Here is a 71,071-nt window from a genome sequence, read left to right as displayed (position 1 = left end):
GGAAGGACTTCTAGGAGTAATGCAGGCTGAAGGAACAGAATGAAGAAATGCAATGGCCCGTGCATGCATTTCTACTCGCCTGAAGGAATACAGGAAGAGAGCACTTTCATTCTGCCTCACACACACACACACACATACACACACACGCACGTGTATACACCTCCCACACACACACACTCACGCACACCCACACCATTTGCTTAGAATGGTAATAAAAATAACTAATAGTAGGTTTATTTTAAAATTTTCCAGCTTTATTGATGTATGATTAACAAGTAAAAATAGTATATATTTAAGGTATACATCATATAGTATACATTATAAAATGATTACCACAACCGACATACTCAGACAGAAACTCTGCAGCTGAGGACTGCAGTGAATGAAAATAAAAATTCAATGGAGAAATTCAGCATCAGAACTGATCAACCAGAAAAAAGGATCTGTGAGTAGAAGAAAGGACCTTTGAAATTATCCAGTCAGAGGAGAACTTAGAAAGAATAAAAATGAGTATAGGAAGCCTATGTGAACATTGGGATATCATACAAAGAAATAATTTGTGAATTATTGCAGCCCCAGAAGAAGAAGAGAGGGGAAGGGACAGAAAGGTTTTTTTTAATTTAATGTGGTTTTTGTGGTTTTTTCTTTTTTTCTTTTAATCATTGTTCAAGTACAGTTTTCTCCCTTTTACTCCCAGTCCAACCTACCCCCCAACCCTCCCCACTTCCCTCTCATTACCACCCTCCCCCTAGTTTTTGTCCATGTGTCCCTTAAACTTGTTCCTGTAAACCCTTCCCATTCTCCCCTGAAATTCCCTCTTCTCTCCCCTCTGATCACTGTCAGCCTGTCCTCTATTTCAGTGACTTTGGTTATATTTCGCTTGTTTCTTTGTTTTGTTGTTTAGGTTCCTGTTAAAGGTGAGATCATATGGTATTTGTCTTTCACTGTCTGGCTTATTTCGCTTAGCATAATGCTTTGCAGCTCCATCCATGCTGTTGCAAAGGGTAGGAGTTCCTTCTTTCTTTCTGCTGCATAGAATTCCATTGTGTAAATGTACCATAGCTTTTTGATCCATTCATTTACTGATGGGCATCTAGGCTGCTTCCAGCATCTAGCTATTGTAAATTGTGCTGCTATGAACATCGGGTGCAAAGGTTCTTTTGTATTGGTGTTTTGGTGTTCTTAGGATATAATCCCAGCAGCGGAATTGCTGGGTCAAAAGGCAGATCCATTTTTAGTTTTCTGAGGAAGTTCCATACTGCTTTCCATAGTGATTGTACCAGTCTGCAGTCCCACCAGCAGTGCACTAGGGTCCCCTTTTCTCCACAACCTTTCCAACATTTGTTGTTTGTTGCTTTGTTTATGATGGCCATTCTGACTGGTGTGAAGTGGTATCTCATTGTGGTTTTAATCTGCATCTCTCTGATAGCTAGCGATATTGAACATCATTTCATGTGTCTTTGGATTTTCTGTATGTCCTCCTTGGAGAAGTGTCTGTTCAAGTCCTTTGCCCATTTTTTAATTGGGTTGCTTGTCTTCTTAGAGTGGAGTCATGTAAGTTCTTTATATATTTTGGAGATTAAACCCTTGTCTGAGGTATCATTGGCAAATATGTTTTCCCATACAGTTGGTTCTCTTTTTATTTTGATACTGTTTTCTTTAGCTGTGCAGAAGCTTTTTATTTTGATGAGGTCCCATTTGTTTATTCTTTCCTTTATGTCCCTTGCTCTAGGGGACATGTCAGTAAAAAAAGTTTCTGCGTGAAATATCCGAGATTTTCCTACCTACGTTCTCCTCTAGGACTTTAATGGTGTCACGTTTTATATTTATCCGAGATTTTCCTACCTACGTTCTCCTCTAGGACTTTAATGGTGTCACGTTTTATATTTAAGTCTTTTATCTACCTTGAATTTATTTTTGTATAAGGTGTAAGTTGGTGCTTAAGTTTCATTTTTTTGGACGTAGCTGTCCAGTTCTCCCAACACCATTTGTTGAAGAGGCTATTTTTACTCCATTTTATGTTGCTGCTTCCTTTGTCAAATATTAATTGACTGTAGAGACTTGGGTTTATTTCTGGGCTCTGTGCTCTGTTCCATTGGTCTATGTGCCTGTTTTTATGCCAGTACCAGGCTGTTTTGATTACAGTGGCCTTGTAGTATAGTTTAGTATCAGGTATTGTGATCCCTCCTACTTTACTCTTCTTTCTCAAAATTGCAGCAGCTATTCGGGGTCATTTATGATTCCATATAAATTTTTGAAGTGTTTGTTCTATGTCTGTGAAATAAGCCATTGGTACTTTAATAGGTATTGCATTGAATGTGTAAATTGAAAGCTTATTTTTAAAAATAATGACTGCATATTTCCCAAATCTGGGGACATATTTGGACATCCAAGTCCATGAACTTAATAGATCACCCTCAAAATGTCCATACAAATATATCCTCTCCAAAACCATTATAATATAATTGTTTAAAAACAGCCCTGGCTGGCGTAGCTCAGTGGATTGAGTGCGGGCTGTGAACCAAAGTGTCCCAGGTTTGATTCCCAGCCAGGGTACATGCCTGGGTTGCAGGCCATAAGCCCCAGCAACTACACATTGATGTCTCTCTCTCTCTCTCTCTCTCCCTCCCTTCCACTCTAAAAATAAATAAATAAAATCTTTTTTAAAAAAGAAGATAAATCTCTTTTTAAAAAAAACAAAGACAGAGAAATTTAAAAGCAACAAAACAAATTCCCTCATACAAGGGACCTCCACAAGGCTATCAGCAGATTTCTCAGAAGAAACCTCCCAGGTGGGATGATCTATTCAAAGTGCTAAAGAAAGAAAAAAAATGACTCCAAAAATACTTTACCCAGCAAAGTTGTTCTTTGAAATGAAGCCAAGATAAAGCTTTCCCCCAACAAACAAGCCAACAGTGTTCATCGCCACTAGACTGGCCTTACACAGGTGTCAAACTCATTTTCACAGGGGCCACAGCAGCCTCATGGTTGCTTTCAAAGGGTGAAATATAACTTTAGGACTGTATAAATGTAACTACTCCTTAACTAGGGGCAAGGAGCTCGGGGCTGACACCAGGTAGAAACAAGGTGCTTGGCAGGATAAAACAAGGTGGAGGGCCAGATTCAGCCCACCTGTGCCTTAGAAGAAATCCTGAGAGAAGTTCTTCAAAGCTAAAATAAAAGGATGCTGATTAGCAGTATAAAGACATGTGATAATAGAATGGTGGTTGCCAGCAGCTGGGGGCTGGGGAAGGTGGGACGCATTCACCAAAGAGTGCAAACTTCAGTTGTGAACGAATCAGTTTGGGGTGATTATAGTTACTGCTACTGCCTCACAGACTTGAAAGTTGCTAAGAGAATGACTCTCCACTGAAGGACACAAAAGAAGACATCGGCAAATGGAAAGAAAAACCCTAGTTTTGCATGGGGAGGCCCACCATTAAGACATTGATTCTTTCTCAATACACTTATAAACGTAATGGGGTATCCATCAAAACAAGTTCTTGCAGGGTGGGGGTGGGACAGAACAGGAGGAGAAGTAGGACTAAACCCAAAGTTTCTGTGAGGAAGGAATCCCCAGGAGACCTTTGAAAAAGAGGAGAATGTGAAGGGACCAGCCCATCAGGAAAAGTTTAAAAACACGACTTAAGGCTAGTAAATATTAAAACACCCCACCTCACTCAAAAAAAATGTAAATGAAACAAGATGTCTATCTAATTTGCAAAATATTTTCACTTTATATTTTGAAATAATTTTGACTTACAAGAAAGTTGCAATAATAACACAAAGAAATCCTATAAATCCTTAATTCAAATTGTCCAAATATTGTTTTTCTACATTTTCTTTATCATTCATTCTCTCAATACATAGACAGACAGATAGAATTGTTTTCTGAAATGTTTGAAATTTGACGACATAATGCCCATTTACCTTTAGATACCTCAGTAAGTAATTCCCCACTCCCAGGACGTTCTCTGACATAAACACACTGTAATTGTCAAAATCAGAAAATTAACTTGGACACAACTCCATTATTCTCATCTACAGCCCTTCTGCCCACTGATGACCTCCACCTAGTACAGGATTCAGTGAAGGATCACAGGTAGTGTTTAGTTAGCATCTATCTGTAAAAAAAAAAAATCTTCTATTTCTTTGCGTTGATACTTTTGCAGAAGCCTGTTAGCAATTTTGTACCATGTTCTACCTTTGGGTTTTGCCTGACACTTTCTCATGACCAGCCTCAGGTTAGGTACCTTTGGTGGGAGGGACACATTCACGATCCCACGTGCCTCTCCTGTCTCAATACTGATGATGTTAAGTTTGAGCAGCTACTTAAGGAAGTGCCTGCCAGGTTTCAATAGTGAGCTACATTTTGCCTTTTGCAATTAATAAGTATCTTGCAGGGAGATACTTTGAGACTATGTAAAATCTTATTTCTCATCCGGAAAAGGCGTAATGACATTGTTCAATTCCATCAAGAGCACTTTCACACGGACAGTTAGTTAGTACAATCTCTCTAAGAATCAATGTAACACTATGCATCAAAAGTTGCTATACCTTGTAACACAGTGAATTTACTACAGCAAATGAGTCTAAGAAAAAATCAGAAGTGTGAAGATTTCTATTCAAGAATACTTACTGCAATGTTATTCATACTAGTGAAAAAAAATAGAAATGATCTAACAGGAACTGGCTAATTCAAATATAGTACATAAATCCCTCAGAGGGAATATTTTACAAGTGATCACAATAAAGTTTTTGAAGATGAGGACCAGTTAGAATAACTCTAGAACTAACAAGTCCTGTGAACTCCCTTTCATCCCTTCCAAGCCCCCAGGACGAGTGCTAAGACACAACCTCTACTTCCAGTCCGGTCTCATGGCCCTCACCCACAGCCTTTTCATGGCCTTCTTCACTTCAGCGTTTCTCAGGGAGTAGATGAGAGGGTTGAGGAGAGGCGTGATCACTGTGTAGAATATGGCCACCACCTTGTCCACAGGCAGGGTGGCAGAAGGCCTCAGGTAGATGAAGATGCAGGGCCCAAAGAACAAGATCACCACGGTGATGTGGGACGCACAGGTGGAGAGGGCCTTGCGCCGCCCCTCGGAGCTCCGGGTCCTCAGGTGCAGCAGGATGACCACATAGGAGGTTAAGAGGATCAGAAAACAGAACACAGACAGGGTCCCCCCATTAACAACAATCAGCAGGCCAATGAGGAAGGTGTCAGAGCAGGCGAGTTTGAGCAAAGGAAGCAGGTCACAGAAGTAGTGGTCGATCACGTTGGGGCCACAGAAAGGCAAGCGGAAGGTGAGCAGGATTTGGGTGAAGGAATGCACGAAGCCCCCCAGCCATGCTACCCCCACCAGGACAGCACACGCCTGCCGGTTCATGATGGTGGTGTAGTTGAGGGGTTTGCAGATGGCCACGTAGCGGTCATAGGCCATCACGGTGAGCAGGAAAATCTCAGTGCCACCAAAGAAGTGGATGAAGAAAAGCTGTGTCATGCAGCCCCACAGGGATATGGCTTTCCTTTCAGCCAGCAAATCTGAGATGAGTTTGGGGGCCGTGGTGGAGGCGTAGCAGATCTCCACGAAGGACAGGTAGCTGAGGAAGAAGTACATGGGGGAACGAAGACTTCTGCTGGCTAAGACGATGAGCACGATGAGGAAATTCCCCAGCACAATTGCTGTGTACAAGAGCAGAAATATCACAAAGCAAACTTTCTGCACGTCCCGATTGGGAGAAAGTCCCAGAAAAATGAATTCAGTCACATTATGTGTGTGAGCCATGAAGTCTCCACCAGGAGGCGGTAATTGGGGTGGGTGATCTGAAATGATAGGAGACAACAGATTCTTTTGTTAAGTGGGTGAGTTATAAAATAATCCCTTGCGTACCTGGAAAGCTTGTGAGCTAATACTGAACAAGGAGTAGGAGTTCGTTTTGTGTAGAAGAAGGGAAAGGCACTCCACAAAGGCAGAAAAGCATACAAAGCTATGAAATGCATCCCTGTGTGGTTGGAGTAAAGGGAAGAATGACAAAGACAGAGCTGGAAACAGTCTCGTACCTGTTGACGGAGGACCGTTATGATGGACTTTGGGGTTTATCCTGCAGACTCTGGGGAACCATCAAGAATGTTAGTAACTGGAGAGTAGAATCAGCTTGAAAGCAGAGGTCAGACTAGCAGAAAGAGACACAGGAGGAGAGAAACGCTAGGATGCGAAAGCCTCGTTGGATGATGTATGGCAGCAAAGTGAAGGCTGCTGTCTCAGGTTAGCCATCTCTCTACCACCTCTGATTGCTTTGTCTCTCGCCTGCAGCTTTCCTGCATCCCACCTCCGTTTGCTCCCTTGATTTGCAGAGTCTTCAGGAGAGCTGTCCCCCGCACTCAGTACCCACCTCTTATTTTTGCTTTCTCCTCCTAATTCTCTCATTCCACAGCTGGTCACTGGTGATCTTGTCCCTTTCCAAGCATCCAACTCAGTGCGTGCACAATTCTTCTCCTTACTGATACCCATATTTCCTTCAGTCACACCCGCCCTCCCCCTGCGGCAGCAGAAATAAAATACAAACCACCCCTCAGTGCTGGTGCTGAGGGCCTGCCACGCTCTGCAGTCCAGCCTCCAACCCCTCAGAGCATCACCAGGAATGTGCACTGACTGGTTTGCAGACCTTCCTGGTTTGTGTCTGTGCACATCAAACAGCCTCTTGTACAGAGAGACTCCAGAACCCCTGAGACTAAGAGTTGCATGGCATGCCCCAAAGCTTCCTCCCATCAGCAGTGGGGACAGACTCAGGTGATTAAGGATGGCCAGGAGCCAGAAGGGAATGAAGCCCTGAGAGTTTACAACCACGGAGACAAAGGGAGAGGCTGAGATCAGCTGGTGAAATTAACCTAGAAGCCTGTTCTTGGGAGAAAGCACCTGCCAGCAGCATTTTAGCTCCAGGGTTCACACTCAGGTTTCTTTAGCTGGGATCTATGTGATGTCCAGAAAGTCCTTTAACTGATCAGAGACTCCAGGTCCAAGCCCTAACACAGAGGTGATACCTACATCACAGGGAGATCCCATACACTGCACTCAGAACTCATCCTGGGAGAACTTCAGTTTCCCTCCTCCATGCAGCCTTGGGCCCCTCTCAGACACAGAGGTGCCGTCTCCACAATGCGTACAGCCCCACCCTCCCTCAGGACAGTTCGGAACCACAGCGATTTTCACACTGAACTCTACTTGTTTTATGTGCCCATCTATCCCCACTAAACTCGGAACTTCCTGAGGGCAGAGCTTCTATCTTGCTACAGTTCCATCTCCAAGGCTAACTTAAATGCCTGCACCAAATGGCGTTCAGTGACTGTACACAGAATCAGTGAAGAGTAGGTGTAGATGTTCCCTAGCCTTCTTAGCACGGTCTTTGGGACGTTGTAGGTGTTCGGTATAAACTGAAGGACCCCAGACCCCAGTGTCTGGGGTCCCCAGACACTGAGACCCCAGCTTCTCCATCCCCGATTCCCAATTCCCAGTACACCTGCCCCCGTCAAAGACCAGAGGTCAGGAGGGCACTTTTTAAAAGCCATGTGCTTCAAAGTGGAATTGTAATCATCATGCAAAAGAAGAAAAGAAAAGAAAAGAAAAGAAAAGAAAAGAAAAGAAAAGAAAAGAAAAGAAAAGAAAAGAAAAGAAAAGAAAAGAAACAAAGTCCAGGCTCCTGAAACAAAACCACCCCAGGGTATCTGTGGCTTTGCTGTTCTCAGCCACAGAGATGCAAATAACACCCTGAGAACAGCGCTCAGCTGCAGCAGTTTCCCTGTCAGCTGGGCAGAAAGCACTACCTCTGGGAGCTGCCAGGTGAAGCCAGCTCCACCTGCAGCCTCGGGCTTGGGAATGCTGAGACTGAGCCACGGCCTCTCCCTTCCACCTGGTTTAAAAACAGGAACAAAGTAGACTTGCCTCCCAAGTGTTCCACAGGGGAAGGAGAATTCCGGCAGCTCGGCCTTGGGTTCACACTGCCTAGCGCAGGCGGGGGCAGAGTGCATGGCGATAAAGAGAGTGATCCCCAGAGAGCCATCCCTTTCCCCTTCCCAGCCAGGCAGTCACCCTCATGGGAAGCAAGCCCTGGTTACAGAAATCCCAAACTTCCAAACTTCCTTGTAGGCAATACAACTTCAGAAATCAATAGGAAACATGGAAAAATTAACCCCACCCAGTATTTCCAGGGCACGGACTCTGGTTGGGACGCTGTGCTGTTTGGAGGTCAATTAAATACGGCTCCTGCTTACGGGCTCAGTCACAGGGCTTCGCGTGAAATGACACACTCAGAGGATGGGTCCAAGGGCCCCGGGCCTCAAGTGTCCATAAGGGTAGACGTCAGTGGTTCTCAATAGTGAGTCATGCGGTTCCCTAAGTGTCCATAAGGGTAGAAGTCAGTGGTTCTCAATAGTGAGTCATGTGGTCCCCTAGAAGACATTCAGCACTATCTGGAGACATTTGTCATTGTCACAACCTGGGTGGGGCAAGGGTGCTTCTGGTGTGTAGTAGGCAGGGCGCAAGGATGCTATAAAATGTGCCACAATGCACAGGACAGGCCCCACAGCAAAGACTTATTGGACCCAGAATCAATACTGCTGCTGTCCAAATACGTGCTATTGATGAAAGAAATTTCACCCCGAATCGATCATTATTGAAACTGAGTGTGAGTTATATGGGCGTTCGTTTCCATGCTCTGACTACAACTGTGTATGTATTAGAATTTTATATGATAAAAGGTTCACAGCCCTGGCTGGTGTGGCTCAGTGGATTGAGGGCCAGCCTATGAACCAAAGGGTCGTTGCTTCGATTCCCAGTCAGGGTCCATGCCTAGGCTGAGGGCCAGGTCCCCAGTAAAGGGTGTGCTAGAGGCAACCACACATTGATACTTCCCTCTCTTTCTCCTTCCCTTCCCCTCTGTCTAAAAATAAATAAATAAATAAATAAATAAATAAAATTTTAAAGGCGTACAAACGCTGTAACTGCACTATGTGAGACACACTTGCTCCACACCCGTGTCACTGACCAGTGCCATTAACTCAGCCTTGATTGAAATCAGAGTTGAAACAAAATGCCAGGTGTCAACTAACAGTTAACAAGAAAATTTAATGGGACATTGTAATACTTTCAAAGGTTTTAATATAATTGCTTTTGAGAATACAAACACTGAATTAACTGTTATTCTTTACATAGGAAGAAACATAAGTAAGATTAGCAAATAATTACATAAAGGCTCCAAATACTTAAGTAAAATATATATTTATTCTGTAACATGCCATAAATTTTTATTTATTTTTTATTTCATCTTTAGTTTTTCCATTTGCATTTAGCCCCCTTATACCTCCTCTCCTCCAGCAATCACCACACTGCTGACAATGTCCATGAGTCCTTTTTCCTCTTCGCCCAATCCCTGCCTGCACCCTCTAACTTCCCCTCCCCCCCAGCTGTCGTCCTGCCCTTCCTCTGAGTCTGTCCCCATTTTCCTTGTTAGTTCATTTTTTTCATTAGATTCCACGCAGGAGCGAAATCTATTGTCTTTCTCTGACTGGCTTATTTCACTTAGCATAATGTTCTCCAGGTCCATCCATACTATAACAAAGGATAAAATTGTCTTCTTTTTTAACAGCTAAGTAGTATTCCATTGTGTAAATGTCCCATTGTTCTTTTATTCCTCATCCACTGACGGACACTCAGGCTGCTTCCATATATTGGCGATTGTAAATAACACTGCAGTGAACATGGGGGTGCTTACATTCTTTTGAATTAGTGTTTTGGGTTCCTTTAGATATATTCCCAGAAGTGGGATCACTGGGTCAAAAGCAAATCCATTTTTAATTTTTTGAGGTATCTCCATACTGCTTCCCACAGTGGCTGCACCAGCCTGCATTCCCACCAACAGTGCAGAAGGGCTCCCCTGTCTCCACATCCCCACCAGCACTTGTTGTTTGCTGATGTATGGACAATAGCCATTCTGGCAGGTGTGACATGGTATCTCATTGTGCAGGTTTTAATTTGCATTTCTCTGACGATTTGTAAATGTTGAGCATCTGTCATAATGTTTTTTAAATGCTTGAATCTACTCTTTGCAAGGATCCATTATGTACCAGGAAAAAAAATGACCCAGAACAATCAATCCCAAGCTATATTCTAGTACAACTATTAGACATTCAAAATGGGCCCCCAAAACTCCTAACTCTGAATGCCAACAGGCCTTGAATCCATGAGATGCCCAAGGCTACAGAAAACTAAGAAACAGTCCTTAAAGGGCTTATAACGGGCTCACTGTGGCTCTCCCCGCAAGGCTTGACCAGAGGGAGCAGGCAGAAATGCCCGCTCAGATCTCTCCCTGAGAGAGGCTGGTTTGCACAGCCAAGGATCAAGCTTCTAATTCAGCACTGCTAGGGGCTGACTGCAATCCCCCCTGGTGACTGGGGAGGCCAGTGAGCAGCCAGCAGCTCCATATTCTCCCTCTCGCCCACTCCAGGTCACCAGCGAATCTCTGGCAGGAGCTTGTACCCACATCTGGTACCCCAGCTTTTGTGGCTGCTTCCCAGAGGGTCCGCCTCTCAATCACCTGTGGCTCAACTGGCCAGCAAGGCTCGCATGCACTGGTCCCACAAAACCATAGGAAACAAGGAATGGGTCTTAACCATCCCCTCCCCCCAGGCTCAGCACAGACAGAGCAGCCAGATATACCCACCTCCCAGTCTTTCCCAGAAAGAGGCCTATTTCCATATTTTACCAACTGCTTCCTGAGGGTCCAGCTATCAATCACATGTTCAAGCTCTAATCTCCAACGTGATGGTATCAGGAGACAGCACCCTTGGGATGCCGTTAGGGTTAGGTGGGTTCATGAGGGTGGGATCCTCATAATGGCATTAACAGCTTTACTAGAAGAGCTTTCTTTCTCTGTCTCTCTCCCCACCCCCACCATGTTGTATCTGAATCCACGTCCTGTTGTCTGGCTGCAACAAAGGCCAAATTCATGAGACAGGTGCTAATGAAAAAGACAGTGATTTATTCGAGTGCGGGCAGCTCAAGGAGACGGGAGACTCCTGTCCTCAAAAACCCATCTTTGCGTCTCGGTGGGGAAAGAGGTTTGTATAAGGAGGGAGAGGAGAACAGAACAAAGAGATGGAGGGTGGGGGCCTGACAAGTTCTCCATGTGCAGACGAGCACAGCCCATTCCGATAAGGACCTCGAAAGTGGTCAAGCAATGGTCCCGTTGTGTCATCCTGGCTTTACAGTCAAACGTCAGCAAAGCTCCCAGAGCTGAGATGACTGAAGGCTGGAGTCTGTAATTTTTTTTATTTTATTTATTCAATTTAGAGAGAGGAGAGGGGAGGAAGAATGAGAGGGAGAGAAACATTGATAGGTTGCCTCTTGCATGCCCCTAACCCAGGCACATGTCCTGACCAGGACTCGAACCAGCAACCTTTTGCTTTGTGGGATGATGCCCAACCCAATGAGCCACTCCGATCAGGGCCAGAGTCTGTAACTTTTGAACTTGGTCCCTAGAATTCTTATAGAAACATACTGTTTATCTACAAGCTACATATTAGAGTCAGCACTCACAGAAACACTGTCAGAAGAAGGGTGGGGTGCGTTACAATTCCCCACTGTTAGAATGTGGCCGTGTGAGGACATGCCTAGAAGGCAGCCTCTGCAAGCCAAGAAAAGAGCCCTCACCGGGGAACTGAATTCACCAGCACCTGGATCTTGGAATTTTAGCTTCCAGAACTATGAGGAATAAACTCCTGGTGTGTAAGCTGCCCCGTCTACAGCATTTTGCTGTGGCAGCCGGAGCTGACTAATACAAATGGGTATATCTACACATGAAGAGACTGCAAGAGATCCAAAATACATTATTAAGTTCAAAAAGCAAGTTGAAAAACAGCATGCATCACAGAATACTATAGCTGTAAAAAAAAAAAAAAAGTAACTTGTTCATAGAATCCACGTATTCTCGGTTTTTTTTTCACTAACCCTTCCCAACTCAGATAATGGCCTCTTCGCATTTAGTAGAAAAAGTTCTCAGATGCTACAAGGATCATCAAGGGAGGAAAAGGGCCAATTAACAGTTCTCTGTGCTGGGAGTTCAATGATCAGTCAGTCCTCCCCGTTCTGTGGCCCACGTCCAAGCTTCGTGGCACAGTGTCAACCTTTGGCAACTAATTATACTCTACGGAGTTGAGACAAGGAGTTAGGAAAAGTTTACAAAGGAGCAAATTAGTACCATCCCTTGGGCATTCTTTAGAACTAAAGGAGAATTTCTTTCACCTCCTTGAGATCCCAAGGAGCTTCAGGTAATTAAAGTCATGATCGGAGGCTGCAAGAACTCATGCCCACTAAATGTGCATGTAAGTCACTGAGGAACGAGAGCTTGCACTTCCAGGCTCCTCCTGTGACCACGCGGTGGACCCAGACCCAGGCAGAGCCCCTCCCCGCACGCCCAGCAGATCCCTGAAACAAGACATTTAGAACTAGCTGGGTTGCATGTCAGTGCAAGAAAATAGAGGCCATTTCTTTCCCATCTACCCCTTCCCTGGGCAGGCGGCTGTGGAAGGGAGGAGGATACCACCACTTACAGAATCCCTACTGTGTGCCAGGCACTGTGCTAAGCAATTTATCCATCAGCCTGACCAGTATGGCACGGAACACCAGTGCTCACCCATACCCACTGCTTTCCTCCTCTTCCTGGGCACACAGTGAAGTGTTATTTTTCCTACCAATAGAATGTGGAGAATGTCATTTCCTAACCTAGCCCACGGAAACCTCCCACACATTGTCTGCCACTCTCTCCTCCTCACCTGCTAGCCCGATGGTGACACTCTGAACAACCCTGAGAGGTCTGGGTGAAAGGTGGTGGAACCTATACCAGCCTAGGTCCTAGAAGGGTGCCAGCCGCATTGAGCTGTGACATCGGTAGAAGCCACTGAGACCTGGGGGGTGTTTGTTATTACAGCAGTTCACCCAACTCGCACAATCTATTCCACGGTCTGGAAAATACAAATTAAATCATATCTTTTATCTACCCAGTGAATGGCCTGAGGCCCCTCTTGTCTCCATAGAGAAGTCCATTATGTTTCTCACAAGGCCGGGTCCTATCTCCACACCAAATTCTCCAAGAACATTTGAGGAGCACTCAGCGCAAAGGACCATGGTCTTCCAAAGGCCACGTAGGAAGAGAAGAATTAAGAATCTTAGCAGCCTCTTCTTTGCTCGAGATCATGTGATCGGTCCTGCATTGATTACGGGCATGGGTCTGCTACCCACTGCTAGAGGTTAGACTCCCTCCATGAGCTCCAAGGTCATAGTTCTCTGAGTTCACCTTCACATGCGCGACTATTGCTCCCTGACACACAATGGTCGTCCTGGTTAGCTAGATCCGGAGGGGCTTCCCAGACACTTGTTGCAACAAACCAAAATCCCCACACACACACCCCTGAAGAGCTGAAGCTGTATCACCAATGCTTACCCCCTTCCCTCAGGTGGGCTTCCTCTGGGGGCTTTTCATATTCTTTTATGCTAATGGTCAGTGTCACCTTGACCCACCAAAACAGGTTTCCTTAATAGCAAATCTCAGAGACCAAAATTTAGGGGGCCTCAGCCCTTTCCTTCCCAGAAAGCCCCCTGCTCTGTGTGAAAATTGTGCACACCCAAGGGAGAGGCACTTCTCGCTCTGTCTCAGGAAGATACAATAACAGGTGCCTACACTCACTACACCTGCATTCCTAAGCAGGGCACTCAATTAACCTCCCAGGTCAAAGACATTTGCTCCAAGGAGACTTTCTGCCTCTACCTACACAAAGCAGCAGCTAACAATTAATCTTGACTGTTGCATACATTATCTCATTTAAAGCTGTGATTAAAGGCTATTATTATTCTCATTTTACAGGCAACGAACTAGAGGTTCAAAGAGGTAGAGTGGCTGGTTTTCAGTATCACAGCCAGCGAGTGGTCAGCTAGGATGCAGACCAGGTGCATGTGACTCCAAAGCCTAAGAACTTTCTGAGGATCAGGCCCCTGGGCGCGGCTTAGCTGGGCTCTGGCTCCTGGTCTCTCGGGAGGTTGCAGTCAAGCTGTGTGTGGGGGAGGGGGGATCATCTGCAGTCAGAAGGCTGCCAGGGGTTAAAGACCCTGCTTCCAGGACCACGTGGCTGTTGGCAGAAAGTTCAGTTCCTCGCCACGTGGGTCTCTCCTAAGAGAAATACCGAGAGAAACTGCACAGGCCTTAACACCCTAATCTCAGAAGTGCCGCACCACGACTTCAGCTGTATTCAATGGGCCACAGAGGCCAACGCAGGTGTACGGGCGGTGGGGGAGGGGAGACTACTACTGTGGGCCGTCTTGTTGGTTGGAAACCACAAAGGGTTTTTTTCCTTCTTTTATGTAAACTTCCTAATTATTTTTAACATGAACATACAATAAAATGATTCCTAAGGGGGAAAAGCTACTAACTGCTGGCAAGGACCCTTCCATCTCCCTGTTGCTGATTTTTAGGCATCCCCTTATCAGCTTCCTGGTTCCGTTTCCAGCCTTTTTCCCCGTTGCCGGCTGCAGTCAAAGCAAGGACTGCGTCTTCAGCCTGGTCTTCTGGTGCCATCTAGTGTCCGCATCCAAAACTGCTGCTCCCGGCCGGTGCTGCTCCACCCTGGGAACTGAGTTGGATAGGATGTAACTGGCAAAGCCTAGGGTCTGGGGTTTTTCCTCAGGGGTCCCAGGGAGCGTCCACAACCAGCCCCAAAGGGATGGGAGGGCTGTCAGAGCTTTTGGGAGCAGGACCTAGACCTTTATTCTCCCTGCCTCTTCCTTCCACTACCTAGGTGCCAACAAGCATCCCCCCTGGCCACTCACACTCAGCTGGGAGGGAAGAAGATCCCTTGTTCCCTCCAGCTCGATGGTGCAGAATCCAATGTCCAAAAACTTAACTTTCATGTTTCACAAACTGCCAACAGCAGCTTTGGGTTCACCCTCATTTTAAAGAACTCTGTAAAACATGACAAAGATATTTTTTTAAATGCTGAGTCAGGGGGAAAATGTTGAACTTTTAATTGACCATTGTTAATGGTCACTCCATGTTCCTTGGGAGAAATCAGGACATTTGGGCAAGCAAAAATCAAAATGGAAGCCACTCACCATCCCACCAACACATGAGTCTGGAGTTGTTCTTGTCTTCTACTCACATGAATTTGAATGGGATTGTTCTCTGCCTATAGTTCTATGAATCACTCTTCTCACTCAAGCTTTACGTGTTAGAAGAGCACAGGGGATCATCTGATTTTTATTTCCCATGATACCTCAGTTTCTAGGCCATACCTGGGAATCTTCCTCAGACTAAGTGCTAGGAGCAGGAGATGTTTGCATGCTGGGCCATTTTGCACCTTATCCTTTTTTTTTTTTTTTAACACAACTACCACCAGGTCAGTGATAGAATGTGAAAGTTATTTGCATCCTCTGCCTCCCCAGAACCAGTCGCGTGTGCAGAAGAGCTGGGAACAGCTCTGGCAAGACCCAGAGCACGCAGTGAGGATGCACCGCAACCCCCCCCCAGCCCCGGCCCGGGTGCTGGTTTCGAGCAGGGAGCCCAGAGAGCTAACCAGAATGTAATGTTTAGTGAGGGCCTCCAGCACAGAGGAAAATGCAAATCCTGTTTTCTCTTGGGTTCTGTGTTAAAAAAAAATTTTTTTTTGACTCTTGCAAACAAAATCATCTACCGTTGAGAGAGATGACTAAAACCCAGGGCTCACAAAGTACAAGCTTCCTCTGATAAAATAAACCAGGTGCGGGGATGTGACGCACGAACTGAAGAACGAGGGGTGTAAGGTGCAGTGTGGTCTCTGTGGCCACACTGCCGTGTGATGTGCAAGCAAGTCGTTGAGAGTAGACCCTGAATTCTCATCACAGGGATACGTGTTTCTCTTTTCTTTTCATTGTTTCTCTGTGAGATGATGGGTGTTAACTAAGCCCACTGTGGCCACCATTGCACGGTATCCGTAAATCAAACCACCATGCTGTACACCTTAAACCGACACAGTGAGGTGTGTTAGTTATTTTGGTCACCTGGGCATGAAAGAACTAGAGCTCAGGCCGCCAAACTTTGGGCCTGCACCATTCTTCGTACCAACAGACATCCAGAAGCATCTTTTTCAAAGCAAGATACTTGTGTGCCCTCATCCGGGGTAGTGGCCACATCTGGAATAATTCGGTGGGACACGCTCCAGATCTGTGCTCTTTGCCTCATCAGCACATGAACTGTGACAGACCTCAGGGAGACCTGGACACACTCAGGGACCCCGTGCCTGGACAAGTGACCACAGTTCACCCTCTGTGTCCCAGGAAACAACTGGGGAGTGTGCTGGGATCATTACTAGTTATTTGGCCTTTGGCAAGCAAAACAGCATTTAGCCTTAGTCTCTCCCCCAAAAAAGAAAGGGAGTGTGGGGGTGGAGAGGGAGAGATTGGCAAGGCAAGCCTGATCTGCTGACGTGACATCAGGGGCTGCTGGGAACCTCGTAGGGACCTACTGACCCAGGAAGCATGTCCTTCTGAGCATGCTCAAACGGCCCTGAGTGTGGCCAGTTATATCCTTTGCTGCCATTGGCCAGCCGAGCGGCTGGTGGTGTCCTTCTCCACATTCTCTCATGGTCACCCACCATGCAGGCGCCATCCAAAGAAAATAGTGAAGAGTGTGTGTGTGTGTGTGTGTGTGTGTGCTTACATACGTATGTGTGCATGTCTGTACACACACACACACCCCTGGTGCAGTGTTTCCAAGGGGAAACGGTTTTATTTCCCACACACACCATCCCAGAGCTCTTACCGTTCAGGGTCGTCTGTCACCACCTCACCTACCCCTTCCTGCACACCATATTTCAGTCCCCCAGAAGCCTGAGCGAAGCACGCATGTCCGTGCCCCCCATCATCTCGCTGAAATTCTGCATAAGAGTCAGCTCAGAGGCCACCCCACTCTTAATTCTTCTGGGACCCCTGTTACCTGCTTCTTTACACTTCCTCTGGCATTTCATGGGGTTCGTTTGCCATCCGCACCCCTGGTGCACGCGCACCAGACCCCTCCCTCTGGACTGTCCGTCCTTAAGGGCAGGACTTCCGCTGTGTCCACCTCCGTCCCCCTTGAGAAGTGTGCACTGCGCTGTCCAAACGTCTCTCTTTCCTTCTCCCCCAAGCAGGGCTTGTGTGAGAGCACGTGGAGGACTTGCAGAGAGCTTTTCTCCGTGTCATGTGACGACGACGACTAGTTGGTGCATCAGGGAGTGCCTGCTCTCTCTGTGGTTTCACCGTCTAACACACCAAAGATCTGGGGTTCTTGCTGTCTGTCTGCCTCCTCCAGTCAGAACATGAGCCCCATGCGGACCATGCTTTTGCCCATTGTGTTCACAGTGGAACCCTCAGCCAGTGAGGCGCCCCAGCTGGTGCACAGTAGGCATTCAGTGTATCACTGTTGAATGGACTAATTAATTTGGCCAGAGGAACAAGAGAGATCTCAAAGCAAAATCATCCTAGTCTGCTTAGTGTTTGCACCAAGCATACCAGAAAGACATGAACTAACATGCCCCAGTATCCCAGCATCTCTGGGATTCCCCAAATCCATCAACAAAAAATCCTCTGCAAACCCTGGACACTGGCCTGAGGCACAAACGCTGCCACCAAGCGGGCGTCTGTCCCTCTGAGAGCACACACGGCCGCCTCTCCAGCACACACTCCCATCTGCTACGTCTCCAGGACACTCAGTCGCCACGGATGGGTGTTTTGCGCTGAACTATGTCTCCACCAAAATTTGTATGTTAAAGCTCCAGGTACCTGTACCTCCGAATGTGACTGTATTTGGAGACGGGGACTTTTCAAGAGGTAATGGCACTAAGACTCGGTCACAAGGGTGGGCTCCAATCCAAGAGGACTGATGTCCATACAAGAAGGGGAGATGTGGACACAGACACTCAGAGGGAAGACCACATGAGGACAGGGGCGCGGGGGGGGGGGGGAGGGGGGGGCGGAAAGATGGCCGTCTGCAAGGCCAAGCAGAGAGGCCGCAAAAGAAACACACCCCGCCGGCACATCGCACCCCCAGGACTGTGAGAAAATAACTGTCTTGTTGAAGCCCTACAGCCCACCTGTGGAACCTCGTTACACCCAAGCAAGCCAACACAGTGAGGGAAATATAAAAGGGGAATGTGTGTGTGTGTGTGTTTAAAGGGTGTCCCGGTGGAGCACAGGCCTGCAAACCGAGTGAGTGGTGAAATGGTGTGGACACTGAGTGAGGAGGAGGGGAAAAAAAAGAAACAAACAAAGGTATAATGTATCGACATTTTTTATATTTGGTATTTGTAAGTCTTTTTAAAAAAATTTTTTTTCCAGTCCATTTTTTCCTTACAAAACAAAGAAAAGCAACCAACAGCAATATTCTGTACAAGTGTAACAAACATTAGAAATATGCATCATTCCAAAATAGTTACAAGAAAATTACAGTTTTAGAGTCTACATCAACACATCCTACCATCTGTGCCCCACGGGGGTGGGGAGGCGGGGAGGGGGCGGGGCGGAGTGGAGGGCTACAGTATGTAGAGCACTCAACCGCTCTGGAGAGTGAAAGCTCAGAGCTCAGGACCGTTGAGGCCAAACCACATCAGTCACCAAGTCCAGCTGAGCTCAGTAAGCACAATCCAGCATTCTGGAAGAAACCAGGCTTTTCCATCCCAGATGAAGAGCAGACGTGAGTCAGCGGCGCAGCCGGCCCCCACCCCCCCAGGAGCCCCTGACGTGGTGAAGCCCAAATCCAGTGGAGTCCACGCTTCCAAAGTCTAGCTGGAGGTCACTACATGGCCACAGAGAGCAGACCCCAAATGTCATTTCCTCCTGGCGCCAGTCGTCACTACATTTAACTTTGGAGGCGAAACATCTTTGCTCTGAGAAGAGACCCCGTGACCCAAATCCCCAAGCCACTGCCCACCCATCTTTGGCTCTTTGACCGCCGGCGGGTCCCACCCTGGCTGCTCTCCCGTGGGCAACCCCAATGCTACAGTGGGGCATTCCACCAGCTCCACGATGCCACTCAACGCCTCGAATCTGAGTTCCTCGCTCCTGGGTTTGGGACAGGAGCTCGAAAACATCTTTCTTTCCTGTGATCACTAACCCCCACCCCCTATATCCTTTATATTTTTTACATATTAATCTTCCCTTTTCCATCACTGCTATAAATACGGTCACCACCCCCATGGGCCGCACCCCCAGCTGTCCTCGGGGCGCAGAGAGGCACCGTGACCTCTGGGTGACCTGCCGTGTGGAATCCGGACCTCCCCAGCAGAAGCCTTCCCCAGGGATCCGCAGTGACGCCAGGCGGTGGCTTGTGGGCTACTGCCCGGCTCCCAGGCCCACGCCAGGCGGAAGGGAGGAGGGCTTCTGTTTTTTGACTTTTCATGCAACATGGTTATAATTACTGTTGTTTTCATTAGTTTCAAAGGAATTTTGAGAGCCCAGCCCTTCCCCCACCCGAGTCTCCATGGCAGTGGTGTGGGCAGAGCAGGGCAGGGCGGGCATCTCCACGGGATTTCACACCAGTCGCAACGGTTTCCTGACAAACTGCAGTGGGGCGGGGTGTGGCCCCAGAACGGCCGCGTGCACAGGGACCTCTGGGTGGCGCTGTGGAGCGCACCGAGATCTGCACGCACAGGATGGGGGGCCAGGCCAGTGTGAGGGTTTGGAAGCAATCTGCCCAGACCCCGCTGCCCTCAACACCGCGGACGGGAGGGCGTGGCTTCCCTGAAACCTGCAGAGCCAAAGGCCCCTCTGACATTGAGCCCAGAGGGCCCGACCTGGCTGGCCCACCCATTCCTTCAAGGGTCGGATACTGAATGAACTGCTCCCTACAAATGATAGCAAAGGATTCAGCAAAAAGTGCAATTTCCATTTGGGACGTAAGCGTCTCCCAAAACCTGACACCACCGCCGCCTCTCCTTATAATTTTTTCGGTACCTCCACGGGGAAGAGGGGACAAAAGACTCCCGGCACTGACGCCTGAACTGAATCGAGGGACGTCAGTACGTTGTGGTTCATCCTTCGTGACCCCAAAATACCCAGTCACATGTCCAGTCTGTCATCAAAGTGCCGGTGAGCTGAGGAGCGAGGCGGGGTCAGGAGACGGGCTGCCCCCGGGCACGCGGCCCGGGGCGCTCGGAGAAGACCGGGCCCGTCTTCAACAGGACACGTGTGTCCCAAGTTTACAGCAGGTTCATGGCTGTGGCACACGGCCACGGGCTTTCGGGGACCCGGACATTCCTTCATACGACCTTGTATACTTCATTGCCTATTGAAGGACACACTCAACACTTCTGCACAATATAACCTGAGCCACAATATAAAATAAAAAGAAACAATCCTTTCATGTTAATGCCTTGAGAAGTTTACAGATTATGTACCAATAAAATAAATCAACAAATTCTGAAATTCTTGGTGGATACACATCTGAAGCAAAAAAAAAGTTAATCTACACTTTTTAAAAAATCAAAGTAATTACAGCAGCAGTATAGTGAAAGAGGTTTTAAAAATAATAATTACATCTTTGATACAAATTCCAACTTTGTACACCTCAATTCAAAGGAATGACTGTTTTGAAGAGTTTAGTATACATATATATACAGTAGATACCGATATTTTTCACTGCAGATAGACTAAAGCCAGTGGACTTGGAAGGAGGAGGAATTAATTTGACACTGTTTTCACACTGAAGTGTTCACAGATTGCCACACTTTTAAACACACACATGTACACAGACACACATAAAATGCCAACCTGAGTAAAACGTTACTAAAAACCTAGAGCATCATGAATCACTAAATCACATATTGCACCTTTAAATAATCCTTCTTACCAAATACAGAAATGAGGAAAAGGAAGAAACAGGGACCAGAATAGGAGAGTCCAGCGCCATGGGGTTCTTTTGCTTCCCCCAATCTCAAAATTCTCAAGGTGATACTCGGTTTCCACTCTCAGCCAACGAGCTGAAAATGTGCCCGACAGGCGTGTCTTTGGGAAAAACTGGGAGGGAAAAGGGAGGAGAGAACAGAACACAAAAGGGTGGGTGGGGGGGCGCCTTCTCTAATCAAATAAGAGCAGGAATGTTACTGAGAAGGCGGAACTTCTGATCCTAAACTACTGTTTAAATATTCCACGTATTCCAATTACGAGATTCAATACAAAAATAGAGAAATCTACTGAGTGTTGCCTGTGGAAGCATAGTTCAGAAAAGGCACGTGTTCAAATAGAAAACCCCGGCGGGGGAGGAGCCACGGAGGCCTCCCGACAGGGCCGTCCTCCACAGTTAGGCAGGTTCCATCAGCGAGATTCCAAGACACAGTAGGTAAAAATAGACCTCTGATACTTAAAATATATTCAACCCAATACAGTCCTGGCTTTAGCGTGTGGATCATATAAAATAGTCTTTAAAAAAAAATCTGTTTTGGAAAAAAAAAAGTCATAGCTCACTTGTCCTAATTTTCCGTAATTCTCAAGGAAAAAAGAAGTGAACTCATCCCATTGGTGACCAGGAATGTAACTGATGGGCGCACCCCCACCCGCCACCCCCCCCCCCCACAGCCCCAGCTTCTCACTTATCAGGTGTCACGTGTGCAGCTTCACACCCTCGATTAGTTCCAACAAAACAGAACAAAGAATGAAGATACCAGACATATAAAAACAAGTCCACAAGGGGGCGCTTCCCTGTGCCCGGGGTGTGATGGTCTAGTCAACTCCAGAAAGGGCTGCCCCTGGGACTAGGCGATGTGACCGTTGATCTGTCCCAGCGTGGCCACTGGCGCGAGGTTTTCATAGATTGTCATTGCGGTCGTGTTCTGGTAGATGAGGTCTACCTTCGAGTCCCTCTGGGATCTGACAATGTCCAGGACACACTGATTGAGGAAAACATACTGGTCCTGTCGGAAAAGGGAAAAGAAGGAAGCACATGAGCACCGCTCCCGGAGATGAGCGCCCAACGTTAGTTGCCAACAGATTCCCGCGTGCCCACCCCACACCTGCCCCACGGCAAACACTTCAAGGTAACACGTGCCAAGGGGTGATCGCACTCTGGTGAAATCTGAACACACAGGGAGCAAGAATCTCATCGTCAGTGATTGTCAGCCGGAGGGGCAGACTCCCCGGAACTCCTGTCCAAGACCCAGTAGGTAAAAATAGACCTCTGGTGCTTAAACGATATTCAACCCAACGCGGTCCTGGCTTTAGCAGGTGGATCTTGTAAAAACACCCCTTTAAAAAAAAATCTGTTTTGGAAAAGAAAAAAGTCACAGCACATTTTTCCCGGTTCTCCATAATTCTCAAGGGAAAAAGAAGTGGACTCGTCCCACTGGTGACCAGGAATGTAACTGATGGGCTCCCCCCCACCCACAGCCCACGACAGCCCCAGCTTCTCATTTATTATGTGTCACGTGCTCGGCTGCACACCCAGGGAGAGATACCAGACTCTCGGGGAAGGGCAGAGAAAGGAGGTGGGGGTGACGATGCAGAGCAGTGAGCATGTGCAGAATGAGAGGCAAATTGTGAATCTCAACGGAGGAGGCGGGTTAAGGGGGATGGTCAGGGCAGAGCTGGGCGGGGACCGCCTGCAGGCAAACACATCAGAACCTGCAGGCATCCGTGACGAAGAGGAAGAAGAGTATATGCCGCACAGAAGAATACCCATGCGCTATAAAAGAAAAATGATCAAGGGGCAGCATTACATATAAAATAGGATCGGAAACTTGCTCCGTGTCTGAGTGTGTGTACGTGTGTTCTTCTACAGCTGCACACAAAACACCCTGTGAAAATGCACACAAACTGCCAACACCGGCCGCTTCTGGGGAGTGTGGTGGGGGAAGAAAAAGTAACAGGCAAAAACATATCGTATATAATCCTGTACTGTCAGATTTTTTAATATCAACGGTTAATATTATTTTCAAAACGTTTTATGAAAAAGGGACGTGAAAAGAATTTGTAGGCAGGTGTAAGATTTTTGTGTTTCCCAAAGGAGGAAAAAAGATTGAGAACCACTGCTCTGCATAATTAGGCAGAAAAAAGACAATGTCTGTTCTGACCAACGGCTGGAGGGGGATTCCCCGCCTTGCACACAACCATGTCGCTCGCCCCCAGGCCCGCGGTGTCCCCAGGCCTCCAGAACATTCCCTGCTGGCTCAACAACAGAGCCTCGCATTCACAGACTTCTCAGTGGCCACACAGCGACCGCCTGAGGCAGAATTAATATTCTGCTCTCACCCTGGTGGGGGCCCACTCGACCCGACAGCTCTGAGAAAGGCCATTTCCCAGTGCACTGGTTGAGAACATGCCTCGAAGACAACGTTTGTCGGGAACATTCCAGGCAAAGCCAAACCCAACATCTTACACAAGCGACACTGTGGATATTAAGCATCCATCGCCTCCCGAGGCTGCGTGACTGATGCCCTTTAACGGTCGCACGGCCGGGTGAGGCTACCCTGCCGTCAAGGCTTACGTGGCACTACGCAGTTTCATGCTGTTGGCACTTGATAAGCCTGCTCACGAGCTTCGTTTTAGGGGGGTCAGGGCGTCTTAGAAACAAAGGGTGCAAATGCCAGTTTTATGAGAGTGACATCTGCAAGCCAATGCTCAGAGACTGGCTGAGGTTGTTGGGTGAGCCACGGGCGGCAGAGGAAGGACCCTGGTACGTCTAGGGGTGTGGTGCCATCGCCACCACCCTGTGCCACAGGTAGTTCAAGCCCATGTCGGTTTCGGATCTTAAAGAAATCAGTGTTACCTCATGGCCAAGAGCTAGAAAGACTCGGAAGGGTGAAAGAGTTTAACACACGTAGGTGTCGTGATACAACCTTTCCAAAGCAAACAGGAAGGGGGGATGGCGAGACGGATGCAGGCCTCACCTCGGTCTGCACCATCAAAGGCCTGTGCATGCGAAGGTCATACACGATCCCGTACACATCCACGGCGTTCTCGTTCTCCATCTGGTAGATGAGCCGGTCGATGGCGATGAACGTGCCCGTCCGCCCAACCCCCGCACTGGAAGGGAAGAGAAATGAGCGCGTCACTGGGGGTCACCACCCCCAGCACGGCTCCCACATTCCCTGCGCGTGTGTCTTGCTCTCCGCCATCATCAGGTTCTGAGGGCACAGCCCAGGGCCACTCGGCACTTGCTCAGGTGAAGCCTCAGCAAGTCGCACTGCACCAGCCTGGGACTGGGGCCCGAAGTCCTACAGTTCCTTTGAGTCAAATGCCACAAATGAAACACTTTGCTAGAGAGTCTTAAACCTCAGTGCTGTGCAAGTTACCGCCATAAAGTAGGATGGCAAGTTTCATCAATTTAGTCCCCACAGGGCGGCAAAGCCTCCCCTTTCTGCTGTCTCAAAATTAATTCCTCCAGCTTTAAAGCTAATGTCATTGTTCGAGAGAAGGGGCTGGCAAACTTCTGTAAAGGGCCATACAGTAAACACCTTCAGCTGGCAACCGAATGGCCCCTTTCTGCCACCGCAGCATAAGAGTAACTGCAGACACTGTGTAAACAAATGAGAATGGCTACATTTCGATGAAACTCGACACAAACAGGCAGCAAAGAAAGATGCTGGCCACAGTTTTCTGGGTGTATACTTACCCCCAAATTCATCAACTTGTATATAGTATGTGCGGCATTTGCGTGTCATAAAACATTTTTAAATGAACAAATAAAACAAATGAGAATTATGTGCCTTGGCTAGTGTGACTCAGTGGACTGAGTGCCAGCCTGTGAACAAAAGGGTCACCGGTTCAATCCCCAGTCAGGGCACATGCCTGGGTTGTAGGCCAGGTCCCCAGTAGGGGGTGTGTGAGAGGCAACCACACATTGATGTTTCTCTCCCTTTCTTTCTCCCTTCTTTCTCCTCTCTCTAAAACATAAAAAATAAAAAAATTTAAAGGATTATGTGTTTCAACATTGTCAAATAACAAACATGCCGAATGAACAAAGCAGGTTGCAGAACGATGTGTATATGATAAAATCTGGTGCAAGTGTAAAGCTAGATGAAACTATAGAGGCACATACATATGTAACAAAATTATAAAAACACACAAGGGAAGGATGGAGATACACCTTAGAGCCATGTTCTCCTGTGTAAGGAGAAGGCAATAGGAGGCCAGTAAGTGGAGACTTTACGTCTATAATGTATTAGTAACAAAAAAACAATAAAAACCCATGCATGGCCTCATGTTATGCTTTATTAAATTGTTATTATTCTCTACATTTTTGTAAGGTTAACATATTTTACAATAAATATTATAAATATGAAAGACATCATGGCTTAAAAAAATACATAAGCAACCTACCAGCTCCGGCCCACGAGCCACGGTCTGCCAGTCCCTGCCCCAGGGTTTCGGGAATAAATCGTGGTCCCTCATCCAAGCCCTTCCTGGATCTGTCAATGCCTACTGCATTCAGTCTCACACCCCGCCTTTCCAGAGCAGCCGTACTTACAACTGCCTTTGAAATCTGTCGCACGGGGAGCGCCATCTGCCTACCTGCAATGCACCAGCACTGGCGATTCGGGAGGACTCTGCTTCATGTAGTCGCGAACCAGATATCGGAAGTTGATGAGCAGGTCGGTGGTGTCGGGCACCCCGTGGTCAGGCCAGGAGGTGAAGTGGAACTGTCGCAGAGGGTGACTGTCACTCGTCAAGTTCTAAAGGCCAAGAAAAGGGGTTAGAGCCGGAGAGAAAGACGGCCTAGCAGCACCAGAAAGGCTAGTGAAATCAAGCAGTGCCTGAATGCTGAACTGCACCAGGTAGCTGAAAGGCAGGGAAACAGGGGTGGTTACGACTAGAAATTGGAATTTTACACTCGTGCGGCAGCTCATAAAGTGCCTGCACAAACGGGGACATGTTCATCAAATCGCCTCTAAGGACAAGAGAGCAAAGGTTCCAGGAAGGAAAGTGACATCCCCGACACTCAGCCCAGATGCAGAGAGTCCCTCACCCTCTGACCTTGAGTGCAGGCCCCTTCCGTTTCCCAGCACCGTGTTCTACCAATGGCATGCTCGCGCTCTCACACCTACGACTCCTTAGCGCTTCGCCAACCCCAGCCCTGAGCCCACCTGGGAATGTCACTGAGCTACAATAACTGTATACAAATACAACTAGCATATTCGGTGCCTTCGGGGCAAGAACTGCCTCATAATGCATGTGTCTCCCAGAGCACCTAAAACCATGAGGGGCACATGGCAAGCATCAATATTTAGAATTGTGGGCATTTGAGAAAAGGCCCTTGCCCAAAAACATCCATTTCAATGTCAGGCAGACAACAGAAAGTGAACCTTGTTCTAACAGAGCAATACAGTGATTACCTTGATTATCAGAGATCCACCCAGCCTGGGCCCTTCCTGCCCCCGACTCAATGGTCCTCATTATGCCTACGGCCAGGCCATGCCCTCGCTCACCTACACTGGATGGCAGGCATTCCCATCTGAGCCTCCTGCCAGCCTCTTCTGTGATGAACTCTTCATGACATGCATGAAACGTTGTCTCCCAGCATGTTCACTTACTTATACTCACGGTAATGATCCAGCCTACACAGCTCCCATTACTGACAGCTGAATCATGGTACAGTGACTACAAAGCCTACAGCTTAGTTATCCGTTCTCCAGAAGCTAGACATGTGCATGGTTTACAAATCACATGCCTCACCACTATAAATAAGGCTGAGATTCATTTTTATGAATAATAAGCCTTCTCCTACACTTCAGCTTGTTTCTGTGAGACAGATTCTCAAACTTGGAGTGACCAGATCAAAGGAGAATGGATATTTTTATGCCTTTGATATAAATTGCCAAGAGTGATGCCAATTTATGCCCATCGGGAGATATCAGTGTTACTTCCTGACACTGCTTTTTTTTAAACACCCTTAAGAAAAGAAAAAGACATATAAGTTGACTTCCTAAAACGCCTACACAATTTATTGGATTTGTTTTCATAGTTTTGGGCAGTAAGAGAAGCCAGGTGCCCTGGAATCCTATGAATGAAACTGTTACCATAAACCGCTCCCACAGGAAATGGCGTTGCTGACGCCATGTTTCCCACCAGCTAATCTGAAAGGACCGTGCTTTGTACCAAAAGCTGTACGCGCGAGTCACCTGGACATGCAAGGAAAAGAGCGATGGGCACTGAGCCAGCTCTTAAGGCCCACTTTAGTCAAGAGTACCATGAAATGCTCCTTAAGAAAGTAAACCTAAAATCTATCTGAGTGTTTGTACAGACATGAATTGTTTTATTCTGTAAAGAAGAAAGCAAAAATATTTTTCAGATGCATAAAAAAATATATTGGGGAAGACTAACCTAACAAAGCATCGCCCCTCAAATGCACACAGGGTAATGTTACAGGAGACCTGAACACCTGGACTCCCTACTTACGTTTTTCACCGTGAAGTCCCTGATGGTCCATTCCGGAAGAACGATTTCTGACGTCATCGCCACAGTGATGCTCCCGTAGTCCTTGGCCTGCTTGGAGGGCCAGTACTCCTCACACTTTGTCTAGAATGAACATGCATTTTACTACAAAGACACAGGTCACGCCATCTGCTACCACCAAAGCCTTCCGAGGGAGACCAGAGATTGGCCACTGGCCTGAGGCACTGGTTAAGTCCTTCAGATGGGTTCTGCTTGACCCTTAAAATTGTGGCTTTTTCATTTACAACTGTTGCCAACTCTTTTAAAATTGGAGGGTTTTTCATAAAAATCCAGATTCCTGGCTTCTCTTGAAAAAAGCAGACAATTTGGCCAACGCTGAGCCCCCATTTCTGCGTGAAAACTGATCTCCAGCTGGGCAGCAGCTGCAGCTTCCCAGGGGACACAGTCCCAGCAGCTCCCAGTGGCCCCTAAAGCAACCCCCCTCCGTCTGTGAACTCGATGTCTCTGATCGGCCCACAACCACGTGCAGCTGGAAGAAATGAGACCTTTCCCCGCTACCGTCAGAGACACGCTAACTGCAATGCAAACATTGACACCAATGAAGAGCACCAAATGAAATCATTTCAGGATCTTGGATCCCATAAGGTGGGTAAGCAAATGTGAACAGAAATAAAAATCGAGAAATGACTACTCTCTGAGAATATCTGCAACCACATTCAGCAAACAACTTAAAAGACACACACACACACACACACACACACACACACTCCACCTTCCAAAGCGTGCTCTACAGCAAGCTGGTGGTTTCCAAACATGGCTGGTTATTTGATTGACCTGGGAGGTCTGTTTCACTTTAAAATCAGGTGCCTGGGTCCCACCTCCAGAGAGTCTGACCCCGGCAGGGGATCTGCACTTTTTCAAAGATCCCAGTTTCTGGTCTACTGCCCCGTGGAAGAACACCGGATTTGAACACATACTGACATGGAGTTGATTTCCAGCTCAGCCTCTTAACCAGCTGGATTTTTGGTGCTACCCGGTGGGCAAGGTCTTAAACTCTCTGAGCCTCTGTGTCTCCATCTATAAAATAAGGATACTACCTCACAGGGTTGTTTGGGAAACAAAGAACATACATGGAGTTATCTCATGCAGAAAATACGCTGGCTCCCTTCCCGTTTCGCTCAGAATAAGCATCACCCGCTTCAACTCTGACTTAAGATGAGCAAGGGATCATCTAAATTCATCTTCACGATCTTCGTTAATTTCACTACCTCATTTTCGTTTCTCTAACAGATATTTATAATAATGTTCCACGTGTGAGCCTCTGGGCTAAACAGCACCGTGAAGTGTGCTTGCATTCGTAAATAATGTCCCTCCATTTGCATTAATGGCCTGTTCTCATGACACAAGAAGGGGGTGCAGAGCCCCACCTTCTGTTTCACAAGAAATGCAAAGATGGAAACCATCTCTTACTGTTCTTTGTTACCTGTCACTCCTCCATGCCTGGCCCCTAACCCAGGACCTCACACGTACTTGGGGCTGGAAAAACATCTGCTATATGAAAGGGAAGTAAAGAACATTACAAGCAATGATGCCTGACGGGTTCTCGCTAGCGTGCACCTGCAGCAGCAGGAGCAGCTGCTCCTGGGACTGACTCGATGCAGTTCTTGGGTCCCCCACGGGGCTTCTGAGTGAGAGATTCGGAAGGTGTTTCTGATGCATGTTAAAGTTTGAAAACCACTGGCTTAGGGACTCAAGTCCTATCCTATTCCTCAAATAACAGACCCACGTGAAAAAATTCAGAGCAACATTAGGTCCTATTGCTCAGGAATAGAGTTTCTGAATCTAGCATGTTTTCCAGTCCTCCTCAGATGGCCATGGAGACATGGGGTTTTATTACTAGAAGAAATCGTATCTTGAATAGAAGCAGCCAGGGCACTGCAGGCCACCACAAAGGAGCGAGGACTCCTGAGACTTATCTGGGGAGAAGACCGAGATGGTGCAGGAAGAAAAGTTTCCAGGGCTAAAAACCAAGTTTGAACTGGAAACCAAGTTGGTCAAGTTGGTCAAGCCAAGTTGGTCAAGCCAAGCCAAGTTGGTCATGCCAAGTTGGTCAAGCAGCACATCTCACAGATGAAGAAGTGGGTTGCTTAGAGACACAGTGAGCTTGCAGCCAATCACAGAGCCGGAGAAGGGAGGAGCTGTGCCCTTCAAGGTCGCATCTTGCTCCAGGCCCGGGAGGTTCCCAATGCACTAACCCAATTCCTTGTATTAACCAACTCCAGCAGAAGCGACTCAATGAATAGAGAATATTCCTTTTCCACAAATGAAGGTAGTAATAACATAGATTTTTTTAAAGAATTTTTTTACTCTGTAGTTATTTTATTTTATTTTAAATAAGATTTTCTTTTAAGTTTTTCACTTGGAGAATAAAAAGACAGAAAACAAGTTTCTAAGAATAGAGGTGCTCATGTCTGGAGAAGTGGGGTTTTTTTAAGGCGAGTGGGAAAAAACTAAAAGGACAAATGGTTTTTAAGACACCCTTCCACCACACTAAAAAACGAACGAATGAATTTAACTTAGTCACATGTACTTTTGAAAGGCGCTTACCCTCCCCTGTTCGACACACTTGGTCAGCATGACAACGGCGTACACATTCTTCTCCCAGACCATCCGCCAGAAATCTTTCAAAGTGTTGGGTAAAGGCCCTTGTGTGGCAATGAACTCTTTCTTGGAGTGGTAGCCCTAAAAATGGAAAGCAGCACACGCTCGACGTCAAAGAAACAGAAAGAGGAGCTCTGGAGGCCCCCCCACCACCACCCCCAACGAGCTGGGGCTGGCGGGCCAGCTCCCCACTTACAGGCATGTAGTTGGCGTTGATGTAGTCGTCCGCGGAGTGGGTGTGGACGGAAAGTCGGACGCGAGAGATGTCATCTGTGACAGGAAGAGAGGAAGGTCCTCATGAGAAGCGAGTGTTTGAGGGGGGTTACTTACAAGACAGAAAAAAGAAGTGCAAGATGGCAACACAGGGGCTCTGTCACCCCTTGAAGGTACACAGGTTGGCAGTGCGCATGTGTGGCCACACGTGATCCTCACCGGCGCCCTGTGTCACGTGGCACAGAAGAGGCACGTGGTGTCAGTGGCAGAACCAAGGATGGAATCCGGGCAGCCTGCCACGGGCCAGGGAATGCCCTGAGCAATGGTACTTTTTCCTCAGAACCATCCTACAAGCGGTTGTGCCCATTTTACAGATAAGGAGACAGAGTCAGAGAGATTAAGTGACTCCTCCAGGCACGTCTATCTTGTGAACAGCAGTTGGAGTTCAAAGCTAGTGCCTTTCCCACTGGGATTAAATAAAGTCGCCCCACTGGGTATTCAGTCATATTCAGGCTAACCTTCCCACCCTTTTCACACTTTCTCTAGTCTCCTAAAAAAAAACTGTCATAAAAAGACAGTACCAAATCCAAGAATAAACTGAATGTATAAGACTACTATAGGTGGGAGGGGAGGATCTAAAATACAAAATTCTCCTGTTTTCTAAGTAGGGCCATCTCAAAAACACAAATTTGCCCACTCAAGAAATAAAATAATAGCCATAGATTCAAATGTCAGACCAAGTTATCAGCAACACCACCGATGTTTCCCTGTCTTTGCCTGTCCACTCTCTCACCCTCCCCTGGACAAACTAGCAATGCCAAACTCAGTTACGAAAGTGAGCTCCAGCCTAAAAGCTTCCAATAAAAACAAGACCCAAACTCTGGACCTGAGAATCTCCATGGACAGCTGCAAGAGCAGGCCAATAGTCCCTGGTTAGCCCTGCTAGGGCAGAGCTGGGGCAGGTGCTACCCACCTGCTTCTAAAAGCATTTCTCTCAGAACATGGACCCAAGTCCACAGTCAACACGGGGGAGATGAAAAAAAAGAATCCAGGAGCTGGGAAACCCTGAATCTAAACAGAAGTTAACACTTCAGGCCAGGAAAGACACACCAGCTTCACGTGAAAGAGGCAGCGTCTCCACGTGTCCTGCCGTGAACGTCATCGGCGGAGCCTGTCAGTTTCAGCGACATCAGAGCACAGCTGCCATCCACGGACACGCCTATCTGTGCCCAAACTCCCACCCAAAAGAGAAACCACAAAGAACCTTCTAGTGGAAGGGGTTTACATGTTGTCTAAATGAAGGAGATAATAACAGTTATCATTTTAAACTCAATTTGCTGCTACCCCTGCCAGTGTGGCTACAGACATCGTTAACTCTCAAAAACAGGAGTGAATCCAAATGTAGCTCACACTCAGCTGTGAAATGTACTCAGCCCACCAGAGAGAGACGCATCTGGACAAGCAGAAGGTGTCTGTCCCTCCCTGCCTGTCCCTCCCTGCCCCTCACTCCCTGCCTGTCACTCCCTGCCCGTCCTGCTCCTTCCAGAACTACATTAATGGAAATAAAGGAGCTGAGAGACAGAGGGGTTGACAGCACAGGCTCTGGAGGGGGCAGGGCTGGGGGCTGGGTGAAAAAGGTGAAGGGATTGGTGGTTACAGGACAGTCACAGGGTGTACAGTACAGCACAGGAAATACAGTCAATAACATTGTAGTGACTGTGTGTGGTGCCAGGTGGGTACCGGAAATATCAGGGGGACCACTTCGTAACGTATACGATTGTCTAACCACTATGCTGTACACCTGAAACTAATACAAAATAGTTGAGGGTCAACTGTAATTAGAAAACATTTTTAAAATTTAAAAAAATAATAATTAAAAAGCACAGGCTTGGACCTTGTCCCTGAATGAAAGCGACAAGAGCCTGGTCCTGCCATGACTGTCTGTGTGACTTTGGACAAATCACTTGGCCACTCTGTGCCTCATACTCCTCACCTGCAAAGTGAATATTCTACCACCCGTTCCCTGAGGTTGCCACGAGGACAGAATCCAATAGCATATGCCTAAATACAGTGCTCATCACCCAGCAGGGGACGAATGCGTGGCTGTGGAAGTGGCTGTTTGGTATCTTGATTCCCCTCCGCCACTCGAGGGAAGACTGTGTGCGAAAATCAACTCACAAGGCAGAACATTATTATAGCGATTTTTCCCTCTGTTCTCAGCCAGTTCCGCTGCATATTTCGGTTGATTAATTCCAACAAGCTTCAGATCCTGGAAATAAAACAAATGAGTTGTTCATTTAGCTAGCGCTCAAATATTATTTATACTGAGCACAGAGTATGGCAGAATTAAGTGGGGATGCAGCATGACAGTAGCTAACCCTGTCGTGTTAAATATCACGTATTTCCTGTGCTGCATGCAGTGCGCAAGCACGTGGAGGGTGGTGGGCGTGGCCATTCGGGGGCGGGGGTCCAGCTGGTCTGGAGGTGGGCATCTAGGGGACGGAAACACAGAAGGTCTTTTCCGGAGACTTCACCGAACCCTCCAGAATCCACCTCCACCACACAGCCTCAGCCCCACCCCCCACCTCCCCATCTGGTGTCTTTCCGGCTCACAGAGTGCCCTAATTACTTTAGTTAACAGCCCAACAGCTTGAGTGCCCGGGTTCTGTATCTCTGCATAATCTTGGGGGATCGGCACCGTGAGAATCTAAGGTCCATCTAGGTCTAGGCGCTCACAGCCAACCCGGCCACAGAGGGACCCCGAGGGACACAGGAGAGCTCCTCTGCCCTCCAGGAGGGTCGCCTCGCACCCAGAGCTCCACCATGAAACAAAAACGGGCCGTCTTACAACGTTCAGAAAAACCAACACAATGAAAGCACGACGTTTACAACCACGTACTTCATACTCTTCTGCAAACCCGCAGTTGGAGTCAGCCTGCTGTTTCTTAAAGTAGGCCTCAAAATTCTCCACTCGGATTAACTTGGACCTAAGAAAACAAAACAGTGTATTAGGATTTCTACTTTCAATACGGTTGAAATAGAAAAATACAAGTTATTTTTTCTTTAGAGCAAAGAGCTTACTCACTTTTTAGGTCTTCATCATAGGAAGGGAGAGAAAAAAAATACACAATTAGAAAAAATGACTCAGCCATGCCTCTAGAGATACACATCTTCCCCAAACAGGAAAATATACAGTGTAATATTTTGTAGGGAGGGAAGTTGGGGAAGGGGTCAGTATAATATTATTCACAAAACTTGGCATCAGGAAATTCATCTTCTAGACCCTGTGATATAAGTGACTGGCTTTGTAACTTCAAGCAAGGTCCCTACTCCTAGGTCTGGGTAACCGACGCTTTAATCACAAAATACACACTTATCAGTAGAACTGTTGGTAGAATGGGGTCAGTATGGTCGTCCTTGCCATAGCAGCACGTGGCAGGGAGCTGGCTGCCAGACGCTGATAAACACACATTCCTTGCAGACAGCAAAGCTAGCAAGAACTCCTGGATGATCATGGCCAAATGTGTCAGCCAGGAAAAATGACAGCAAGTCCCACCAGAAATTCTCTAGATAGTTACTGAACAGATGGGGGACCGAAGCACTTAAAATAAAGCTCATAACTTTAGAGACTTACTTAATTTGAGAGAAGGGCAAGTCATTGTGCTTTGCATCTTTCCTGTTGCAAAAGAAAAGAAAAAAAAACGTTAGACAAAAACCGTTCATTCTGTGCTTTGCCCCTTTCGTGGGCCTACAGGATGCCTTCCCTTAGGACTATTTCCCACGCAGCACTCACCCTGCACGCTGGTACTAAGCTGAGTGGTCTAAGCAACAAGTGCCAATTGGAAAACTGTGAGGTTCCTCTCTTTCATACCATCCAAAAGCATGGCAGAATCTCACCCAAGCACCTTTCAGGAAGTTCCTGGTATAACTATCTATCAGCAGCATTACCTTATTGTGAAGTGAGACTCATTTATTTCATACTCTGCTTCTTAGAAAGGCTTTCTGATAAGTTAATGGAATAAACTAGAAAATATACCCAGCATAGGGAAGGTAGTGAGGCATGTGACACTGTCCCGTACCCTGGGCTAAACCCCATACTGGTGTTTAAAAAAAAAAAAACCTTCTGGAAGGCAATTTGGCATCAGTATCAAAATGGAAAACAGGTATACCCACTGACTCAGCCACTGCCCAGCTTGGCATTTATGGGAATAATCGTGCATGGGCCCAAATCTTTGGGTACAAAGATAGATAACTATGGCAAAGGGGAAAAAAAGGAAATTGGTTGTAACATCCATACAGTTGAATATTCCATATCCATGTAAAGACAAAACGAAGCTGTCCACATGTCTTAAGCGAATAAAGCAAACCAGAAAAGAATGCGTACACCATGATCCCACTTCTGGGTGTGTGTCTGTGTGTGTTTGTGTGTGAGTTCTGTAATAACATCAGTGTCGAGGGTAGTTTCGTATGGGTGCTGTGATTACAGATTATCTATTTTCTTTGCTCTCCTTTTGCTTGTTTTTTTTTTATACGCAGCAGTGTCACTTTTATTTTAACAAGATATAATAACAATGGTTTTGACCCCTCTCTTGAAAACACAAGTATCAGCATCTGGGCAGCCCGCACTGCCTATTAACCGAACAGGGCCAGGCGGTGGCGGAAGAACCGGGCGTGGCCGCATTAGAAGCCCTGGGCTGGGGTGAAAACTCCCTGGCTGGCAGCACGGAATGACAGCGATGCATCGCAGCGGACGCACAGGCTGCACACACCGCGAGGTCGGGCAAGAGGGTGTGCAAGGAAGAGCAAAGACCAGTTTCGAGTCCATGTCCACACTTCTGCACTCAGCTCCCCCTCACAGTGGGGCCGACCAGACCTGCCTCGCAGAGCCTTGTGCGTGAGAGATTTCATGGAGAGCACAAACCCAGGCACACGGTAAGCGCTCAAAAGAGACTTGTTTTTACAATTTAACTACCTCAAGTGGCAGGTGTGCAGATGAACTAGTCCTGTAATCACAGCATACGAGGCACAAACACTATGCAAAGCACTTTTTTTTTTTAATGCTCTGCAGGGTCAGGAGTTTTATCCCCATCACAGATGAGGACACTAACGCTAACCTCCCTAACGACTAGTCAAAGACAGGGTGTGGGTTCAAAGTCGGCTAACTCTGAACCGAACTCTCTTAACACCAGAAAAGGGGTTTCTTTTGGTTTGGTTTAGTTTCTTTTTATTGAATTTATTGAGGTGATATTAGGTAATGAAATTATATAGGTCTCAGGTGGACAGTTCTATAATCCATCATCTGTATATTGTATTTTCGCCAACGCAAGTCCAATCTCCTTCCATCACCATTCATCCCCCTACACCTCACTACCTCCCCTACACCGTCCACTTCCCCCCGACCCCCCTTTCCCTCTGGTAATCACCATACTGTTGCCTGCGTCTATGAGTTTGTGTGTTTATTTGTGTGTTTTTGCTTAACCCCTCCGCCTTTTTCACCCAGCCTCAGGAAACTGACTTGTGCACCAGAACGCACTGTTTGCAAGTAGTGACCGCACTGCAGGGCCTGCCCATGGCCTGACATCAGGGCTGGGGTCTGCTCAGAAACCCTCCAGCTGGGGGTGGGGGTGAAATGAGACGATTCCTGCAGCCAACACCATGCATAATGGGGACATGGGGGCTCGTGACGCTATTCCTCCCAACTGTGTAAAAGTCTGAACTTTTTCACGATAAAAAGCTCCCTTTAAAAAAGAAGGGTATTATTATTATTAATATAAGTAAGAGTCACCTTTTCTTTCTCCAGAAGATGAAGCCTCCAACAGCCACAATAGCCAGGGCACCAAAGATACATCCAAACACTGCTCCACAGATGACACCTGGGAAAAGTCCAAACGGGAGCCGAATTCGAAAGGTGTCCGCCAACCCCCAGGAGAGTCCTCGGACCACAGACAACGTGTGTGTGACATACACAGAGTTAAATACCTTAGGATCTAAAACTAGTCTAAACATCTGGGTGACTTGTCCTCAGTCCCCACTAACTGGGGGTCCTGAAACAGTCACTGCTCCTCTCCCTGTCTCAGTCCCCCCAACGGTAAATTCAGGGAACGGGGCTAGATCAGTGATTTTCAGGTTCTCACCCACGGATTTCTTACTTCAGATGAAATTGCATGTAGGGCCCATTATATAAAACAGAAAACCAGGCAGGACCCCTCGAGTTGGAGTGGGGGTGGGAGTGGGGGATGTCCAAGGGCTCGGCCCCGTTAAGGGAAGCACCTCGCACCTTCTGAGGCTACTCAGCATGTGTGAGCAGAGGTGTCTACAGCTCCGTGCTCAGGTGACACGAAACCCATTTCTGTACTGGGGAAGGGTGTGGAGACTCCCTGCACTTTGCTTCTGGGGCAGGAATTCTGTCCTGCAGCGAGCAACAACCCAGTGTGAAGACCAGGCAAACTGATGAGACCGTTGGTCGGCATGACTCTGGCCTGAGGGGTGGGGGATGTAACCTGCTTGGGTCCCTGAAGCTCCTAAAACCACCTCATTCTGTGTGACAAAGGACAGGACTGCTTGACAAGGAGTCCGACACCAGCACGTCAGGCCTGCCTCTAAGCCTCAGGGAAACCCTCAGCAAGTCACTGTCGCTCTCTGGGGGTCAACACCCGCATTTCTAAAATGGGTTGGACACGACATTTCTGTGGCCCCTTCAAGGATTCTATGCACCGAGTTGCACTGAGGGTCTGGCGCTTGGGCACCCTAATCACTGTGCCGGGAAAAAGGACTCGGTCTGCAGACTGAAGTGCAGCAGGCACTCAGAGAAGGAGGGCGGGGGCCTTCGGGGACCTCATGGCCAGGGGACATCTCAACTTCTGAGAGAAGAAGCCAAGCATGCCAACGCCCCTGGAGCCCAAGGGAGGCCGAGACACTCAGCCTTCTGTGGACACTGGCTGCGAACACCCACCGCATCGCTCACAGCACTGGGGTTCTTCCCCTACCTGGGTCCTGGGGCAAGAACACGGCCTCTGAGTAACGACTGAAGGACACGTAGCTCCTGTTCCCATCTATGAGGAGACCGTCAGTGCCAAAGGTAATGTTGGTGAAGCCGGCCACGCAAGCCCTGCGGGACGACGAAGGGGAAAGGAGGAGGCTGAGACGCGTCCCACACCCAGGCCTGCGAGCTGTGCACCCAGGAGGCTCAGCTCCCGAAGAGGGAGACCCGGGAGGCCTTACCGATAGGAGCCCAGGGGCTCCAGCTTCCCGTTGTAATAGCCGTGCGTGTTCGACTCGTTCCCCACGTTGATTTCATACTTCAAGGCTTCAGACAAGCCCTCAGAACTTGCGTTTTCTCCTGTTGTTATGAAGTATGTCACGTACGTAGGCGAGGCCCCCTTTTTGAAATCTTCGTACGTACGGTTCAAAACCTCTGTGGACGGGTTAGCTAAGGAAGGCATAGAGAAGGGAAATCATCATAAGACAGTGACTGCAGAGAGAGGTACGTCTCCCACGTCTGGATCGTGACACTGACAACGGGTGGCAGCGATGAGAGCCGCCATCCCTCCAGGACGCTTCCCATGCCAGGCTCCACTAGAATTAAGTTCTGAGCGCTTTACTTACATTAATTCATTGAACCCCCACAACAACCTCTTCACCTAGGTTCACTCTCCCCATCTGACAGACGGGGAAAATGAAGGCACACAAAGCAAAAAGGGCCCAAGGCCACACTGCCCACGTGGTGGAGCTGCATTTCTAACCCGGATGATCTGACGCGATCTCGCCCATCCCAGGCTGGTACTGTTCAGTCTGACCACTACGCAATACTGCCTTCCTCATGCAGCAAAGGTCTGAGTGTGGGATTTGCTGAAAACCTTCAGAGCAAAATGACTAGGTACTTGAAACAGACCCAAACGAAAAGACAGAGAGAGAGATCTCAAGGTCACTTCCTGAAATGCTGCGGCAGGTTTGCGAAACCAGCAAATTCCTTGTCTTTCAGGACCCCCACCCCGGCGGTGTGTTTGAGCCCCACCTTCCTCGAGGAGATGAGGACAGTCACAGGCTGAACGACTCAGAAGGAGCCGTACTGCAGTATTCGCATTTAAAGAACCACCAAAAACAACACAACTTGGCATTTCCAATCCAGGCCCTGTACAAAGCACCCACGCAGCTAGCAAAGACACCCTCGAATGGTTCCTTTCTTACTCCCAGAGAACGTGCTGGGGCCCTTTAAGGAAAAGGGGCCTTTCGTCCGCCTCCTCCCTCAGCCAGGAGGATGCTATGTGCAAGTTCCCACTACAAATGCAAATCATTCCGTCTGCTTTCAAGAGAAAGTCACGCTTTGCCGACGATTTGTGCGTGTGCATTTGCATGTGTGTGTGTGAGAGAGAGAGTTGCTTAATACACATTCTGCCACCTACAAGATAAGCCCCCATGTTGTAAAAGAGACAGAAAACCTAGGTTTGAGGTCAGTGAGTTAGGGCCCACGGACCAAATCCAGCCAGCCACCCATGCCGGTAAACAACATGTTGTTGGAACACCCGCACTCCCTCTCCCTGCATCGTCCAGGACTGCATCACACCGCCCCAGCAGAGGCAAAGAGCTGCGACCAGAAACTGTCAGGCCTGCAAAGTTTCAAATGTGCCATCTGGCCCCTTTCCAGAAAGTTGGCCAACCCCTGACCTAGACCATCAGGCAAATAGTAGACCCCTCGCACCCCCATCTGCTTGCCAAGCGTGGGCTACGGTGTAGAAACAGGCATGTATTTGTACCTCTAATGTGCTTTAGTGAGCACAGAAATGGGGCCCAGCCAGGGTGTCAGTCCCTGGCTGTTTAACCTGTAACAACCCCCCACTTACCTTCCCCAGTGGTGAGAATGAGAGCGTAGGCCTTGATGGGTCCGTGGCTGGCTTCAAACCCACTGAACTTGACCTTCACCGAATTGTGACTGACAGATGTGATATTAGGAGATCCATCTGGAGGAGGCGGGTCTGAAACAGAACAAACCAAACATGATCATCCAACCTCTGAAACCGAAAAAGGAACAAAATTATTAAGGAGGGAATCTGCAGTGCCCGCCCGTGCTCTGGAGGCTGTGTGCTGGGCTCATACAAAGCAAATCCAGAAGCAAGGGGCAGGGAAGGGACTGGTGGGGAGCCCGCCTTGTTCACAAGGACCTCCTCAGTGGCCCAGCCGCATCCCCGGGGCGGCCTCCCACACCCAGCCTTGTGGGTTGAAGGAGACCTGCCTTTCTTCTGCCCCCGGCCCCTCCCGACCCAGGGGCCAGGTTCCCCATCCTGAGAACTGGGGCAGGAGAAGGAGATGAGTGACTGTGTGAAAGGAGCTCTGAGGTGGGGACCCGGGAACCATACGCAGACATCTGCCCGCCGCACAGACTGGGCCCTGGGAGGGGTCAGCCCGCTGAGAACACGGGAGTGGAAGGAGGCAGAGATGGTGCAGAGAGAACGCACATTCTCCTGAGACCCAGCCGCATTCCTGCGCCGCGTCCTTGTGCACACTCATGCTCTCACTTTGCTGGAGTAGATTTAAAATGCTCTCTAGAGAAATCTGACCAACCCCCCACCAGAAACCAGAAACCCCCCACAGAACGCCCCCTGGGGGTGCCTCACCTTCCCAAGCAAAGCTGGTGAAGCTCCTCTCAGAATCAACACAACGGAAGGACATGCTGAATTAAAGATGACCCTTCTCCACACACTTGCTCTACCTAAACTTGTCTCCCACACACAGTGTGTTTCCATTGCTATGTTCAAGATTTAGGGAGACCTGGAAAAAGGGGCTCCAGAACACCCACAATGCAATTCCCTGAACTCGCCCTGTGCCATATGGCAGCCACAGCCTCATGCAGCTGTGGGGCACTTGGAACGTGACTAGTCCAAGTTCAGGGATGCTACATGTGTAAGGTATAGGCTGGACGTCTAAGACTTAGTGCCAAAAAAGAACACAAATATCTCATTAATGACTTACTTTATACAGACTACATGTTGACATGAGAACATTTTTAATAGACTGAGTTAAATAAAATGTGATCAAAATTCACTTCAATTGTTCTTTTTTACGTTTTCTTAACATGGCTCCTAGAAGACTTTGAGCTGTATTATTAAATCTTAATATAATGTATTACATGAGGGTCACATTAGTTTCTATTGGACAGCACAGCCCTAACCTTGCTTAGCAATCCTTCAGCTCCAGTGGGGGACACTGGAGGTGGTGTCCCCGTGCCTACGTGCCCACTGTCTCGGCAGAGACTTCTGACCAAGGCCCTCACACTTCCCCCTAGGCCAGCTGCTCCAGGGTAACCACAATGCCACCAGGCCACCCTGCCGCCCCAAAGCCCACCTGTGATGCTCGTGATGCAGGAGTTTTGGGTAGGGGGTGCCGTCTTGTTACAGGACAAGGCGGTGATGTTGATGTCATACGAGGTAGAGAAATTCAAATGTGTGACTTCCGTCCAGTACTCAGCTCCAGCCTCCTCCGGGGGGCAGCCCTCCAGGTATGTCTCGTTCCTCCAGTCTCCTCTGCTGACCTCCACCTGAAAGCCCGTGCTGGTGCCGGGAGGGCAGGCCCACCTCAGAACCAAGGTCGGCGTTTTGGGGACCACCTCACACTGGAAGGAGGCTACCGGGGCCGGATCTGCAAAGCAAGCACAGCTCCACGTGAGACTCTGGGGCTTCTGCCTTTGCCAACGGGAAACCTTGGGGAGCAATAGAATCCTGGCCCATCCCTGCTGAGGGGGCCAGCGTGTAGTGAGGCAGAAGAGGCAGAGGATGGCCTTGAATCGGGCATGACTAAGCCATGTGACCTTGGATCCTGCACGTAACTGCTCTGAGCCTCGGCTTCAGGACTCTGAGGATTATGTGAAACAAAGGCTGTCAGTCAAACCGGAAGAGAACAGGGCTCTTCCGGTTTCTTGGCAGGGATTCTTTCACTACTCTACATGAAAGGTCAGAGGTCAATGAGGTGCCAGCTCCTACACTCTCAGGGAGGCTGATCCATTGAGTCTCCCGCCTTCCAAATCAGCCTGAACACACCCGAATGGCTTGGTCTAAGGAATGGAAGGTGCGGGTGCAAAGAGAGTGGAGAATAAGGTGGTCCCTGGGCCACGATAAGAGCTGTGAAGTCCTCATAATCGTCTGCAAAACAGTCTCTGGGCTACTCTCCAGAAGCTCCCTCCGCCAACCACAGGGCTCCCCTTCTCGTGGCCACACCTTTTAAAGTGAGAGATGAGGACCAAGAAAGGTGAAAAGCTGAGCATCCATTTTAACAACACCCTTTGCATCTGCCTCATGGAAAAGCCAAACTATATACATTACAATCTAGACGTCATCCGTGCCCCAGCCATTCCCTCTGGGGCAGGATTGTCAAACTCATTTTCACCGGGGGCCACATCAGCCTCGCGGTTGCTTTCAAAGGGCCGAATGTGATTTTCAACTCCTTGACAGTTAAGGAGCAGTTACATTTATACAGTCCTAAAGTTATGTCAGCCCTTTGAAGGCAATGGTGAGGCTAATGTGGCCCCCAATGACAATGAGTTTGACACCCCTGCTCTGGGGCCTCTCTGCCCACCCCTCGCCCTCTTGCTCCTATGGACCCACTCCTGCCACCCTGGCCTCCCGCTCCTCCTTTGGCACAGCAGGCACCAGCTAGCCTCAGGGCCTTTGCACCGGCTGCTCCTCTGCCTGTAACGCTCTGTGCTCTGAAGTCACACAGCTGGCTTTCTACTTCCTTCAGATCTTTGTTCAAAGGTCACCTTTTCCCTGACGCCTTCCCTGGGCAAACATCTACTATCCCTCTTCCTTGGTTTTTCCCCCCTCTTCATGACAGTAATCACCAAACCACTAATTTTCTTGTTCATTATGTCTTCCCCTCCAGAATAAAAGTTCCAGGAAGGCTGGGGCTTATCTGAGTCATTTTAAAGTGCTTGGCATACAGTAAGTGCTCAATAAATATTTGCGGGATGAATACAAGATCAAGGCAGCAAGGCAGCCCTAATAAGCTAACAGGATGTCTCCGAGAGCTCCGTGTCTATTGTGACAAACCACACAAAAGCTGACAAACCAAAGTCTGGAGCGGACCTCCCTGCAAGGCCCCCACCGGAAGAAGTCCCAGAAGCATCTGGGGCTACTCACCTGTACAGAATGACTGCCAGCCAGGTCCCAGTGACTCAGTGACTTCCCCCACCCGGGCGAAGATCTGTACGGTATACCCTGAGCCGGGCATTAAATCGGGGACTGTAGCACCGGTGATGCCCACACCCGTGACTACTTCTGTGGCGTTGCCGGAGTCCCCTTCCCGCTCAATAACAAGGCGGTAGGTGTACGTGGGAGAGGCGTCGTCAGAGTTCCGCCAGTGGAAGGCTGCTGTGGTGGTGTTGGTGCTGACCTCAACATCAGACACGTTGCTGGGCCCTTCGTGAAAACAAAATAAAAATTTTTTATAAAAAGCACAGATTAGCCCGAACGCCAGGACTCTTTTATAGGCTTCATCTACAAATAGCCTGGCTCCTTTCGGGAAAGAATGAATAAATCTAATATTTGCTGACTCAACCGATGCAAGGCGTCTCAAAAAGACACTCAGAAAATAATTATACAGATTAAATTCTCAAAAGAATAAAGTTTTTTTCATGCTTCTTGGAACACTTCAAATGTATCTGCAGTTCCCAAGATATAATTGCTTATCTGTTTCTGAAACCTGAGTAACGAAAGAGAAAACATACACTGGAAAGACAGTATAAGCTAGCATCTCGACCACACATTCACTGGGGCTGACTGACAGCAACGGCCCTCCCTCACCGCAGCGTACAGAGCTCATCCTCTGAGCAGACTCTCCCCCCACACCAACGGGACAAGGAGCCTCTGCTCCTGTCTGGGTGTCCAAGGGATGAAGGAGACAGTGTATGTTTCCCGTGCTTATGGGATCACTTCCTGCTTCCAAAGACAACCCCACGTCCACAAGGCTCAGCACCAGTGCCCGGTGAGAAGAGCAGAACCTCTGCTGAGGCCAGTATTTTCCGTGCAGGTCGTTTCGCATTTGACCTGGAGCCCAGAAACAAGGGCCCCTGAGCCAATGCCTCCTTCCCACCCACCAAGTCAAAGTCAAGGAGAACACGCCCTCAAGAGGGCCTCCTAAGACACTCACGCGTGTACTGCAGAATGGAGCCGGGGTGCCCCGGGACGCCTTTCACTTCCGGAACAATTGTGATGTTGTACAAGGTGCCCGGGGTCAGGCCCCTGAAAGCGAAGGCTCTGTGAGAACTGTTGTGGGTCTGGTTAGCCCCGTGCACAGAGCTCAGGTATAAGTAGTAGATGTAGTCGGAGGCGTTGTCTGTACTCTGCCACTCCAACCGTATCTCTGCCGTGGCGACGTGGACCACGCGGATGTCACGCACTCCACTGGCACCTAGTCGGAGGAGAGGAAGGGAGACGGAAGTCTGTTTGTTAATGAGCATCGTGACCTCCAGCTTGACTTCAAAGTGTCTGCCAAGAGGACTTGCTCTTTCGCCATCAAAGTCTCAAATGAGCTCACGAAGGGCAAACTCCAAAATGCAGGTGAGAAGCACGCACACTCTGTTCTTTCAAGAATTGTGGCTCCCGCCTAACGCAGAGGGACTTACCGGTTCCCCACTCAGTTCTTTGGGCCTTTGCTTTTGTCATAAAAATGCCCCCCGTGGGGGTCTTCTAGAGTAAAAATCATGTTCAGTTTCCTGACCTGAGGGCTAGTGACCAGACAGGTTCAAGTTTGTGAAAATTCATCAAACTATGCACTTGGGATATGTGTGCTTTTCAGGTGTATGTTAGTCTCAACAAACTCTTTGTCTTCAATCATTCCCTCAAAAGAAAACGTCTTCCTGAAACGTGGCCATGCTTACCAAAGAGAAAAACTGACATGAAGCGTCAATATTCACTAAGTAGGAACCTTTGAGGCCAGGGCGGGGCGGGGGGGAGGCGGGGGAATGCACACACCCTCCACTGTCAGAGATAGGGGTCAGAAGTGGAGGCACCCACCTGAGCACCCTGGGGCCCGTCCATACTGTGAGCTCACCTCTACACACTAAACCAGCTCAGTGCGAATGCAAAGATTGGGGCCTGAAAATAACTAAACACAACTCAGTGGCATTAAATACATTCAGAGTGTTGTGTAGCCATCACCACAAAGTATCTACACCCAAAACAGCTCACCATCCCCAAAAGGAACCCTGTCCCCCTTAAACAACTACTCCCCAATCCTCCCTCCCCCAGCTGCTGGCACCCTCTGCTCCACTCTTTGTCTCTGTGAACTTGACTATTCCAGATGCCTCATATAAGTGGAATCACGCAATTTATGTGCCCGTCTGCATCATAATGTTAATGTTTTTAAGGCCCAACCACGTTGTAGCATGGGTCCAAGTTTCATTCTGTTTCATGGATGAGTACTACTCTATCATACGGATATGCCACATTTTATCTATCCAGTCACCTACTGACGGACCCTTGGTTGCTTCCACCTTTTGACCACTGGGAGTCATGCTACCGCAAACACTGGTGTACAGGTAACTGTTCAAGTGCCTGCTTTCAATTCTGAAAAAGAATTGGAGTTGCGGGGGTCTTATGGTATGTTTCCCTATTTCAAAATTGCCTTCAATGTTGTTACACTTATTTTCCCCAATAACAAAAATAAAAGTTTTCAACAGTAGAATGGTAATCCCCTAGGAGTCTACTGCATTCTTCCAACTCGTTCATTTTCGTTCAGTGAGACCCAGTTATAGGCAATAGTACAAGAGATGCCTTCTTCTCACAAATAGTCCTTAATGACTTTGCATCTGCACCATATCAAAGTGTCAGTCCACGCTGTGGTTCAAACTCAGTCTCCAAAGCCAGACAGAGGCCAGTTGACTGCCCTGTCACTCTGGGCTAGTTACTTAGGCTGGCAGAGCCCCCACTTTCTACTCTGGAAAATAGAAATGATAACAGCACCCACCTCATGAAGTTGTGTTAAAAAGTCTTTAAATATAGGATGAAAACCCAGCATTTTGTACACCCCTGATATATTGTATTATTACATTAAGTTCTGGGCATTGGCCAGTCCCACAATATCAAGTCCCACAATCTCTCATTACCAGTATCAACATTCTAAAAAGAGAGAAGAAATATACGAGGTCTGTCTGGGAAAAGGCCAGCCATTGTTACTATAATGAGAAGCTGGCACAATACTGATGTACCCTGGCAGCCAAGGAGAGCAGACTGGAATGTGCATGCCTGAACAGCGACGACTTCACGGTACTAGTCAGTGGGAGCGGTAGACATCATTGAGTGAGTGAGCATGTGTACTGTGTGGCCACCACATTCCCAATCACTGAGTGAATAGAGCAACGAATCTGCATCACATTTTGCATTAAGTTTGAACATTCCTCTGCAGAAACTATTTGGATGATTCAGAAGGCCTCAGTTATTGGGCAACCGGTGATTGGCAGCTTCATCACAACAATGTACCCACTCATGCATCATGTCTCCTGCAGAGTTTTTTGGTGAAACATCAAATCACCCAGGTGACTCAGCCACCCTACAGCCCGTACTTAGTGCCCTGCCACTTCTGGCTTTTCCTAAAACTAAAATCACCTTTGAAAGGGAAGAGATTTCAGACCATCAATGAGATTCAAGAAAATACGACAGGGCAGCGGATGGTGACTGGGGAAACTGTATGATGTCCCAATGTGCCTGCTTTGAAGGGGACTGAGACATTATTGTCCTACATACGATATTTCTTGTATCTTGTATCTTCTTCAGTAAATGTCTATTTTTCACAGCGTGTGGCTTGATACTTTTTGGACAGACCATCATATGTTGCTAAGACTCCATCTCAGCAAGTCTAATCTAAAATTCAGACTTAAAAAAAAAGCAGCTACTGCATTTCATCTGAGGGATGCATTTTAGCAGTTCCCTTCTTCTGGGAGCAGATCTTCCAAGTGACTATCCATCCGTAACCCAACCAACAGAACTGGAGAAACCTAAACACCCTGAGAATCTGAGAAGCCCAACTGATTGGGCTTCCACGTGTGGCTCCAGGACTGAGTCTCCTTTCTGCGTCCTTCGTCCCTGCGTGAAAAATTTCAGTCCTCTCGCAACCCAAGATCAAGGAATCCAGTACGTTTTCCAAACTTTCCAACATGTCTGACTTTGAATTTTAGAAACAATGATGAACGATCAAATTGTTTTCATAAAATGCTTTTGTCAATATCAATTAGCCTTCCAGAACTAACGATACCACTGTATCCCAACATCGTTTATGAAAAACTGTCAGTAATCGATCTGCCCAGCAGTAGGAGAGTAGTTAAATAATTTGTGATACATCCAGGCCAGTGGTTTTTAAAAATCTGGATCTTAGGCTTAGCTTCTTAAACATTAGTAAGGCTCTCAGAGAAATTTGGGTCATGGAAGGCACATTTATATTTATCTTATTAAAAATTAAAAATGAGGAAAATTTTTGCCCTGGCTGATGTAGCTCAGTGGATTGAGCACAGACCTGTGAATCAAAGGGTTGCTGGTTCAATTCCCAGTCAGGGCACACACCTGAGTTGTGGGCCAGGCCCCCCAGTAGGGGGTGCGTGAGAGGCAACCCATACTGATGTTTTTCTCTCTTTCTTTCTCCTTCCCTTCCCCTCTATGAGTAAATAAACAAAATCTTCAAAAGTAAAGTAAAATATATAAAAAAGAGGAAATTTTTAAAACATAAGACTGTACAAGCTGTTGGGGTGATGGTGTCATCCCGTGTCATGTGGCATCTGGAAAACTCCACTGGACACTCATGATGAAAGAGTGAGAGTGAACATAGCAAACAACACCTTAGTGTTGTGATAATAATACCCCCAAACTCTTTGACTGAATCTAGGAGATTCCCAGAGATCTCGGGATCACACTTTGAAAACCACTGATCTGGCCCAGGGCCAACAGATCTTTTCCATAAGGCCACAGAATAAATATTTTAGGCTTTGTGGGCCATATATATTCATATTCTTTAATGCAATTATAAATTTCTAGCACAAAAGAAGCCATAGACAGAACATAAATAAATAAACATGGTTGTGTTTCAATAAAACTATTTACAGAAACAGGTAGTTGGCCGGGTGTGGCCCGTGGGCCATTATTATCTGTGGGCCCTGATCTAGACAATGGGATGCCAGGAGGGTATGAAAATTATCCTGTAGAAATACAGAGTATTCGTACTGACAGAGGGGAATGCTTATAGTAAAATGGTATGTGGGGGGAAAAAGCAGATTATACAACCTCAGGTATGTTTGTCCAAGAAAACATACATAGGTGTGGATATGTGTGTGTATGTGTGCCTACATATATCTTTACATTATAAATCATCGTACATCAAAAGTTACCAGTGATTATCTCTGACTGATGGTTTATATGTGATTTTCTTCTTTTTTGTGCCTGTATTTTATAGAATGGAAATGCATTACTGTCATTGTAAGGTGCTTTTTTTTAAAGATTTTTTAGATAATTGAAAGAAAAGCAATATTTGGAAAAACTGGCATTTATAAGTTACACTGATTTCCTTTGAGAAACATCACTGTTTCGCAGAAAACACAGCCGCTTTGCTTACCAGTCATGCTGCAGATGCTCTGGGAATCCCCTTCAGTCCCATTGCGTCCTACTGGAAATACTTCAAAACAGTACTCGGTGCCAGGGTATAAGTCGCCAATGGAAATACTGCTTTGGTTGGTTCTTTCCGTCCGAGGTATTCCAGCTTTGTCCTGCCTGGTCAGTATCTTAAAGGAATCCGAGTCTTTGCTGCTCCAAGCTAAGCCAATACTCCTGGTGCTGATAACCGTGACTCGCAAGTCAGAAACTGGACCAGGACCTGCGGGAAGAAGTGAAGGACTAGATAAGAATCTCCCTCCAGGTGACAAGGAGGACTGAACCTCACCAAATGTCCACACCGAGATTCAGCGGCACCTGACCTCTCTTTTCCTCTTCTTTGTCCTGTCACCTACACCACAGACCTGCTCAGAAAGCGGTACTTTGGCCACTGCGAGAACACTTGGCTACCAGAGTGCAGAAACTGTGAGCCTAGGTTATTCAAAGTCATTCACAGGAAATGAGAGGAGGTGTGAACCCCAGAGGTGAGGGCTCAGGGTCCGGCGTAGGACCTTGGTGGTTGCCAGTGTGCTTCCAGGGAAGGAGCAGACACTTGAGTAAAGCATTCTTGTGGGACCAGCCCTGGGTCCAGAGACAGGCACCCTGGGTTCAAGTCCTCCCTCCACCACTGGCTAGCTCTGGGCAAACCGTTTGGGCACGCTGAGCCGTAGTTTTCTCCCCTGTGAAACAGGGATCCCAGTGCCTACCCCAAAAGCCACTGCTATCTCGATACTACCACAGTACTAGACTACTCCACTGCTGGTACACCATTACTGTTCTATTTTAAGTTATTGGACCTTCTTCAGAACAAACAGCTTTTAATAGGCTACCTGTCATCTTATCTTTAAGGGACAGTTAAGCAAACAAGGGATGAGACACAGCTGTGCCCTGCATCATTATAATGTCAGCATCTTAAGGACAAAAAGACATGAATATCCACGTTCTCTTTGTCTCCTTGTAGCAAACCACTCCAGGCCTCTCCCACACTAGAACCGTCTTTATAAGCACAGGCTGGAGTCGACACACCCCAGCTGTTTGATTCCACCTCTGTCACTTGCCAGGTGTGACACCTGCCTACAGCACCTCCCTCAGCCTTGACTTCCTCATCCATAAAGCAGCCTAATGCCAACCACGTGACAGGGCTGTGGACATTCACTGAGGCAGAGCAGGGAAAGGCCATCACACCATGCTGGGCGTGAGGCAGGGACAGTCAATGGTGGCCGTTACTACATCCAGATCCTGAAGGGGTGAAGCCCAGTGAGTCACACACTCAGCTGAGCTTCCCTGGAGGGCAGGGACAGAGCCTTGTATCTGGGCCTGGCGCGGGGCAGGCAGGCAGGAAGGAAAGGCTAGCACACAACACATGAACTCACGGGTGTACACTTGGAGGAAGCCCGGCGTGCCCTCGGAACCGTCCTGGAAGGAAGCATGCACCGTGATGTTGTATAAGGTATTCGGGCTGAGTTCAGTGAGGGCAGTCTGAGTCTTATTGACGGTGAAGTTGAAGAAACCAGTGTCCCAAACAACGTTTATGTTGTAGGTGTAGGGCAAGCACGACCCATTATCGTACATTTTCCATGTCAGGGTCAGGCTTGTGGCACTGATGTTGGCAGCTTCAAGGTCCAAAACCCGAAAGGAATCTGTGAAGACACAAAAGGAGTTCACAATAACCAGAATGGCCAAGCCAGAGAGAGAGAGAGAGAGAGAAGCTGTCATCAGGGCACACCATCTAGTCTAAGAAACACTCTCAGTGATGGTTCCTTCCTATCCCATTTAACCACAACACACACAAATGTATGGGGGTCCCAGCAAAAGTCAGGCATCTTCTTCTACTAGAAACAACCTGGCCAATTGCAGCTGCATAGTTGCTCTTTGTTCTTCTTGTGACATGGTGGACTCCTCAGTGGGCAGCTGACTGTGTGTTACCTGTGCAGCACCCAACCCCCTCTCCTGAACGGCACCCCATAGTCCCTTGGTGGGAGGAAGTGCCTGCCACCCATGTAGAAGCTGGGGGGGCACAGCGTCTCCTATCCCCAGCACAGAAATCCAGAAAGCAGGCATGTGACACCCTCTCCATTCTGGGACTTTGAATCCTGAGAGAGAGCCAGGTCCAGTGTGGTGCAGCTCCCCCCAGAGTTTCTGGATGCTGATCTGTTTTCTGTCCTTGGTCCTCCAGCCCCCACCCCAGGCCCTCTCTTCTGTGGGCCTATGACAGCCATTCAGAACAGATGCACTTTTGGATAGTATAACCCAGACTCAGGTCATGCTGCCTGCAGCCAAGCCCCCAGGAGCTACAGCGCTGCAGGGTTTGCTCCTGACCCACAGAGCCCACCAGGTGCCTTTCCAAGCACTTGTGTCTCCGTTTCCCATCTATACTGGAATTCCCTGGGGGCGGGGGCTGTGCGGTTCTTTGACCCGTCATCAGCATCAGTCCAAACAGCCTTCAAGCCCTGGTCCACTTAGGGAGCCGGCGTGCTGCTAAAAACCAGAGGCAGAGAGCAGCAACCTGCACGTCAACAAGCCTCAGTAGAAAGATCAGTGTGCTTTCCAAGGTCAGGCCAAAAGAGGAAACTCAGTCTCTTATCTCAGGGGCAAAATACTTCACCAACATGGACAAAACGAGTATCGGTTTACAAGAGAAAAACATGACACCAGCTTGTCTCCTCGGCTCACAGGCAGAGACAGGACAGGAAAACACGAGGCAGTCCCCAGGGTCTGCACACAGCGGCTGCTTGCTCCCCGTGCTTTATCGAGCTCAGTGACAGAAGCGTCTTGGCCACGGAGTTAAGAAGCTCCATGGGTCTGCTCTGTCCACAATCTCTCCCAGAAAACTCCATCTGCCCTGGCTGGCGTAGCTCAGTGGATTGAGCGTGGGCTGCGAACCAAAGTGTCGCAGGTTCAATTCCCAGTCAGGGTACATGCCTGGGTTGCAGGCCACAACCCCCAGCAACCGCACATTGATGTTTCTCTCTCTCCCTCTATCTCCCTCCCTTCCCTCTCTAAAAATAAATAAATAAAATCTTAAAAAAAAAAAAAGAAAACTCCATCTGACAATAAAACTACTTGTGAAGCAAGAGCTAACTCAGAACCAGAATCACAGACGACATAACTCCGTGCTGGAAATTCTGGCAGAAGCCATTCTGTGAAGTCCAACATACCTGTCCTGAACTCTGTGGCCGTGGGCTGTCCTTCTGTGCCATCCTCTGTTTGAGAATAGACAGTGGCCTTGTACCACGTGCCAGACTTTAACCCACGAAGCCGGACTCCCGTTTTGTTGGTCGGAGAAGAATCAGAGGGTTGTTCGTTAGGACCGTGTTGGCATTTGCTCACGGTGCAAGTCCCGGCCGTGCCCCCTGTGCCGGTGGCACCTGTTTCAAACACAAAAGGCAAAGACATTAACCGCAACAGAAGCACAGCCCCGTCTTCTTTCAGTGCGCACAGTCGGAACTCCAGGAGCGCCCGCTGCCCCCGCCCCCAGACCTGCCTGAAAAGGCCCCGACCCAGGGCAGATGTTTCACTCTGCACTTCTGTCCCGGGAAACAGCACAGATTCCTGCGCCTCCCTGTCAAACTCATCTCTTTGCCTCTCCCTCCCTTCGTTCAGGAAATCATCTTCTCCCCTCCAAGCCCAGCTGTGGGCTTCCAGGGACAGCCACAAGACTCAAACGTGGTTCAACAGAACCCATTGGGGGACTCGTTCCCCTGGACCAGACCCTTGTTCGCAAGGAGTGAAACTGCTGGTGGCCGCCTCCCCTCGAGCTGGGTGGAGGGAGCCACTCTGAGAACAACGCTGATAAACAGGAAGAAGACATGAGCGTCACCCTCTCTCTTTCTTTAAGCCCTGGCTGCCCGTGGCAGGGAAATATTATGAGCCAGTAAGTTGCTCTTCTAGTCTCAGCTACGGAAAGTCTGGTTACTGTCACGTGCAATTAGGGATCCCAGCACCCACTTGGTAGCTCTGTTTCCTTACGTGTAAAATGGGGATGAAATACTTGTTCTTCTCGAGTCACAGAGTTCCCCCAAAAATGCTGAAATCTGCAAATGACTGCACTGTCACTGTGGGAGAAGTCTGCAGGCCCTCCCAAGCGTCCCTTCATTCAGGGCAAGCAGTATGTTCCTCCAATGGCCCTACTCGGGTTAACACAGCTGTTATTTGTTCAACTGAAAGCCTGAAAAGCTACCCAGGCCAGCTACTTTCCCGGATGCCAGATTCCCAAAAGTTTCAGCCCCCTGACCCCTTGCCCTGCTGAGCCCCAATGTGCTGACTTGTCAAATAAAAACGTTTTTTTCCTCCTTCCTCATCCAGGTGTGGGGTCAAACTGAAAAGTGCAGGAGGAGCCCTCTACAAAAATCTAAAACTCCCTACAAGTATAAGAAAACTATTTTTAAGAAGCATGAAGTTACTGGGAGGCAAAACCAGCAAGCAGATGAGAGGCACACTCTTGTAACTCACCTGGGCTATCTCCTCCAGCCGCCGAGCCTGTCCGTGTCTCCTCTGATTCTGAAGCACACTGGGCCTCGTAGGTACACCCTGGCTTCAGGTCTGGAATATTGACTGTCAGGTTTTGATCCGACTCCTTGTGGCTTCCCTTGTCTTCAAGGAGAATCCGGCAGGCGGTAGTGCCATTACCAATCTCCCAGGTGAGAACAACTCCTGCCTCACCCTTGAAGGCGACGCAGAGACGAGAAACTGGAAGAGGCTCTATTTGGAAAACAGACAATGGGCACTGATGGAACGAGATACATGTAATCGCTTTTCATTAAGAATGACTGGGGAGCCCTGGCTGGCGTAGCTCAGTGGATTGAGCGTGGGCTGCGAACCAAAGCATCGCAAGTTCGATTCCCAGTCAGGGCACATGCCTGGGTTGCAGGCCACAGCCCCCAGCAACCGCACATTGATGTTTTTCTCTCTCTCTCTATCTCCCTCCCTTCCCCCTCTAAAAACAAATAAATAAAATATTAAAAAAAAAAGACTGGGGACATTGGTGTCTCAATATTGCCCACTAAAAATACCTCCTTTATACCAGCATCTAGTACAATTCCATCATTTCACAGTAGGAAGAAACATGTATCATATGCAGAAAAGAAGGAAAGAAAAACTCTTAAAGCCAAAACTTTTCAGGATCAGTACTATTCTCCAAGACCATGAACCAACAGTGATGTGACACTCTCCTAAACTGTCCCTTTTAAACAGCAGCACTTAATGACACCTGCCATAGGCATCAGGAACGAAGCTTCAAACCAAGTGATTGCTTGCTGTGTCTAAAGGCCTCGAGTCACGACAATACAGGTGGCATCTTTTCCTAATCCCAACACATTTCTATTAAGGAGCTCGTCCCTGCACTCCAAACCCAAGGGGACTTTTCAGAAAACTTTTAATCTATACTATCCCTACACTGTCCTTTTCATCACCTTATTTGGCTGTCAGTGACATCAATCAAACCATTTCGGCCAAAATGGCATCCACTCCCTTCATTTTTTAAAATTGTTTATTGTTATTCTATTATAGTTGTCCCGATTTTCCCCCTTTGCCTTCCCCTGCCCAGCCCAGCCCACACTCCCACAATCTCCACACCGTTGTCCATGTCACTCCCTTCAGTTTTACGGTGAGAAGATGGTCTACAGAGGCAGGTGACTTGCTCAAGAACGCCCACTACTGGTAGCATCGGGTAAGGCTCCTGCCTTAAGCAGGTAGTATTGCAGACAGAGCGGAAACCCTGCCTCATGTCCGCAGGTGGCTGGACTTGAAGGCAGCAGTCTAGATAATTGCCAGGCGCCATCCAGCTCTGCAGTGAGCCAATCCACTCTGTGGATCACATTCACATCAAATGTTTCTGAGGCAAAGGTTTCTAAATTGGGTCACTCGTGTGCTTTTTTTTTTTTTAATAGAACGCCAATACCCTAGCTAGCTCAATGAGTCTGGTGACCTGTTATGAACAACACTGTATTACAGGGGTCAGGGACCAGTCCCCCTGGGTTCCCACCACTTGTAACTTTGGGACCTCACAAGAAACAACGTCTCAGCTTTCTAGTTTCTTCCATGATAGCTCTCAGGGCTACTGTGAGGACAAAATTAAGACCCTGGCTGGTGTGGCTCAGTGGGTTGAGCGTCGGCCTGTGAACCGAAAGGTCACCAGTTCAATTCCCAGTCAGAGCACATGCATGGGTTACAGGCCAGGTGCCCAGTTCAGGGCACGTGAGAGGCAACTAATCAATGTTTCTCTCTCCCTCCCTTCCCCGTCTCTAAAAATAAATAAAATCTTTCAAACCAAAATTAAGACAGCCAAGCACACAATACGTGTCCAGTAAGCAGTAACTGGTGAACACAGCCTTGTCCTCAGGGGCTGTAAGGTAGAGTGAGGGTCCTCAGCTCCTGGCTGGATGCTTCCTGCCGCCTCGCTGCCTCCTCCCTCCCATCGTTACCAACCCTCCAGTCCCTTGTCCCCATCCCCATCTCTGAATTCTGTCTTCTTTTCCCTCCTAATTCTCCTCTATCTCCTTCTTTTCCTCCCTTTCACAATATAATACGGCAAACCTTTATTGTATACAGGTTTTTTTCTTCTAAAACTATGCCTACAGGAACTCCAGGTTATTTTTGGGAGGTATGAGGAGAGAGGGGGAGGTCCCTAAGACACCCCACCCCTCAGCTCCTCTCCCTCCAGTTCTTTTTACTTACTGAGCTTCTGGGAAAGATTTTGCTTAAAGGAATTGCTTCCTGGGTCAAAAAAAAAAAGTTGAAAATGCCTGGCCTAGTGTTTGCCAGCTCCGTGTGCAGAGGGCACTGGCCCAGGTGGCTGCTTCAAGCCGTGGGCTCCCAGAGGTGAGGCTCGTGGCCTTCCCCAGCCGAGGAGATCACGGCCCCAGATCGGAAAAACAACAGTGGGCCTCTTTCTGAAACGTCTGCTTCTTCTGGGCTTAAAAAGAGCTCCTCGTCTTTTTTTTATATTTTTGGTTCTTTTCAGCTTTAAAAAGAGCTAAATTTGCAGCTATAACAGGGGACCCAGGATATTGACATCTAAGCTAAATAAAAATCAAACTTAACACAAATCTAAGCTTAGTCAAACATCACTGGGTTCCTTCATTTGAAAGATGTGTTCCTCTAATAAAATATACCAAAATTTGGACCCCAAGGAAGACTCCTGGGAATATAAACTCAGCATCAACTTCCCTCCGGAGCTCAGAAGAAGCCTTGTAATTACTGACACCTTCAAAACACATTTCTAATGGGGTCTCCACCCCCAAGTCTTAGCAGAAAAGTGTTAACCAGTAATAACAAAAGATTTTTACAAGTAAACAGTTGGAATTAGTTAAAACATCCCCAAACACAAAGGGCCTTAATGCTGAATGATGGGGGCGGGGGGGGGGGGGGGGGGGGGGGGCGGGGCACCTGAACGCCTGGACGCCTGGACCTGAAACAATACAGAACCTTTTCTCCTCTTCCACAGCTAATGGAAGCTTCTCTCTTTTCAACAGGCAACTTGAATGGACACAGCTCTAGGCTACGGGGCTAGAAGGAATGGTTCAGGATCATCCCCGGGAGCTGGTCAGCTTACCTGTCGTGACAGTTATGACTGTGGTGTCTCTCTGAGTCCCATTTATTTCTGGAGTGATGGAGAAGTTATATAACGTTGCTGGACTTAAGTCTGTGATGTTAATGCCGCTTTGACCTTGAACGTAACTCAGCGGCCCACCTGTACTCTCTACTGTATACTTGTAATCAGGAGCATCTTGGTCGCCATTTTTCCATTTTAGATTCACACTGGTTGGACTTTTGGAAGCAACTTCAATGCCATACACAGGACAGGGTTTTATTGTAATATTGTTTCCGGAGAAAAAGAAAAGAAAAAATTACATTGACAGAAGAAATGTAAGAGCAAAGCCTGATCCGTGCATCTACTTTCCAGAAGTGAAATTTGCAGTCATAGAATTTCATTTCTTTTTATGCTGTCCCCTGCAATTCCCTCCACCAAAATACATTTAGCCACACGCACATATGTGTATACGTGTGTGTTTGTGAAACAAAAGGCTTTAAAACAGAGACAGAAATGACAGAGGCTGGCCACGTTGGCTGTGACCTGAACAAGGGTTAGGTCTCTGCAGAAGCAGGCACAGAGACCAAAGAGGCAAAGCGCGTCTGTCTCCCAACTCTCAGAAAACAACCGCGTGCGGAGAGGCATTCCATGGCGCAGAAGCATCTGGTCACTTTGTTGTCAAACCCTGGAATCAGGAGGAAGCTCCATAATTTTCGGGCACGAAGATGACAAGGGAACGATTCACATACTAGGGGAAGGAACTGGTCTTGGAATCCAGACCTGGACATAAGGACCTGCTCTCCCCTGCCTCAGCTGTGTGACCTGGGACGGGTCCCGCCACACCTCTCAGCCTCAGGTTCCTCTGAGGATGGCTCCGATATGCTACTACATGAACCATAAAGGGCAATTATTATGGTGTCCTGACGTGGTAAACAGGGCCCCTGCACAAGGACATTTTGAAATCTGGGTTCGGAGTCCAGTCCTGCTAGTCGTCAGTCATGTGATGTTCTTCAAAGTCTGCTCACCTCGCTGAACCTCACATTCACCGTCTGTCGACTTGTGGATTAAAACCACACACGTGATTGTGGCTGCTAACTGTAACCGTGACTGCAGAGTCATCACCACATTCACGACTGACCGAGGAGGGCCGACCAGCAACAGAAGAGAAAGCACAGCAGTGAGGCCCTTCTGCTCGAGGTCCTGGGGACTGACCCCAGAAGAGAAAGAGATGCTGCCGGGAACACCACCTGGGCATGCACATGACCTTCAAAGGCCCGCTTGGAGAGGGGGCCTAACCTGGCACCTGACTGGTACGTGAGATGCAATCATTTACGGGTCCACGAAAAGGCGCAGGAGAGGAAACAAGAGAAAGAAAAAAGGAAGAGCCTCGTGGCCCACGGTTCAAGAGACATCATGCCAGGAAACCCCTCCGGACTTGAGCTTCCGGCTGATAGAGCAACAGGGTCACAGTAGCGTGGGTGGCAGGTTGCCGCTGGAGTGGCAATGACGATCGATGCTGATGATGGTGACGGGGCTGACACAACAATAACCGCAGTCGCAGTGGGGGAGGCGGCAAGGACAGCAGCCCTCTGTGGGACCATGTCCCAGGCTCTGTACCAGGTGCCGTACACATGTACATTTGCTCACTGGTGCCTCACGACAAGTGCGTGCGGAAGGCTATGGCACTATTTTTACAAAGGAGAAATGTGTTGAGAACTCAGTTTTACTGTGTCGTACAGGGCTTCTGGGAAGGTTTTAGAAAAGCAGGTGCTTAAGTTTCAATAGCTCATTAAATAAAGCATGTTTGAAAATATGTTTTTATGGGGATGGCTGAGGTGGGGGAAAAAATGGAGACAAATGCACTCAAACAACAGTAAAAAAAATGTGAAAAAAATAAAAGTGAGAAAAATAAAAAAATAACAAAAATGTTTTCAAAATGTGTGTATAGTTGTTGCCATTATTTTTGATACAGGGGAAGACACTGAGGTCTAAGAGCCCTAGTGACTCGCCCAGGGTCCCAGAGCTAGAAACCGACAGGGCCGGGAAGCCAGCCAGGGCCTCTGACTCCAGGCCCGTGCTCCTAACTGCTCAGCGCAGCGGACCGGTCACAGACCAGGCCAAACGAGGGCCAGAGCAGCTCGCAGAGGAGCCAGGCTACCCCCGGCCAGGCAACAGGGCCAGGGATGGGGAGAAGAGTGATGCAAGGAACTGCTTTACACTGCGGAAGCTCAGGTGAAGTGAGCTCAGACACGCTGCAGAAAGGAGGCCATTTACATTCTCCAAACCCCACAAACGATCCCCAAAGAAGAGTCTCGCTTGCTCACTTGTCCACACGGAGTCAGAGCTCTTCTCGTTCACCGAGATATTCCGTGGGTTCTGGCTGCTGCTCAAATCAGTCAGAGCTGGTACTGCAGAGTTTCCTGACGCCATGCTAGGATGAGTCTCAGTGGTTGTGGACACGACCAGAACCGTGCTACAGCTGGTGCCTAGAATTTAGGAAACAAACACAAAATGCAAACCAATAAAACGGCACCTGCACCATATCCTCGCTATACAACACATTTTCACCCTAATTTGTAAAACGTAAAACAGTTTCCTCATCTCCCTGTCTCTGCCTTCAAAATATCACCTCTACGGGCAGGCGTTTCCTTCCTTTCACTCCAGTGACTCAGGTCTGCACGTGGCATCAGCTCATTGACCAAACTGGTTAACGAGGCAGACATGGCAACTGCAGAATTCTTCCCACTGTTCGCACAGACTGCGCACGACTACTGTGATTAACTGATATTTCTTCATGAGAAAGTCTCAGCAAGATCTGCCCCCTGACACGGCCGTCTGAGAAGAGTCTAATTATCTCACCTCGATGGTTCATAGACTTCGGGATTTTACCAATCCCAGAAAAAAAAAAGTTACCAAATTTTGAGGACAGACAAAACCTACCAATTTTTTCCATTTTTTTAAAAAAACTGTCAACTACTATTCTCATTATTTCTTATTGAAACGTTTCATTGCTCTAAAGAAATGATTAAGTACATAATCCCAGACTAGGTAGCATTTCAACTGAATATATTTAGCTTCATTAGAAAAGTTACTCTCATATCCTTCTTTTTTCTCATTTTACTGTAGACCTGGGAGGACGGCTATGGACCAGCTCTGGTTAGCAAGTGGGATGCAGCCCTCCACGTGGAAGGAAGATATACAAGCAGCTGTCTGGTTCTTTAAAGGTTATGCAAACCTTGTACACCATTTGCAGGGCAATGTAGCAACCCAAGAAAATACTTATGGGATCACAGAACGTAAAATAAGTATAAGTCATACTGCAACATCATTTCAACTAAGTTTTTTTAAACACCCATGGACAGAGGTTGGGAAAAAAGAAATCACAGAAAATATACACATTTTATTTGTCCAGGTTGTACAACTGACTGAATTCTTTTTTTTTTTCCCATTAGCTGTTTCCTCCCCCACCCTACATCTAAAGCACAATTGGAGAAACAAAGCAAGTGCTCACAAACTAGCACTTTCTGTGATTTTCACATGGCTGTTAATGTTGCTGTGTCCATCAGGGGGCAGTAGGGAACAAGAGTGGAGAGGGAAGTGGTACTTACCATTACATTCACTCTGGCACAAAATCTGTAACAGAAAAAGAAAACGGAAGTCAGCAGATTCACTCAGCCGCGGAAAATGCAAATCAGAAGTAAAGCAGCAGAGAATTGAATCATGGGGAGGGGCGCTGAGGAACCCATTAAGCAAAGGCCTGCAGGCCGAGGTCAGGGCGTGGGGCCACAGTGCGGGAACTCGGTGTGACCGTGGGTCAGTTACAAACAATGGCTTCCCTCGGCTGTGCGGAGGCTGCCTGGCAGCTGGCCTGCCAGAGTTTGTCCTCACAGATACTTCCAACACTCCTTCCTGCCACTGCATCTTGAGTCGAGACAGAAGGACCCAGACACAAAGTCCCAATTCTCTGGCCAGAAAGAAGGGAAGGCAGGACCAGGTCCGCCTTCCCCAGAGCCGCTTCCAGGTTTTGACTGCAGAGGGGGAAGCCGGATGTGGGGGCAAGGAGACCCACTGGCCTTGGGATTTTCATTGTGCAAAAATTCACCTTCTTCCTTTTACCAGTAGGTGGCAATAATCCTTTTTTTAAAACCCATGGCATGCAGCTTTGGGAAGAATGAATGTTTGAAACAGAAGGACCCTGAAGATTGTTTAGTTGGTAGCATCTCCATCTGCCATCTTTTGGCCCCTGGGGGGTCCTCAGACATTCATCGGGATCCATAAATTATTGCCCCATGCTTAAAAGCCTAAGCTGTGTGTTCTACTGTTTAGTAAGTATGCCTTTTAAGGGTTAACAAGATTTTTCAAAGCTTCGTCCTTATGAACAGAAAAATAACCAAAAGGGACGTTAGTGGGGATAAAAATTGTCCTACAGCCTCTCATCACACTTAGAATAAAATTCAAACTCTGAGCCACAGCCGGTGGCCCCTCGGACCTGAGTTAGCAATGTCCTCGCAACTGGTTTCCCCCTCCCTTAGAGCTTCGCAAGGTTACTGCCTTCTCCGAAACACTCCGCCCCGACCTTCCGGTGGCGCGGCCTAAAGCACCACTTCTGCAGAATTCTTTTCCCACCAACCCGTGGAAGTTGGTGCCCCTGACTCTCTGGCACATCGCCGGTGTGCCTGCTCCTCGGCATTCGCCTCCCTTGCTGTCGGACTCCTCCCGCTAAAGTCTACGCCCCACCAGAACAGAAGCTCCATCTGTGCCCTGTGCTGAGCATGGTGCACACAGCAGGCACTCCATCGATGCCACTGAAGGAAAGAACGGGCCTCTTGTTTTGCAGGGGAGGCAATCCCTAAGGTCCAAAGACGGGAAAAGACTAGCCCCAAGGTTCCATGGCAAGGCCAAGGCCTGCTGGGTCCAGGAGCCGGATTCTCCAGCCCAGCATCCCCTCCCTTCACCCCGCCCTTTGCACCTACTGAGTGGAGAAGACAAGGACAACACCCATTCTCATCCCGCACGCGGGTTAGGGAGGCAAAAAGAAGGGCCGGTTCCCTGCCACGTCTCACAGGGGCCGGGGTACCAGCCCTTAAAGGAACCCAGCCTCCTCCTCTCTCTCCTCACTGACTCCCCACAGTGGGGACCAAGTCCTGCTGATTCTCCTGCCCTACCCGCCCCCCACTCTGCAACTTCCATCCCCAGCACCCACTCCACGCGCATGTGCTCATCATCTCAGGCCTAACCTTTCTCAGCTCCTCTTCCGGTCTCCAGCCCCTGCCCCTCAATCCATGCTGTGCGTCAGCCCAGCACGGGTCACAGGAGAGAGGGCCCAAAACAATGAGCTGGTTACTAAAACAAATTGCTGGTCGGGGCAGCAATTTGGCAGGGGAGGGTGGGGGTAGCAGTACTTGGAAAACATTAAACCTTTGTGGACAAAACCCCACAAGATACCCAACACGGCAGATACTTGATAACACTGTTTGAAAGAATACAACCAACAGAAAGCTCATCTATCTAAAATGACTGTGACTCCAGGAGGGCACGCCCCAGGCCCTTGCAGTGTTTCTGTTTGTATGCGCATCTATGCACAGGAGTGCCCCCAGATATTGCCAGAAAACACTCAAGCGCTGGGCCTGCCCTCCCACTGTTTACAGAAAAGTAAGGGATTAAGACATGCAAATAAGTAGTTCAGGGTAGGAGGCCCTCCTGACAAGCCATTGAACAAGCACTCTTGGCCTGGAGCGAAAGCAGGAGCTCACGGTATAGGGAGAGATGGAGAGAGGGAGGGCGGCAGGTGATCCAAACTGCAGCAGGACAGACAGGACGGAGGGAGCCCCTGGGGTGGGTGCCGTTCACTGAGGGAAGTCACAGCAGGGTGCACGTTTCCATCTGTGTCCTTTACTGTCCTGGACTGTGTCGAGGAGCTCTGCGTTCTCAAGATGCACGTGTAAGAATCACCACCAGGGCGAGAGGCAGGTTTCCAGAGATGAAAATCACGGCTTGGACTCTGTCTTTTCGACGCACTGTACTCGACACGCACAGTGCTGACGCTGCCGGGCACTGCTCCAAGTATTACACTTACAGATATTAACTCGCTCAAGCCTACAAAGGGCCCTAAAAGGTAGGCACAGGTCCCTAGTGGGCCCATGGGCTGCAGGGCCTGGACTTGAATCCAGGCTGTCTGTCTCCAGCATCTGGGTCCTTAATCACTGGCTACAATACCTCCTACTGCAGAGTGGCTGGAGAAATTTACTGGGATTTAGAGAAAGTTTAAAAAGTAATTTTAAACAATATTATCAGTGTGCTCCTTTCTTCTCTCTACCCTCCAGAAAGTCCAGAAAGCAAAGTCAGGGTGGTTTTGATTCTTTTTTTTTCTATCTTTTTTTTTTACAAATTTGAGAATGGTTTCTCCTGGCAACCCCCCCCCCCCCAAACGAGGCCCTTGGTGCAGTGCGAACACACCCGCCTGTGGCTCCCTGAGGCTCATGGTCAAACAATGGCCAGTAGGATAACACTGCACCACATAGCTCCCCATCTTTCCTGGACTCACTCTCCCTTGTTTTCCCTCATCTTGACCTCAGCCGGCCTGGTTTCCCAAATAAAGCATCAGTACTTTAATCCTGGCCTCAGACTAAGACATGGGACAAGGGGACCTAAGAGAAGTCTGCAAGGGGGCTCCTGGGGAAGAGCTTCTTCACTAATAAAAAGGAACGATATGGAAGGACATACCATCCTGCTTTGCTGGACTCATCAGATCTGCCTGTGATGCCTGGAGCAGCTGCAGCCATTGTGTGACAAGAAGGAGAGAAATCACCTACCTGCTAAGGATGGCAGATGAGGAGAAAAAGGAACACACCTAGCTCCTTGAGCTGCTAACTCAACCAATCCTAGACCCTTTCTACCTCCAGACTTCTCAGCTAGTGACACGCAACACCCTTATTATTTAATGACTCCTATTTGGGTCACCTGTTATTTGCAACCAAAAGATCACTAGTTGACACAGTAACAACAGCAAAGCAAGGCAACTAATTTGCACAACATCCCCCATTTTTACATAAGAAGAAAGCGAAAGGCCAATGATCTGCCATCCAGGGGCAAGGGGCTGGTCAGTAAGAGGTAAAACCAGCACACAAGTCCACATCAGCCAGGCCCCAAACTCTTCTAATACACTCAGAAAAAGACCCTTGCAAACAACACCCCTCAAGATGCCCAGCATAGTGGACACTTCATAAACGCTTTGTAAAAGAATACAATCCACACAAAGCTCATCTTTCTAAAACTAGCTCAAAGCCTCGTTGTGCCTGGGGATGAAGTGGAAAGAAACCCACTTCCACAGGTTCATACACTCAGCACCAAAGTTCACTGCAAAAAAAGGAAGTTGGGGACAAGTTTCCAGAAGTGACAGCTAAACATGATGACCAAAATAACCTCAGCTCCTTCCCCTTCTAAGAGGACCTGAAAAGGCCCTGGTGGTTGTTAATCAAAAAGGATTCCTTTTTCTTAAATAAGCCCCTTTAACATTTAAGAAGAAAGAGCAGATCAAAACTATAAACATTAAAATGGCAAGAAATTCACAACTAACAACTGGATCTAAAAAAACAAACTAAGCCAACAACCAGAACAGGAACAGAATAAGTACAGAAAACATTTGGAGGGTCATCGGCAGGAAGGGGGGAGGGAGAGAAGGGGGGGGAGGTGCAGGGATTAATAAGCATAATTGGTAGGTACAGAATAGACAGGGAGCACGTGGCTGGTGTGGCTCAGTGGATTGAGTACTAGCCTGTGAACCGAAGGGTCACCAGTTCAATTCCCAGTCAGGGCACATGCCTGGGTTGCAGGCCAGGTCCCCAGTAGGGTACATGTGAGAGGCAACCACACATTGGTGTTTCTCTCCCTCTCTTCCTCCCTCCTTTCCCCTCTCTCTAAAAAACAAATAAAACCTTATTTTTAAAAAAATAGACAGAGGGAGGTTAAGAACAGTATAGGAAATGGAGAAGCCAAAGAACTTACATTCACAACCCATAGACATGAACTAAGGGGGGCAGTTGTTGGAGGGGAAGCGGGTACCGGGTGGAGGGGCGCAAAGGGGGAAAAATGGGACAACTGTAATAGCATAATCAAAGAAATTATTTTGTTTTAAAAGATTCCACCGACACCGTTCTGAGCGCAGCGGTCCTGTGCCTCCCCTAACAGTCCCTTCCCCCGGCAGCTCTGAATCCTAGTCGATCATGGAAGAAGCAAGCCTCGCTCAGGCTCCATGGCACCGAATCCTCACAGTGCATCGATAAAAATGGGACTTATCGTCCCCTTTCACAGATGAGGACACCGAGGCTCCGAGGGCACCAGCCCGAGGTCACAGAGTTCCTGGGCTCTACGAACCTGTCCCAGGCCCAGGAGGCCGCTGCAGCTCGGAAAAGAGCTGCTGCAAGAGCCGCTTCGTGCGGAGACAAAACCAGCCCTTTCCATTCTCTCGGTCCTTCTGCGCAGGAACTGACCCAGATGCAGCCCGCAGAGCCATGCCCAGGCCAGGGCACATTGGCTCCAGGGTCCTTGCCCTTCTCCACCGGAGGCTCCAAGCCCTCTCCCCAGGTGGTCAGCAGACCCACGGATGAGAGGGCTGCAAAGGAGCCCTCCCGGAGCCGCGACTCAGGAAGACCCACAGGCACAGCCCTGGGACCCACACTGAGTCAGCGGGCCCCGCTTGCATGAAAGACCTCGTGTGTCGGGGCAGCGCTGTTCACAGCAGTCAAAGGTGGAAACAGCCTAACCATCCATCAAGGGATGAATAGAAAAGCAGAATGTGGCAGATTCATGCAACCGAGCACTGCTCAGTCAGGAAAAGGAATGCAGTCCTGAAACGTGCGACAATGTCGAGGAACCTTAAGAACATCGCACCAAATGAGAGAAGCCAGACACAGAGGCCCACATGTTGTGAGTCCATTCACATGAGGGGTCCAGAACTGGGAAATCCCTAGGAACAGAAAGCAGACCAGTGGAGGTCAGGGGCTAGGGGAAGGGGGAAGAGAGAGTGATTGCCATGGGTGCTGGTGCCCTGCGCAGTCATGAAAATGTTTGCAGCTAGGTAGAAGTGGTGTTAGCATAACCTCGTGAGTGTCCTACACGCCACTGAACTGTACGCCTTCAGATGTTAATTTTATAGTATGTGCATTTCACCTCAGTGTTTTACACAAGGACAGTAGGTGGGTGACTGTATAGATTCAAGTCAGCCACTGGGAGGGAAGAGGGAAAGGAAGCTTCCTGAAGGAGGAGGTGGGGGGAGGAGAGGGAGGAAAGGCAGGTGATAAACAGGGAGGTGTCGAAAGACAGGTTTGGACAGTCAGAGGAAGGGGGATGAACCACCCTGCCCTGGGAATCAGAAAACACGGGCTGGGCAGAGCAGCCTGACCAAGAGCACTATGGGACCTCCACTTCCACATGCATTCTGGGACTAAAAAGGAAGGAAGTCTAGGTTACTAAGCACCTACTGTGTGTCGGGCACGGAGCAAGGCTTCCTATATCCCTTGTCTGAGCACAGGGTCCCGGAATCATGGTTAGGAGCATGGAATCTGGAGCCAGACCACCTGGAGGAAATCATTCAGTGCCACCATTTACTGGCTGTGTGACTTTGGCGAGGTAGTTTAACCTCTCTGTTCCTCAGTGTCTACACCTATAAACAGAGATGATAATCGCAGCTACATTGTTGCAGTGAGGATGCCATTCAACGATCTATGAAGCTGCTATTGCTATCATCATCACCTTTTAATCTTCACAGCAACTCTACAAGGTACTCTCACCCCCATTCACCACTGACAACACCCAGGCTCAGACCCTCATGACAAAACCAATGAGCAATCTGAGACTCATACTCACGAAAGGATTTAAATAATGGAGCAACAACTCAGGTACAGAGGTTGGCACTGAGGCCCAGAGACAGCGGGTGACTCGCCCATGGACACACAGCTGGTAAAGCAGCACCAAAACCAGACCCCAGGTCTTGACCTCTGCACGCCCGGACCTCAACCACTCTCGCCAAGCTTCCCCAACCTCTTCTCTCCCGAGACGCCGCCCGGACCTGAGTGGAGAACTCACAGTTCACCTCCCTTCTCGCCACTCCTCTGCAAAGTCACCAGCACAGATGACCCAAGGCTGGCGCTGTCCCCCCATCGCTGGGTAAAAGGAGCAAACACTGAGGTAAAAGAGAGAGACTGAGCTCCCTGACTTCACAGGAAGACACGGACCTATGAGAAAAGAGTATGAAACTGTTTCTCAGTTCTGCCAAGGACTTCCAGTTACCCACACACCCCAGGCACAGGAGAAACCCACTGGTCAACCAGATGGCCGGGCATGAGCTGTGCCCAGGAATGCCCAGCACTACACAGTAGAGTCCTCTCCCTCCTCCCTTCCGAGGAGCTGACCTGTGCTGCTGAGTCTTCCAGCCTGTTCCCAGCGCCGCCCCCCCCACCCCGCCATACACGTGTTCTTGCTTCACAGCCTCCTTCAGCTGTGCTGATGAGCCAATGCTCTCTCTCCCCAAAACCAGGCCCCAGAGAACACAAAACTACTAATGCTGCCCTCGGTGCCACCCCAGCTGGGCCAAGGCCGCAGCCGTCCCATCAGCGGTCTGCTCTGAACACTGGGCTCTTCCTAGGCAACACCTAGTTACAGGGCTCTCTCTAGCTGCATTTACCCAAAACTTCTAACTCCTCCCAGCTCCTATGCATAGAAACACTGCTCCCATATACACACCAAATGGGTCCTCACGTAATCCCTGTCCCTCTCCCTGAGTCCCTGTGTGACTGCTGCCCCATTGAGCACCAGAATAACCTCTGACTCCTCCCTCCTTCTTCCTTGCTGGCCACACTCAGTGGCCATGTCCTAAATACCTTTCCTTGCCCAACACACCTGGACTTCCCACTTCTGGACTACGGCTACCTTACCTTAAACCAACTCCTCATAACCTGCCGCCCTAAGTAACAGAATCGGCCTCATCCTAGGGCTGATACAGACTCGGGCCATTTCTGTTTCTGTTTTTTGAAGTCCCTAGTACACACATGTACACACACCAAGCAAAGAGGTGCCAGAAGAGGGTTCGATCTGCTGCGCTGTATTTTGCTCCAATCCCGGCAGAGCATCGCTGGGACTCCATCTGTAATCCCTCCCTTGGAATCTAAGGGGCCAAAGCCTCAATTAAGGTCCTTCTTGAACAGCCAAGGTGGGAGCCAGGCCCTGCTCCTTCATCCACACGCCTGGCTGCCACTCTTCCGGTCTCTCCCGGCAATGCACAGTGACAAAATAAATGTAAGGGCTAGACCAGACTTTCTAAAACATGCCAGTGTTTGTCAGGATCCTGGTGGTGATGGTGACAGACACACGCAACCAGGATAAGCGGGCAGAGTGTGAAAGGGTCTGTGTGCAAGGCAGGGGTGGGATAAAGGAAACCGGTAAGAAATGGCAGGGATTCTGAGGTCGCAGCAGTGAGGAAGGACAAGGACACAGGCTAAAGGGCTGTTTCTCCCCCATCCCCCACTGGGGACTCCTGCTGGGCTGCTGCAAAGGGAAGATGGAGGCCACAGGCACCCACTGGTGTAGAAGAGGTCAGGCCCCTCCCTTGGACACAACAGATGGAAATGGGTGGGCGGGGCCACAGGGAAGACCCAGGGCCCAGAGCTCCTTTCAGTCAGGCCACCACTGAGGGCCTGTGACTCTGGGAGGCACAGCCCAACACAGGGATCAAGAGCTTTAGGTTCAACTTCCCCTGACACCTGTGGGCTCTGGGACTTGAGGGCCTCACCAAGCCATCCGTTCCATCAGCCATAAAATAGCCAAAGGATGCATGCAATACAGACCCCACATCGAGTTCTCCTGAGGCTCCAACAAGACAGGGTTCCCATATCCCCAGCCTAACATCCCTCTTCCTGCTCATCCAACCTCCAAAGCTGTCACCTGACGACCTGCAGCTGCTCTGGCAGGCTCTGGGGTAGGTGTCAAAGGCACTGAGGACACTTACAGCGTTTCTGACTCGCCAAGAGCTCACAGTGGAGAGCTTAACCATGCCATGTGGACAGACAGCCAGGAGCCACCCAGCTGCAGAGGCAGGGGTGCCCAAGCAGCTGGCGAACTTGGGGGACAGGGAGGGCGGGTCTCAGGTGGCTTGAAGGTAACATACAGGAGAAGAATGGTAGAAAACGCCACCTGAAGAGCGACCCAATGTGGGAATTGAATGGTGGTTGGTTCTACCTGTTATAATATTAAGCCCTGCCCTGGCTGGTGTAGCTCAGTGGATTGAGCGCAGGCTGCGAACCAAAGTGTCACAGGTTTGATTCCCAGTCAGGGCACATGCCTGGGTTGCAGGCCATGACCCCCAGCAACTGCACATTAATGTTTCTCTCTCTCTCTCTTTCTCCCTCCCTCCCCTCTCTAAAAATAAATAAATAAAATCTTTAATAATAATAATAATATTAAGCCTTAACTATTGGCCAGTCGTCACACGACAGGTATCATCATCTCATTTCAGCCCAACAATCCCAGGAGGCAGGAACTGTGTTTGTCCCCATTTTACAGATGAAGAAACCAAGCCCCGGAAAAGTTAAGTTTCTGATCCATCACTTTACAACTAGTAAAGTCTCACATTCCAGCCCAGGTCTGCCTGACTCTGAAGCTCCTGACCTTGAACACTAACCTGGTTCGTCCCTGGGCAGGTCTCAACCCAGACCATGGAACCCAAAGGCAATTTCAAGGCTGCCTGTCACAAACCCTCACCTGGCATGGGCCTTGGGGACAGGTTCTGTCAACCCATTTACATTGACCGACTTAAAAAGGCTTCTGCACTGCTCTCGTTTAAACAGGGCCGTGTGAGGCTAAATTCACAGGTTTCGGCAAGCGACAAACTTCGGGAGTTCTGTCACACACGTTCCGTTTTTAGGGATGGGTAATGAGTGACTGAATAACACAATGGGTAACAATAGCCTCTTTATCCTCCTAAAACCAAGCCCACACACCATATGACAATAGTTATTTTTACCCACTGACGTAATGAACCAAAATGTGAACCGCTTCGAGCAATTTTTAAAATCAAGTAGCACTTTATGGGATTTGGAACATGCACAGATTTCAGTGCTGTGAAAGGCCGTCATTCTTCCTCGCTCTCATTTATCTCCCTTGTGGAATTACCCAGCAGCCCCTGTGACACCGGCCCCTGAGAGGTAGACCCCTGACCAGGAAAATGGTAGTGGGGTCTCCCACTGACCCCGAAATCCTGACAATACACGCCATGATGGGAAACTTCCCAGAAGGCAGTTGTGATGCTGCGTGGTGGCCAGAGCACCTGACACCCATTTGCACCCTAGCACCCAAAAGCCAGGGGACGGGAAGGCCAGCAGACCGCATGGCAAGCTACCCACAGCACAGGACATTGGGCAAAGAAGCCATGGGGAATAATGGGCTGGCTTACTCTGCTTCGCTGACAAATAAATGACTCTCTCAACAAGAGGCTGCCATCCATCGAAAGGAATTGTGGGAGAATGGTGGGCATAACCCGTAATTCTGCATCCCCAAAAACCCAGGTCGATCGAAGCGATGAGTACCACCCACCCTGCAAACCCCCAGGTGGCTCATCTCCTCCCTCCTGGGGCATTTGAAGGCAAGATGAACTCTTCCCAACGCACAGAGAAAAAGTAACCAGAGAGGCTATTTTGGGGAGGCTATGTATGTGAAATTGAGATGCAGAGCTGAGGATGACCTTGGAATCCCAGGCCAAAAGTTTCCATGGGTATTTTTAGCAGTAGAACTATCTTTCTTTTTCAAAACAAATCTCATGAAGAACTGTATGTATAGACTTCCACATGTCACACATGCTTATACACGTATAAATGTGTGTGTATACATATACTTGGATAAAAGCAAGTTTTTTTCTTTATACATGTATTTTAGACTTCATGTAACTTTAGTCTTATTTTGACTATAATCGATATATAACCATTAAGACACTGGTGTTCTCCGATGTATTAAAAGTTGGTGCAACACATTTGGGCCAGCATTCCCTTACAATCCCAATACCATTTTAAACACAGCCAAACTGAAAGGGAGAGGCGGGTTTTTAATGAAAATCGAAGCAAACACAGCCCTGGCTGGCGTAGCTCAGTGGATTGAGCGCGGACTGCGAACCAAAGTGTTGCAGGTTCGATTCCCAATCAGGGTACATGCCTGGGTTGCAGGCCATAACCCCCAGCAACCGCACATTGATGTTTCTCTCTCTCTCTCTCTCTCTCTCTCTTTCTCCCTCCCTTCCTTCTCTAAAAATAAATAAATAAAATATTTTAAATAAAAAAAAAATCAAAGCGAACATTTCTGGGACCCCTGACACACCTGAGGAACACGATCTGAAAACAGTTCGACTTTCCGAAGAAGGAAAGAGAGTCGCAGAACGGTTCAAAGCCCCCAGCACCAAGTCGACACCCGCTTCCCCCTCCACCAGGTTCGCCACTCATCTCAACACAGGGTCCGAGCTGGCGGCCCGGCCCCAGCCTGAGCCCTTTCTCCACCTCGTATGATAAACCTGGGGGTCCCGCGCTGGAGCGCCTTTGTCCACATCCAGCCCACTGACGTGTCTTCTTTCCCCCAGCGTTTCCTTTTTTAACCCACCCCCATTAGAACACTGCCCCGTTCTTCCCCATTGTGGTTTCTTCTGACTTTTCTGAGGCAAAATTGGCAAATAAACATTTTATATAATTAAGGTGTAAAATGGGGTGTTTTGCCACAGTATTTCCTGAAATCTTGAGCAAGAATTTAAAAAGTAGGAGACTGGAGCGTTTCAAAAAGATGAAGACTCTGGCCTTCTCATCTGGCCACATTCAAGCTATTAATTGGGGCTGAGTGTCGGCTCCCCCTGGTGGTCAGGTAAGTGCCTGGAGTCCTCCACCCCTCCTGGTATTGTCACATCGAGGACGAGACCATGTGGCACCCGACAACAGGGCACCCTCACTGTTCACGTTCTCTCTCAAAACTGCGAGCCTGTGCAAGGCTGAGAGGTGGCATGGCTCTTCACTATTTGGCCCATTCCATTCATGTTGCCAGGTCCTCCTAAAACGTTCGAGCTGCTGCCCTCTGGCTGACGTACCTAGCGATCAAAGTCCGTGGGTTGCAATTATTAACAAATTGTTTACTTTCTAACTTTCTCTCTGGCCAATGTCAACTGTGAACTGTGTGGGTGATGTGACTGTGGAATGCATCATTCCGCCTGTCCCTGAACCCTCTGCTCATCCCCTGACCTGCCCCCACGCCATCCCCAGCACCCCACAAAGAGTGAAAAATAGGGTAGACAGTTCTGATGCTCTGACAGAAGAATTTCTACTTCCTCTTCTTGAACTTGAATAACAAAACCACTCCGTAAGTCTCACCAATTCCCTCCGACGTTGCCCATCCTCCTCAGAGTATGATTAAAAAATGGCTGATAACCACCACTTACTTCTGTATTTTGCTGCGCATAATGCGCACCTTTTTGCCCAAATTTTTTAAGGGAAAAATAAGGATACATATTATACATGGGTAGTGCTGAACCGTGGGTGCGCATTATACACGGCAAGTTGCAGTAAGCGCTTGCTGAGATCAGGGCG

The 71,071-nt window shown here is 48.5% G+C and overlaps 2 protein-coding genes across 4 annotated transcripts; both read right to left on the bottom strand.

The window, feature by feature from the left end:
- Nucleotides 1–2,692: 2,692 nt before the first annotated feature.
- Nucleotides 2,693–6,343, bottom strand: LOC114500481 (olfactory receptor 4X2-like). The gene is made up of 2 exons (XM_036029412.1): nucleotides 6,065–6,343; nucleotides 2,693–5,827 (listed from the first exon to the last, which is right to left on the bottom strand). Exon 2 carries the CDS (start codon nucleotides 5,787–5,789, stop codon nucleotides 4,860–4,862), a length of 930 nt encoding a protein of 309 aa, XP_035885305.1. The 5' UTR covers nucleotides 5,790–5,827; nucleotides 6,065–6,343; the 3' UTR covers nucleotides 2,693–4,859.
- Nucleotides 6,344–18,414: 12,071 nt separating this feature from the next.
- On the bottom strand, nucleotides 18,415–59,524 carry PTPRJ (protein tyrosine phosphatase receptor type J). Of its 3 annotated transcripts, XM_028516275.2 has the most exons (24): nucleotides 59,075–59,524; nucleotides 57,791–57,952; nucleotides 55,488–55,715; nucleotides 52,388–52,636; nucleotides 51,094–51,303; nucleotides 49,309–49,575; nucleotides 47,901–48,158; nucleotides 43,452–43,712; nucleotides 42,443–42,721; nucleotides 40,653–40,946; nucleotides 39,155–39,286; nucleotides 37,536–37,743; nucleotides 37,301–37,422; nucleotides 36,100–36,187; nucleotides 33,949–33,990; nucleotides 33,400–33,408; nucleotides 33,214–33,301; nucleotides 32,493–32,583; nucleotides 30,298–30,371; nucleotides 30,048–30,182; nucleotides 27,444–27,563; nucleotides 25,560–25,720; nucleotides 23,936–24,071; nucleotides 18,415–21,964 (listed from the first exon to the last, which is right to left on the bottom strand). In XM_028516275.2, the coding sequence occupies exons 1-24, from the start codon at nucleotides 59,385–59,387 to the stop codon at nucleotides 21,806–21,808; spliced, it is 4,086 nt and encodes a 1,361-aa protein (XP_028372076.1). In that variant the 5' UTR covers nucleotides 59,388–59,524; the 3' UTR covers nucleotides 18,415–21,805. The 3 variants fall into 3 exon arrangements, with proteins under 3 accessions (XP_028372076.1, XP_035885304.1, XP_035885303.1); XM_036029411.1 differs by lacking the exon at nucleotides 59,075–59,524 and having other exon boundaries at nucleotides 57,791–57,965; XM_036029410.1 differs by lacking the exons at nucleotides 55,488–55,715; nucleotides 59,075–59,524.
- Nucleotides 59,525–71,071: the final 11,547 nt, after the last annotated feature.

Source organism: Phyllostomus discolor, chromosome 6, assembly GCF_004126475.2.
Source record: "Phyllostomus discolor isolate MPI-MPIP mPhyDis1 chromosome 6, mPhyDis1.pri.v3, whole genome shotgun sequence".
Lineage (NCBI taxonomy): Eukaryota > Metazoa > Chordata > Mammalia > Chiroptera > Phyllostomidae > Phyllostomus > Phyllostomus discolor.
This window is presented reverse-complemented; position numbering and strand designations above follow the sequence as displayed.

Excerpts from the sequence above, each read along its gene's own strand:
- LOC114500481 (XM_036029412.1), bottom strand. The coding sequence starts at position 5,789 with ATGGCTCACACACATAATGTGACTGAATTCATTTTTCTGGGACTTTCT.
- PTPRJ (XM_028516275.2), bottom strand. The coding sequence starts at position 59,387 with ATGCAGTGGCAGGAAGGAGTGTTGGAAGTATCTGTGAGGACAAACTCT. Across the intron at positions 49,576-51,093 it reads GGCCACAGAGTTCAGGACAG|ATTCCTTTCGGGTTTTGGAC; the intron begins GTATGTTGGACT and ends GTGTCTTCACAG. Across the intron at positions 30,372-32,492 it reads CTATAATAATGTTCTGCCTT|ATGACATCTCTCGCGTCCGA; the intron begins GTGAGTTGATTT and ends TTCCTGTCACAG.